The 72,089-nt window shown below is 44.4% G+C and overlaps 2 protein-coding genes across 2 annotated transcripts; both read left to right on the top strand.

Annotated features, from left to right (window-relative positions):
* Positions 1–37,964: 37,964 nt before the first annotated feature.
* LOC123426826 (3-oxoacyl-[acyl-carrier-protein] synthase I, chloroplastic) lies at positions 37,965–41,692 on the top strand. Its single transcript, XM_045110723.1, has 7 exons — positions 37,965–38,526; positions 39,535–39,966; positions 40,184–40,357; positions 40,724–40,837; positions 40,913–41,014; positions 41,100–41,166; positions 41,361–41,692. The coding sequence occupies exons 1-7, from the start codon at positions 38,095–38,097 to the stop codon at positions 41,426–41,428; spliced, it is 1,389 nt and encodes a 462-aa protein (XP_044966658.1). The 5' UTR covers positions 37,965–38,094; the 3' UTR covers positions 41,429–41,692.
* A 259-nt stretch (positions 41,693–41,951) lies between these two features.
* Positions 41,952–43,423, top strand: LOC123426827 (putative F-box/LRR-repeat protein 23). The gene is made up of 2 exons (XM_045110724.1): positions 41,952–42,636; positions 42,740–43,423. The coding sequence occupies exons 1-2, from the start codon at positions 42,059–42,061 to the stop codon at positions 43,284–43,286; spliced, it is 1,125 nt and encodes a 374-aa protein (XP_044966659.1). The 5' UTR covers positions 41,952–42,058; the 3' UTR covers positions 43,287–43,423.
* Positions 43,424–72,089: the final 28,666 nt, after the last annotated feature.

Below are 72,089 nucleotides of genomic sequence, written 5' to 3'. Positions count from 1 at the left end.
ATACCCACAAGATCTCTTCTGATCAGCAGGAGTCCTCTTGACTGTCTCAACTATGAGATCCATCACTCTGATCCTATTGTGGTTGTCTAAGTGGTGGAACATGTTGATAGAATACCCTCTAATCATCTTATCATATCCTAATTTGGGCATCATGGTGTATCTCATAATGGTGTTAGTTGTTGGTATTCCTGCTTGCAGAAAATGGATAGAGCCAAACTTATGTGTCTTTCGGTACTAATGGGGCACTGGATTGTACATGTTAGCCATAGTGTTATGATTCATCTTGGAGTCCGAGTACACATCCAAATCACCCTCTTGGGTCTCAAGGGCGCCAATGATTGTGGCCCACTCCTCTTCAGTAGACTCATACCTGTGACCTTGAGTCATCAACACTATCCTTCAATCTAGATGGAAATGAGTAGTTGAGTAGATTTGCATAATCATTTCATCATTTCAAGCTATCATGTCTCTCCCAACAAAATCTTCAATGTCAGTTAGCCTGAAGTTTTCTCTCACACGAGGGAAGTAGTCCTCATGTTTCTTGGTGTAGTCCCAGTCAGCATATCTCATATCACTAGCTACAAGACTCTTATCCAAAAGCACTGTCTCATAGAAATCTTGTTGCTCCTTAGTGTGAAAACAAGGATCAACAAAAGTTCTCCTCCAGACAACATATGGATCTGTAGACCTCCACTGTGTCAAACCTTGATCCTTTATCTTCTTCATGTCCTCAGCAACATGATGAGTAGCATTGTGCAATGGCAAGTGAGCTCTTAATTTCCTCAGAACAGATGCATCTTCTTCGTATGCAGCAACATCTCTGGATGAAGAGCTCTTGTTCTTCTCTGCCGCAGGTATATCCCTAGTAGTCTTCTTGGGATCTACTGGCTTCTTTGGCTAAGGAACTTAAGTTTTAGTTGTAGGCCTTCTTGGCATAGTGTGGGGACCCCGACTAGCAAGTCGAGTTCGCCGTGCCCAGTGACCCCAAGGATCAATGTTCACTGAACACGGATACTGAATAATAGAGTCTTACATCCAAGTACCGAATTTATTACATCGAACGACCCGAAGGTCGGGTTCAAGAGAAAGGCCTAAAGCCAAATTAAACGGATACATCGAGTAGCGGAAACTCGTAAGGGCTAAGCGGTGCCCATGCCATCAAGCCTACACCGACAGGCATTCTGACTTGGAAGCGTCCTAGATCGCAGGTTCGTCTCCGACGGCGTACTCATCGCCAAACTCCGGTCCTTCCATGTCTGGTCAATAACATAACTAGTGGCAAGCCAATGAGTACTTCGAATGTACTCACAAACAGCCCATGATATGAATATATATGGTAAGGAATAACAGTAACAGTTATCTTTTAGTGGAATGCAATGTGGTGGTATGATCAGGTATGTGCAACAAGTTAAAGAATTACTTTTGAAGAACAGGTTACTGATATTGACATATCTGTCCAGGGTTGAACACATCGGGTTCACCCTGTATGCCAAATCATCAGACTTGTCATATCCTCAAGGTATTAATGACGGCTAAACCATCCGGGTTTACCCTATATGTCAAGTCACCGAACTTGATCATATTATTGTGATTATTATAACAACACCTTTTTAACACCACGCACACACACTTGGTTTATGCGGAAACACTAGACGTAGTTTAAGCAGCCCCACCCAACTGTCCTTGACTGTGGACACGACTATTCGAATAGTTTACACTCTGTAGAGGTAGTATGTTGGACCCACGAGAAACGGGAAACTTCTGTGTCATCCACGACTCGCGATATATCACATATACCCGAGGTAAGTACCCGATCATCAGCTTTCCCCTGACGATACTAGACAAAGAGGTCCACTCGATTGGTACCCAGCCCACATGTTGTACGTATTACGAGCACCGACTCTGGACTGTAACAACCATGCAGGGACCAACGGTGTGCCTAGAACTCATAATAATGGCATAGTCGTCCTACCTGGCACGACCCCATCACGAGAGTGACACCGATCACTCCCGCCACTAGTAATGTGGCTCTTTGCTAGCACCGACCAGAGTAATCAACAAAGCCCCGTCCCATAAAGGGGTATCCTGGTCGTACTGGTAAGGTTGGGACGGTCGACACATCATAAATCTAATCCATTTCCGAAACCATACTCACACCAAAATCACCGGTGCATCACTTCACCAAAAGAGATCACCAACTCATCATCACCCTCAGGCATTAGTGGCACCCGACAGGGTTTTCATAAACTCTTTATTTAACTCATCATTATGCTTGAGATAATATGCCTTAACATTAATTATCCACATGATATTAACATGACCCTCACGGGGTAGGGTCAAGCTTAATGCAATGATTCTACTTTACTAGCCAACATGACAGTAGCATGATCCTCATAGATGGTAGGGTCAGCTCATCATGTTTGTGCTCCGAGGAGCCATGTGAATATCATTAACAACACGCAAGTGCTTCGAAGAAACCTTCGGTACCATCACATCAATGATGAACCGGCACCGTGATCACATGCAACGGAAAATACTTGCTATACTAGCATGCATCATTTTATATACTTAAGTCATGGCAAAAGGGCTGCTTGCCTTGGTCAGGTAGGTATCCGGGGTCTTCGAGGTCTTCCGCTCCGGATCCTCCGTCACTCGGTAACTCTACCGTCGAGAAAGGAATAAATAAATACTAGCTCTCACTAAAACAGATCACAAAGTGCTTTTAAAAATGTTGCAAGGCTTAAATAAATTGAGTTTATTATTTTGAAAAATGTTTCCTATTGTTTTATTAGCTAAGCATATTTATTTAAAAGCAAACAGAAGCAAACAAGTGCTTTTAGTATGATTTTATTATATCAAAATAGTTTCTGTTTTTGATAAATGTCAACTATTACAGAATCAAATACTACTCATTTTTAGAAAATTACTGGTGGAAGAATTATATTTTTCTACTGGCTAAATCTTTTTATAAAAATCATTTAGTTTGCTGGATTAAAACAAAAGAAAAAGGCCACGGGGGTTGGATCCAGTCGGCCCAGCCAGCAGGCCTGGCCACCAAGTGCGCGCGGGCCTGGTTCAAACCTGACCTGCGGGCCCCTGGGGTCAGCGTCAGCGGCTGCACGCGCTGGCGGCCCCAGGACACTGACAGGTGGGCTCCACCTGTCGGGTCCTTCTCCTACCTCCAGCCATAGAGGTGGAGATGGACGCCGGCGAGGCTGCCGTTGTCCTCAGGCCAAGCTAGGAACGGGAACGGGTCCCTCGTGCCTCCGCCTACCTGCTCGTGGTCGGGACGTCACCGGAGGTGGTCTGGGTCACCGGCGATGAGGTGCTCGTGGCGGAAGGGTTTCGGGTTGGTGTTGAACTAGGGGCTAGGGGCACGGATTCGCTCGGGGAAGTTAGGGGAAATGTTCCTGGTGTCAAGGGGAGTGTAATGGGAGGTCGGGCAGCGCAGGAGCCGACGTGTAGCCGGAGATCGACCGGAGCTCCGAGGCGGAGGGGCCTCGGTCGATCTCGAGCACCGGGACTCTGCGAGCTCGATTGGGCGGCTAGGGAGTGTCTACTGGTTGTGCTGAAGCTGCTTGGAGGGTGCTGGAGTGCTGGGGGGACCTATTTATAGGCCAACGACGGTGACCCGACTCGGGCGCGCCGGTGACTCACCGTGGCGCGCGTGCGAGCACAGTGAGGTGCTGGCCGCGAAACCACGGGTTCGGGACGTGGTTTAGGACCTCCTGGTGCAACGGCCGCAGAGGGAAAGTGAGTGGGATCGAGCCACATCAACCGTGCATGCTCGCCCGCGTCGGGCGTGCACAGGCACGCGTCGCCTGAGCTCTTGCGTGAGGGAGAGAGGGTCCCTGGGGTAGCTTTGCACTGAACGGTTGTCGGGGGAGCGCTTGGACATAACTAGGGAGGTTGGGACCGCCCGGAGCATCGGCCCCTTGCTGGTGGCTCTCTGCAGCGCACCCAGAGCGCAGTTTTGGCATGCCACGACATGCTGGCTCGCTCTGGGGCACTTGGGACGTGTCCTCCATGTCCCGAGTGTTGCTGGGAGTGAGCCTAGCCGTTGTGGCTTAGTGGGAGCTCGAGCTGGTCAAGGGAGCAAGGAACACTAGTGTTGCCAGTACTGCCTTGCAGCTCAAATTGGAGTTCTTGTCACTCGTGCTTGGAGTTGGGGAGGGGTTGATTGACTGGGTGCTCAGGGTGTTCTGGTGCTCTAACCCACCAAGTTTGGGGCCTTGACATTGGGTAAAACAGTCGCTAGGAGGGTTTTTACCTTCCTGTCAGTAGGTGTTCGACAGTGACTTGGGGTGCTTCCACTCCACCACTGTAAATGAAACTTAACAGGTTTGGTCTTGGGGTAAAAACATGGGGTTCCACCAAATCTGAGCTCCATTGAACAAGTTTGGCTTTGTAAACTTGAAAATGTCTCAAAATGACCAGTACTGTCCTTTACAAGGGAAGTGTGGCCAAACAGAGTCTCACAAATCTCATCTTTGGTGTGGAGTCCTCATTTGGGGTGTTAAACACCTCTACAAAGTTTCAGCTCCATTGGAGAATCTTTGCAATGTAGAGTTGTTCCAACTCTACTCTAGACAGAGAGGGTTTTGGGCTCTTTAGGTGCACTTCCCCCCTTGGATCAACGTGAGATTTTAGGTGAGCACCTAATATGGTTTGGGAGGGCTCCTGTAATTTTATGGGATTTTATTGAGATAATTTCCTTTGGAAACATCTCAAAAAGCTAAAACAGACAGAAATGGTTTTCAGGGTTTTACTCAAATAATATTAATATAAAGTAGGGTTGAAAATCTTATATATGGGAAATATATGTCCTTCTGAGCTTCCATGAATTTACTCAGATTTTTCTAAGGCAGGAAAGAAATTTTCCTTGTGGGAATATCATTACTGGCCTTAGAAATAGACATAGATATAAAATAGGAAAATTATATTTTAAATCACCAATTTATGTTTTTAATGAATGAACATAATATTTGGATGAGATCACCAACTTTGGTTGGAAGTACCACTTGGCATCATGAGCTAGTAGTGTATCCCAACATGATGAAGGTGATCTTGATATAAAGGAGAAATGGTTTTTGAAGAGAGCAAAATAATAAGTTTTCATAGGTTTGAGTCATCAAACAAACAAGCACACACTCAAACAAGGGTTCACACTGCACTCACAACATTATTTGAAAAAGTTTTAACAAGCTCTGATTTTTGCAACACAGAAAACTTGGGGTGAAAAGCAGGGTGTGACACATAGCATTTTCCATGAGCTTCTTATTCTTGGAAGGAGGTGCATTAGCAGGAACCTCTTCTTCCTCTTCCTTGAGAGCTTCTGTTCAATCTTCATACATGGATGTTGGCCTTCCAACAATATGCACCACTATCTTCCTGGCTCTCTTCTGTCCTCGCTTCTTAGAATAAGTTTTTGTCCTTCCAGTCCCACTGGGTTGCTGAGAGGATTGAGACAACCCTCTCTTTGCTGCAACACACTATGAGATCTTACTGACTATGACTCTCTCCTTTTTCTTCTCGCGAATGCTCTCCTCTAGGATAAAATCAGCATCCTCGTCATCAGAATTAAGGTTATTCCTAGACCTAGTAGCTGCCTTGGTAAAATCATGGGAACTAGGAGTACCTGGGTCAGAAGTAGTCTTCTGAGGACTAGTGACTGAGTCCATCTTAACACTGGGCTCTCTGAAGTCATTCTGACTGTCCTCTGAACCTGATATGCTCACAATCAACCAAGCAAACAAGCTGACCTTGTGAATGGAAGTAGAAGAGCTGGAGTGGATGAGCATCACAAAAATTCAGAAGTTTTTGCAAATTTGAACTCTGAAAATCTTGAGTTTAACCTTCTACAAAAAGGGATATAGGTTCCACCGAGACAAAAAATTTGGGGCCACCGAGACTGACAGTCTCCTTAATACAAACTTGGCACACTTTTCGGTTCCATCGAAAAGTATAACTCGGTTTCATCGAGATTGTTCGCACTAGCCCAAAACCAAAATAGGTAAGATCGATTCTTCTGACTCTATGACACCGAGTTTAGTTTTTGCGGCTGGTTAACCCTAAATTTCCTTCGTTCTCTAATCTACTAGATGGGAATATTGCAATCATGGACATAAGATAGGAAAACAATTTGTGCATGATCATGATTTGGAGAGAGCAAAAAGGATCGAAACCTTACCCTAATTCGATAAAGGTCTCGCAGCGGCAACGTTGGCGGAGATGATTCTCGTCCGTGACGAAGACTCCAGCGGCAAGGGTGCACGGGAGACAATTGCGATGTCCTGGAGACTAGGGCACGACGGCGATGAGGTGCGGAGAGGCAAGGTTTGAGGAATTATTTCAAATGTCGGGTCCGTAGAGTTATATACCCCCTAGATGTCGGTGACACCGAGTTGGATTTTTTCATGCCACCGTATTCTATATCTGCCAGGTGATAGTGAAACATGGTTAAGCCGAAAACTTCCTATTGGTGGTACCGAGATGGAAAAACTAGATCAACCCTAGGCATCGGTGGGACCGAGTTTTTGAGGTTGGTCACATCGAGGTGCACTTGGGAGGTTTTGGAAGTAAGCCCTTGTCGAGTCGGATCTCCGAGTGCTCCTCACACAAAGTGTCCATAAAGTGCTTGCTCAAATTTTCTGATGTAGCATGACATGAATATAATTTGAGATGAGAAAGCATATATAGCTAGAGAAAGGTACTTAAGCATTCTTGTATATCAAATTGGCCAAAGAATATAGAAAGCCAGATAACGACAATTGGATTTCCTCGAATGAGCAAAAATATGTATACCAACATGCTCACACAATAAGATGTCAAATAAAACATGGTGGAACATGCACAATCACTCTAGAATCTACCAAGTACTTTGGAGATGATGAAGTCATCTATATATGAGTATATTGACATAGGAGCCAAGCAAGAATACTTGATCATAGGTCATACTCATCGTTTAAGCGCAAGTGGGGTCACCACTCTTACATAAAGCTTTCAATGTGTTCACATCTTAAGAGATGCTTATACTCAAGTCTTAGAGTAAAGCCCCCCCTTGATGTGACATCCCCCCTAAGAGGCATAAACTAACCTTGGATTTAGTCGTAGAAGACTTCATGTAGGTGTAGTAGTGGTGGATGTTTGTTGTTCATGAAGATCATCTTGAGTTGGGAGCAATCCTAGATGTTTCTTACTCTTCTCACCTACATGGGTTAGTCCCAAACACAAGGAACAAACACAAGGATATGTATGGACATGGAGTGAGGTGCATGTGATACGATGCCCAATGATACATTAATTGCCCTGTCCCTTGCTTAACTTTTAGGGAATGTGTGACTCCTTGAACTAATGCATATGGTTCGAGTTGATTGCATATAGTTCTTGACAAAACGAATAAGAGTGAATTACATTTGTTGAGTCACCCCTCAAGAACTTATCTAGTTCTTCTTCTTGGGGACCCACATCAACTTGACAGGGATCCTTGGAGTTCTGGTAGCACTAGATAAAGTAGAGCTAGTAGTGTCCTTGGGAATCCACTTGACCTTGGCTTGGGGTTCTTCCTCAAACGAGTCAATCCCCTCTTGAAGCTTGCCCTTGCCCTTCTGGACTTGTGGTGGAAGGTCCTCTTGAAAGATTGTTTCCTTGGGGAGAGTAGGATCATACTTCTCCTTTTGGGTAACAAACTATGGGAGAGGGTATTGACCTTCTTCCCATTCAACTCTGTTGGCATTGAAGTTGTCAGATTTCGGGCTCCGCAAAACCCTAAATATTCGAACTCAGGGGCGTGTACGAAGATCTCTCTCGGGCTTGCCTCACCTAACTCGCTACTCGCTATGGATGACAAAGAACTCACTCGATGGTGAGGGAGACACAGGACACGGCAGTTTACCCAGGTTCGGGCCGTTGAGAAGCGTAATACCCTACTCCTGCTTTGGTGGATTGCCTCTTGTGGTGGTTGGTGTATGAACTAGTACAATGTTCAAGGGCTTGTGGAGGCTGAATGGCCTTCGAGTGGTGTGGGTGTGTGAATGAATGAATCGCCCTCGCTACAAAGTAACCTATCCTCTATATAAAGCGACAGCCTGGGTCCTATTCCCTTATCGCAAGGGCGGGAAGGGATCCCACAATGGCCAATTTTGAAGGGGAACAGGGGAACGTGCTCCCCTGTCCAAAGGTGGTCCTCGCCTGCAAAGCGGATGCCAACGCTGCAGGGACATGTCCAGGGGTGACGTCCATCTTGCTGGCTGGCGGCGATGGCCTTGTTGCACCAGAATGGAAACCTTTGGAAGATGCCTTGGGAACCCACGTACGTGATACGTCTCAAACGTATCTATAATTTTTGATGGTTTCACGCTGTTATCTTGCTTTCTTTGTATGTTTTATGTACCTTTTTATATCTTTTTGGGACTAACTTATTAATTCAGGGCCAAGTGCCAGTTCCTGTTTTTTCCGTGTTTTTGACTCTTTTCAGATCTGATTTTGGAACGGAGTCCAAATGGAAGAAAAACCCCGAAATGATTTTTTCCTGAACGGAAGAAGTCCAGGGGCTTTTGGGCCAAGCCAGGTGGGCTCCAGGAAGCCCACAAGCCCCCACTCCGCCACCAGGGGGAGGCGGCGGTGGGCAGGCTTGTGGCCTCCCTAGCCGCCCTCTGACCTAGGTCTTTGGCCTATAAATTCCCAAATATTCCGAAAAAAATCAGGGGAGCCTCGAAAATACTTTTCCACCGCTGCAAGCTTCTGTTTCCGTGAGATCTCATCTGGAGACCCTTCCCGGCGCCCTGCCGGAGGGGACTTTGGAGTTAGAGGGCTTCTTCATCATAATCATCGCCCCTCCAATGACTCATGAGTAGTTCACTTCAAACCTACGGGTCCGTAGTTAGTAGCTAGATGGCTTCTTCTCTCTCTTGGATCTTCAATACAAAGTTCTCCATGATCTTCATGGAGATCTATCCGATGTAATCTTCTTTGGCGGTGTGTTTGTTGAGATCCGATGAATTGTGGACTTGTGATCAGATTATTTATGATATATATTTGAGAATTTTCTTATTTCTTATATGCATGATTTGATATCCATGTAAGTCTCTCCGAGTCTTGGGTTTTGTTTGGCCAACTGGATCTATGATTCTCGCAATGGGAGAAGTGCTTGGTTTTGGGTTCTGCCACGTGGTGACCTTTCCCAGCGACAGTAAGGGAAGCAAGGCACACATCAAGCAGTTGCCATCAAGGGTAAAAAGATGGGGGTTTTATCATTGGTTTGAGATTATCCCTCAACATCGTGTCATCTTGCTTAAGGCGTTACTCTGTTCTTATGGACTTAATACACTAGATGCATGCTCGATAGCGGTCGACGTGTGGAGTAATAGTAGTAGATGCAGAAAGTATCGGTCTACTTGTTTCGGACGTGATGCCTATAGAAATAATCATTGCATAGATATCGTCACGACTCTGCACAGTTCTATCAATTGCTCGTCAGTAATTTGTTCACCCACCGTCTACTTGCTTTCATGAGAGAAGCCACTAGTAAACACTACGACTCCCGGGTCTATTCACATCCATCGTTTAGAACTCCACTTTTACTTGCTTTGTTACTTTGTTGCTTTCAGTTCTCACTTGGCAAACAATCTATAAGGGATTGACAACCCCTTCATAGCGTTGGGTGCAAGCTTTTGTGTTTGTGCAGGATCTTGAGATACTCCTCCGCCGAATTGATGCCTTGGTTCTCAAACTGAGGGAAATACTTACCTCCACTGTGCTATATGATCCTCTCCACTTCGAGGAAACACCAACACAGAAGGATTCCTTGTGTCGTCAACGTGCCCATCTCTGGCGCCACTGGAAGGTCTTTTGTGCAGTAGCATAACGGACATCAGAAGCATTCCTGCGCCATTGCTGGGGATCCTTTTTGAAACATGAGAAGTATTTCTGGCGCCGTTGTCGGGGAGGAGATGTTGGAATTATGCCCTAGAGGTAATAATAAATATAGTTATTATTATAATTCCTGTATCAAGATAATCGTTTATTATCCATGCTATAATTGTATTGAATGAAGACTCATTTACATGTGTGGATGCATAGACAAAACACCGTCCCTAGCAAGCCTCTAGTTGGCTAGCCAGTTGATCAAAGATAGTCAGTGTCTTCTGATTATGAACAAGGTGTTGTTGCTTGATAACTGGATCACGTCATTAGGAGAATCACGTGATGGACTAGACCCAAACTAATAGACGTAGCATGTTGATCGTGTCATTTTGTTGCTACTGTTTTCTGCGTGTCAAGTATTTGTTCCTATGACCATGAGATCATATAACTCACTAACACCGGAGGAATGCTTTGTGTGTATCAAACGTCGCAACGTAACTGGGTGACTATAAAGATGCTCTACAGGTATCTCCGAAGGTGTTGGTTGAGTTAGTATGGATCGAGACTGGGATTTGTCACTCCGTGTGACGGAGAGGTATCTCGGGGCCCACTCGGTAATACAACATCACACACAAGCCTTGCAAGCAATGTAACTTAGTGTAAGTTGCGGGATCTTGTATTACGAAATGAGTAAAGAGACTTGCCGGTAAACGAGATTGAAATAGGTATACGGATACTGACGATCGAATCTCGGGCAAGTAACATACCGAAGGACAAAGGGAATGACATACGGGATTATATGAATCCTTGGCACTGAGGTTCAAACGATAAGATCTTCGTAGAATATGTAGGATCCAATATGGGCATCCAGGTCCCGCTATTGGATATTGACCGAGGAGTCTCTCGGGTCGTGTCTACATAGTTCTCGAACCCGCAGGGTCTGCACACTTAAGGTTCGACGTTGTTTTATGCGTATTTGAGTTATATGGTTGATTACCGAATGTTGTTCGGAGTCCCGGATGAGATCACGGACGTCACGAGGGTTTCCGGAATGGTCCGGAAACGAAGATTGATATATAGGATGACCTCATTTGATTACCGGAAGGTTTTCGGAGTTACCGGGAATGACGAATGGGTTCCGGGAGTTCACCGGGGGGGCAGCTCACCCCGGGGAAGCCCATAGGCCTTGAGGGTGGCACACCAGCCCTTAGTGGGCTGGTGGGTCAGCCCAAAAGGGCCCTATGCGCCTAGGAAAGAAAATCAAAGAGAAAAAAAAGGGAGGTGGGAAGGGAAGGAAGCACTCCCACCCACCAAACCAAGTCCAACTCGGTTTGGGGGGGGAGCATTCCCCCTTGGACTCGGCCGACCCCCTTGGGGCTCCTTGAGCCCCAAGGCAAGGTCCCCTCCCTCCCACCTATATATACGGAGGTTTTAGGGCTGATTTGAGACGACGTTTCCACGGCAGCCCGACCACATACCTCCACGGTTTTTCCTCTAGATCGCGTTTCTGCGGAGCTCGGGCGGAGCCCTGCTGAGACAAGGTCATCACCAACCTCCGGAGCGCCGTCACGCTGCCGGAGAACTCTTCTACCTATCCGTCTCTCTTGCTGGATCAAGAAAGCCGAGATCATCGTTGAGCTGTACGTGTGTTGAACGCGGAGGTGCCGTCCGTTCGGTACTAGATCGTGGGACTGATCGCGGGATTGTTCGCGGGGCGGATCGAGGGACGTGAGGACGTTCCACTACATCAACCGCGTTCACTAACACTTCTGATGTACGGTCTACATGGGTACGTAGATCACTCATCCCCTCTCGTAGATGGACATCACCATGATAGGTCTTCGTGCGCGTAGGAAAATTTTTGTTTCCCATGCGACGTTCCCCAACAGTGGCATCATGAGCTAGGTTCATGCGTAGATGTCTTCTCGAGTAGATCACAAAAGTTTTTGTGGGCGGTGATGTGCGTTTTGCTGCCCTCCTTAGTCTTTTCTTGATTCCGCCGTATTGTTGGATTGAAGCGGCTTGGACCGACATTACTCGTACGCTTACGAGAGACTGGTTTCATCGCTACGAGTAACCCCGTTGCTCAAAGATGACTGGCAAGTGTCGGTTTCTCCAACTTTAGTTGAATCGGATTTGACCGAGGGGGTCCTTGGATGAGGTTAACTAGCAACTCATATATCTCCGGTGTGGTGTTTGCGTAAGTAAGATGCGATCCTACTAGATACCCATGGTCACCACGTAAAACATGCAACAACAAAATTAGAGGACGTCTAACTTGTTTTTGCAGGGTATGCTTGTGATGTGATATGGCCAACGATGTGATGTGATATATTGGATGTATGAGATGATCATGTTGTAATAGAAAATATCGACTTGCACGTCGATGGTACGGCAACCGGCAGGAGCCATAGGGTTGTCTTTATACTAACAATTGTGCTTGCAGATGCGTTTACTATTTTGCTAGGATGTAGCTTTAGTAGTAATAGCATGAGTAGCACGACAACCCTGATGGCAACATGTTGATGGAGATCATGGTGTGGCGCCGGTGACAAGAAGATCGTGCCGGGGCTTTGGTGATGGAGATCAAGAAGCACATGATGATGGACATATCATGTCACTTATGAATTGCATGTGATGTTAATCCTTTATGCACCTTATTTTGCTTAGAACAACGGTAGCATTATGAGGTGATCTCTCACTAAAATTTCAAGACGAAATTGTGTTCTCCCCGACTGTGCACCGTTGCTACAGTTCGTCGTTTCGAGACACCACGTGATGATCGGGTGTGATAGACTCAACATTCACATACAACGGGTGCAAAACAGTTGCGCACGCGGAACACTCGGGTTAAGCTTGACGAGCCTAGCATGTGCAGACATGGCCTCGGAACACATGAGACCGAAAGGTCGATCATGAATCATATAGATGATATGATTAGAATAGGGATGCTTACCACTGAAACTATACTCAACTCACGTGATGATCGGACTTGAGCTAGTGTAAGTGGATTATGAACCACTCAAATGACTAGAGAGATGTACTTTTTGATTGGGAGTTTAGCAAATAATTTGATTAAGTTAAACTCTAATTATCTTGAACATAGTCTAAGTCCACTTTGAATATATTTGTGTTGTAGATCATGGCTCACGCGACAGTCACCCTGAATTTTAATACGTTCCTAGAGAAAGCTAAGATGAAAGATGATGGAAGCAACTTTGTAGACTGGGCTCGTAATCTTAAGCTAATCTTGAAAGCTGGGAAGAAGGATTATGTCCTTAATGCTGCGCTAGGAGATGAACCACCCGCTACGGCTGATCAGGATGTTAAGAACGCTTGGTTAGCACGTAAGGAGGACTACTCAATAGTTCAATGTGCAGTCTTGTATGGCTTAGAACCGGGACTTCAACGTCGCTTTGAGCGTCATGGAGCATTTGAGATGTTCCAGGAGTTGAAGTTTATCTTTCAGAAGAACGCCCGGATCGAGAGGTATGAGACCTCCGATAAATTCTATGCTTGCAAGATGGAGGAGAACTCGTCTGTCAGTGAACATGTGCTCAAAATGTCTGGGTACTCAAACCGTCTAGCTGAGCTGGGGATTGAACTCCCGCAAGAAGCTATCACTGACAGAATCCTTCAATCGCTGCCGCCAAGCTATAAAGGCTTTGTGTTGAACTACAACATGCAAGGGATGAACAAGTCACCCGGCGAGTTGTTTGCGATGCTGAGAGTCGCAGAGTCTGAACTCCGTAAAGAACATCAAGTGTTGATGGTGAATAAGACCACTAGTTTCAAGAGAAACGGCAAAGGCAAGAAGGGTAATTCAAAGAAGAGCGGCAAGCCTGTTGCCAATCCAACGAAGAAACCCAAAGCTGGACCTAAGCCTGAAACAGAGTGCTACTATTGCAAGGGTATGGGTCACTGGAAGCGCAACTGCCCCAAGTATCTGGGTGATAAGAAGGCGGCCAAAGAAAAATCAGGTATATTTGATATACATGTTATTGATGTGTACTTAACCGGCTCTCGTAGTAGTGCCTGGGTATTCGATACCAGTTCTGTTGCTCATATTTGCAACTCGAAACAGGAACAGCGGAATAGACGAAGGCTGGCAAAAGATGAAGTGACGATGCGCGTAGGAAATGGTTCCAAGGTTGATGCAATCGCCGTCGGCACAGTTTCACTTCAGTTACCATCAGGATTAGTGATGAACTTAAATCATTGTTATTTAGTGCCTGCGTTGAGCATGAACATTATATCTGGATCTTGTTTATTGCGAGATGGTTACTCTTTTAAGTCAGAGAATAATGGTTGTTCTATTTCTATGAGTAACATCTTTTATGGTCATGCACCTAATGTGAGAGGATTGTTCATATTGAATCTTGATAGCGATACACATATACATAACATTGAGACCAAAAGAGTTAGAGTTAACAATGATAGCGCCATATTTTTGTGGCACTGCCGCTTAGGTCATATTGGTATAAAGCGCATGAAGAAACTCCATGCTGATGGACTTTTGGAGTCACTTGACTTTGATTCACTTGACACGTGCGAACCATGCCTCATGGGCAAGATGACTAAGACTCCATTCTCCGGAACTATGGAGCGTGCAAGTGACTTGTTGGAAATCATACATACTGATGTGTGTGGTCCGATGAGCATAGAGGCGCGCGGCGGATATCGTTATTTTCTCACCTTCACTGACGATTTAAGTAGATATGGTTATGTCTACTTGATGAAGCACAAGTCTGAAACATTTGAAAAGTTCAAGCAATTTCAGAGTGAAGTGGAAAATCATCGTAACAAGAAGATCAAGTTCCTACGGTCTGATCGTGGGGGTGAATATCTGAGTTTCGAGTTTGGTGCTCACTTAAGACAATGTGGAATTGTTTCACAGTTGACACCGCCTGGAACACCACACGTAATGGTGTGTCCGAACGTCGTAATCGTACTTTATTAGAGATGGTGCGATCTATGATGTCTCTTACCGATTTGCCGTTATCGTTTTGGGGTTATGCATTAGAAACAGCTGCATTCACTTTAAATAGGGCACCATCAAAATCCGTTGAGATGACACCATACGAACTGTGGTATGGCAAAAGGCCAAAGTTGTCGTTTCTTAAAGTTTGGGGATGTGATGCTTACGTCAAAAAGCTTCAGCCTGAAAAGCTGGAACCCAAAGCGGAAAAGTGCGTCTTCATAGGTTACCGAAAAGAGACAGTTGGGTACACCTTCTATCTCAAATCCGAGGGCAAAGTGTTTGTTGCTAAAAACGGAGCTTTTCTCGAGAAGGAGTTTCTCCTGAGAGAATTGAGTGGGAGGAAGATAGAACTTGACGAGGTTGTCGAACCTCTCATCCCTCTGGATGGTGGCGCAGGACAAGGGGAACCCTCTGTCGTTGCGACGCCGGTTGAGGAGGAAGTTAATGATAATGATCATGAAACTCCGGTTCAAGTTTCTGTCGAACCACGCAGGTCGACGAGACCACGTACTGCTCCAGAGTGGTACGGTAATCCCGTCTTGTCAATCATGTTGTTAGACAACAATGAACCTGCAAATTATGAAGAAGCAATGGTGGGCCCAGATTCCAACAAATGGCTAGAAGCCATGAAGTCCGAGATAGGATCCATGTATGAGAACAAAGTGTGGACTTTGGAAGTACTACCTGAGGGCCGCAAGGCTATTCAGAACAAATGGATCTTTAAGAGGAAGACGGACGCTGACGGCAATGTGACCGTTTATAAAGCTCGACTTGTGGCAAAGGGTTTTTCACAAGTTCAAGGAGTTGACTACGATGAGACATTCTCACCCGTAGCAATGCTTAAGTCCGTCAGAATCATGTTAGCAATAGCTGCATTTTTCGATTATGAAATCTGGCAGATGGATGTCAAAACGGCGTTCCTTAACGGTTTCCTTAAGGAAGACATGTATATGATACAACCCGAAGGTTTTGTCGATCCTAAGAATGCTAACAAGGTGTGCAAGCTCCAACGATCCATTTATGGACTGGTGCAAGCATCTCGGAGTTGGAACAAGCGCTTTGATGAGGTGATCAAAGCATTTGGGTTTATACAAGTGGTTGGAGAATCTTGTATTTACAAGAAAGTGAGTGGGAGCTCTGTGGTGTTTCTAATATTATATGTGGATGACATATTGCTGATTGGAAACAACGTGGAGTTTTTGGAGAGCATAAAGGATTACTTGAATAAAAGTTTCTCTATGAAGGACCTAGGAGAAGTTGCTTACATTCTAGGCATTAAGATCTATAGGGATAGATCAAAACGCGTGATAGGACTTTCACAAAGCACATACCTTGATAAAGTTTTGAAGAGGTTCAAAATGGAACAGTCCAAGAAAGGGTTCTTGCCAGTTTTTACAAGGTACGAGATTGAGTAAGACTCAGTGCCCAGCAACTGATGAAGATAGAGAGCATATGCGCTCCGTCCCCTATGCTTCAGCCATAGGTTCTATCATGTATGCAATGTTGTGCACTAGACCGGATGTTAGCCTGGGCATAAGTATGGCAGGTAGGTTCCAGAGTAATCCAGGAGTGGATCACTGGACGGCGGTCAAGAATATCCTGAAGTACCTGAAAAGGACTACGGATATGTTTCTCGTGTATGGAGGTGATGAAGAGCTCGCCGTAAAAGGTTACGTCGATGCAAGCTTTGACACAGATCCGGACGACTCTAAGTCGCAAACCGGATACGTATTTATTCTTAATGGGGGTGCGGTAAGCTGGTGCAGTTCCAAGCAGAGCGTCGTAGCAGATTCTACATGTGAAGCGGAGTACATGGCTGCCTCGGAGGCAGCTAAGGAGGGTGTCTGGATGAAGCAATTCATGACGGATCTTGGAGTGGTGCCAAGCGCACTGAATCCAATAACCTTGTTCTGTGACAACACGGGTGCCATTGCCCTAGCAAAGGAACCACGGTTTCACAAGAAGTCCAGACACATCAAACGACGCTTCAACCTCATCCGCGACTACGTCGAAGGAGAGGATGTAAATATATGCAAAGTGCACACGGATCTGAATGTAGCAGACCCGCTGACTAAACCTCTTCCATGGCCAAAGCATGATCAACACCAGAACTGTATGGGTGTTAGATTTATTACAATGTAATTCGCATGATGATGTGAGGGCTAGATTATTGACTCTAGTGCAAGTGGGAGACTGTTGGAATTATGCCCTAGAGGCAATAATAAATATAGTTATTATTATAATTCCTGTATCAAGATAATCGTTTATTATCCATGCTATAATTGTATTGAATGAAGACTCATTTACATGTGTGGATGCATAGACAAAACACCGTCCCTAGCAAGCCTCTAGTTGGCTAGCCAGTTGATCAAAGATAGTCAGTGTCTTCTGATTATGAACAAGGTGTTGTTGCTTGATAACTGGATCACGTCATTAGGAGAATCACGTGATGGACTAGACCCAAACTAATAGACGTAGCATGTTGATCGTGTCATTTTGTTGCTACTGTTTTCTGCGTGTCAAGTATTTGTTCCTATGACCATGAGATCATATAACTCACTAACACCGGAGGAATGCTTTGTGTGTATCAAACGTCGCAACGTAACTGGGTGACTATAAAGATGCTCTACAGGTATCTCCGAAGGTGTTGGTTGAGTTAGTATGGATCGAGACTGGGATTTGTCACTCCGTGTGACGGAGAGGTATCTCGGGGCCCACTCGGTAATACAACATCACACACAAGCCTTGCAAGCAATGTAACTTAGTGTAAGTTGCGGGATCTTGTATTACGGAACGAGTAAAGAGACTTGCCGGTAAACGAGATTGAAATACGTATACGGATACTGACGATCGAATCTCGGGCAAGTAACATACCGAAGGACAAAGGGAATGACATACGGGATTATATGAATCCTTGGCACTGAGGTTCAAACGATAAGATCTTCGTAGAATATGTAGGATCCAATATGGGCATCCAGGTCCCGCTATTGGATATTGACCGAGGAGTCTCTCGGGTCATGTCTACATAGTTCTCGAACCCGCAGGGTCTGCACACTTAAGGTTCGACGTTGTTTTATGCGTATTTGAGTTATATGGTTGATTACCGAATGTTGTTCGGAGTCCCGGATGAGATCACGGACGTCACGAGGGTTTCCGGAATGGTCCGGAAACGAAGATTGATATATAGGATGACCTCATTTGATTACCGGAAGGTTTTCGGAGTTACCGGGAATGTACCGGGAATGACGAATGGGTTCTGGGAGTTCACCGGGGGGCAGCTCACCCCGGGGAAGCCCATAGGCCTTGAGGGTGGCACACCAGCCCTTAGTGGGCTGGTGGGGCAGCCCAAAAGGGGCCTATGCGCCTAGGAAAGAAAATCAAAGAGAAAAGAAAAAAAAGGGAGGTGGGAAGGGAAGGAAGGACTCCCACCCACCAAACCAAGTCCAACTCGGTTTGGGGGGGGAGCCTTCCCCCTTGGACTCGGCTGACCCCCTTGGGGCTCCTTGAGCCCCAAGGCAAGGTCCCCTCCCTCCCACCTATATATACGGAGGTTTTAGGGCTGATTTGAGATGACTTTTCCACGGCAGCCCGACCACATACCTCCACGGTTTTTCCTCTAGATCGCGTTTCTGCGGAGCTCGGGCGGAGCCCTGCTGAGACAAGGTCATCACCAACCTCCGGAGCGCCGTCACGCTGCCAGAGAACTCTTTTACCTCTCCGTCTCTCTTGCTGGATCAAGAAGGTCGAGATCATCGTCGAGCTGTACGTGTGCTGAACGCGGAGGTGCCGTCCGTTCGGTACTAGATCGTGGGACTGATCGCGGGATTGTTCGCGGGGCGGATCGAGGGACGTGAGGACGTTCCACTACATCAACCGCGTTCACTAACGCTTCTGCTGTACGGTCTACAAGGGTACGTAGATCACTCATCCCCTCTCGTAGATGGACATCACCATGATAGGTCTTCGTGCGCGTAGGAAAATTTTTGTTTCCCATGCGACGTTCCCCAACAGGAGAAATCAAGATCTATCCAAGTAGGCCTCACAAACTCTTCTCTTGCATTTACTTTTGTTGTGAGTTGCCTCTCTTTTTCCTCTCCCCCACTTCACATTTGCCATTTTCATTCGCCTTTCGCTTTTGCTGTCTTCTTTTGCCCGTTTCACTCTCTCTTCCTGCTCGTTTGTGTGTGTGATAGTCCATCAATGGCTAGACCCACCACTCCAAACGACACCCGTGAAAATGAAATTCTCAATTTCAGGCAGAATGAGGAAGAAAATTTGAAGGACGCTTGGTACAGGATTTGGAATGCCCAAAGTAGATCTACTCGTAAGCAATCCACTACCGTCCTCCTTCGCAGTTTCTATGTTGGAATTTCTCCTTGGAATAGGTATATCCTTGATACCATTGTAGGCGGCAACTTTTTGGGGAGCCATACTGTTGACTCCTATAGAGCTATCATTAATTTGGTAGGCTCACCCCCGCTCATGGTTAATGGAACTATCTTGACCTTGGAACACGTGACGTAAAGGCTTGACGCTATTGAAAACAAAATTGCCACAGTTGAGCTTATTGAGGTTTTGGATAGAAAGATCCACAATCAAATCTCTCAGTATGGATCCAAAGTGGGAAACTTTTTGAAAAATTTAAAGGAGAAGGAACTTATAGTTAATGATTCTTCTAGAATTGGCAAATTAGAATATGTCATAACCAACTTGGGTTCCGCTTTTGCCGCTATGCAAAATACTCCAAATCTTACTCTCAAAAAGACCTTCAAGCCTGTTTTTGTTCCTAGAGATAGTGGTGAGTCATCTAATAAAGATGAAAATCTTAAGATGATAAATGATCACTCTACCTATGGTTTGAGCACCAAGGATGACTATACGTGATTCCATCACTTTCGCCTAGCTAAGGGCGTTAAACAAAAGCGCTTGTTGGGAGGCAACCCAATGAATCTATCCTTTTTCTTTCTGTTTTGTGTTTTCCACACTTTCATAATTCTATTATGATTGTGTTTTTTGTGTTTCTTTTTGCGTTTGTGCCAAGCAAAACCGTTATGATTAGTCTTGAGGATGATCGTTTGGTCATGCTGGGAAAGACAGAAACTTTCTGCTCACGAAAAGAATTTTCATTTTTTCTGTAAGTGCTTTTGGGTTGATTCTTTTTGCTGCTGATTGCTACGTAAATTCTTCAGACTGTCGTAATTTTTCAGAATTTTTGAAGTACCATAGGTATACGAAACATACAGATTTCTACAGACTGGTATGTTGTTAACAGATTCTGTTTTTGTTGTGTTGGTTGCTTATTTTGATGAAACTATGGATAGTATCGGGGGGTATTAGCCATGGAAGATTGAAAGTACAGTAACCCCAAATCAGCACAAGTAGAATTTAAGGTTGCTACAGTACCTAAGGAAGTGGTGGTTTGCTTTCTTGTACTAATGTTATCACGAGTTTCTGTTTAAGTTTCGTGTTGTGAAGTTTTCAAGTCTTGGGTGATGTTCTTATGGACAAAGAGATAAAGAGTGGCAAGGGCTCAAGCTTGGGGATGCCCAAGGCACCCCAAGATATTCAAGGATGCCGTAAAATCCTAAGCTTGGGAATGCCCCGGGAAGGCATCCCCTCTCTCGTCTTCAATCCATCGGTAATGTTACTTGGGTCTATACTTTTATTCACCACATGTTATGTGTTTTTGCTTGGAGCGTCTTGTATCGTAGGAGTATTTTATTTTTGTTGTGTCACAATCATCCTTGCTGCACACCTAGAGAGAGACATGCACACACCGTGATTTTGTCGAGCTTCACTTATATCTTTTGGTAGACAATTCAGCTCACATGTGCTTCACTTATATCTTTTGAGCTAGATACTTTTGCTCTGTGTGCTTCACTTATATCTTTTAGAGCACAGTGGTGCGTGGCTTGGTAGTTGATCTATGCTTTGAAAGTAGTCTCAAAAGGGTTAGTTATCCAAAGGATATGAAAACTTCCACCTTCATGTGCATTGAATAGTTAGGAGAAGTTTGATTCATCTCAATTAGTTTTGAGTTGTGGTTTTGGTAATATTGAACTCATGCTAGTAAGGTGTTGTGGATCTAGAAATACTTGTGTTGAAGTTAGTGATTCCCATAGCATGCACGTATGGTGAACCTCTATATGATGAAGTCTAAGCATGATTAGTCTTTTGATTGTCATCCTTTGCGTGGCGGTCGGGATCGCGCGATGGTTTATACCTACCAACCTTTCCCCTAGGAGTATGCGTTGCATGCTTTGTTTCGATTACTAATAAAACTTTTGCAACAAGTATATGAGTTCTTCATGACTAATGTTGAGTCCATGGTTTAGATGCACTTTCACCTTCAACCATCACTATCTTCTTAGTGCCGCGCAACTTTCGCCGGTGCACAAAACCCACCATTAGCCTCCCTCAAAACAGCCACCATACCTACCTATTATGGCTTTTTCAAAGTCATTCCGAGATATATTGACATGCAACTACCACCATGACATGTGCCACCACGTCTACATTGCCTTTGCACGATCGTAAGATAGCTAGCATGATGTTTCCATTGATGTCTATGCCATGCTAGATCATTGCCACGGTACACTACCGAAGGCATTCCATATAGAGTCATAGTTGCTCTAAGTTTTGAGTTGAAAGTGTGATGATCATCATTATTGGAGCATTGTACCATGTGACGAAATAAAAGAGTCCAAAGAATCCCATAAAAAAAGAGGCCAAAGAGCCCACCAAAAAAAAGAAGAGAGAAAAAGAGAGAAGGGACAATGCTACCACTTTTTCCGCACTTGTGCATATTAAGCACCATGATCTTCATGATTGAGAGTCTCTCATTTTGTCACCACCATATAGCTAGTGGGAAATTTTCATTATATAACTTGGCTTGTATATTCCAATGATAGGCTTCCTCAAAATTGCCTTAGGTCTTCGTGAGCAAGCAAGTTGGATGCACACCCACTAGTTTTCTTTAAGAGCTTTCACATACTTGTAGCTCTAGTGCATCATTTGTATGGCAATCCCTACTCATTCACATTGATATCTATTGATGAGCATCTCCACAGCTCATTGATATGCCTAGTTAATGTGACTATCTTCTCCCTTTTTGTCTTGCAACCACCACCACATTCCACACCATCTATAGTGCTATAACCATGGCTCACGCTCATGTATTGCGTGAGAGTTGAAAATGTTTGAGAAAGTAAAGGTGTGAAACAATTACTTGGCCAATACCGGGGTTGTGCATGATTTAAATTTATTGTGCAATGATGATAGAGCATAGCCAGACTATATGCTTTTGTAGGGATAACTTTCTTTTGGCCTTGTTATTTTGAAAGTTCATGATTACTTTGCTAGTTTGCTTGAATTATTATTGTTTCCACGTCAATAGCAAACTATTGTTTTGAATTTAATGGATCTGAACATTCACGTCACATAAGAGGAATTACAAAGGACACCTATGCTAGGTAGCATGAAAGCATCAAAAATTCATTCTTATTACTTCCCTACTCGAGGACGAGCAGGAGTTAAGCTTGGGGATGCTTGATACGTCTCAAACGTATCTATAATTTTTGATGGTTTCACGCTGTTATCTTGCTTTCTTTGTATGTTTTATGTACCTTTTTATATCTTTTTGGGACTAACTTATTAATTCAGTGCCAAGTGCCAGTTCCTATTTTTTCCGTGTTTTTGACTCTTTTCAGATCTGATTTTGGAACGGAGTCCAAACGGAAGAAAAACCCCGAAATGATTTTTTTCCCGAACGGAAGAAGTCCAGGGGCTTTTGGGCCAAGCCAGGTGGGCTCCAGGGAGCCCACAAGCCCCCACTCCGCCACCAGGGAGGAGGCGGCGGTGGGCAGGCTTGTGGCCTCCCTGGCCGCCACCTGACCTAGGTCTTTGGCCAATAAATTCCCAAATATTCCGCAAAAAATCAGGGGAGCCTCGAAAATACTTTTCCGCCGCCGCAAGCTTCCGTTTTCGCGAGATCTCATCTGGAGACCCTTCCCTACGCCCTGCCGGAGGGGACTTTGGAGTTGGAGGGCTTCTTCATCATCATCATCGCCCCTGCAATGACTTGTGAGTAGTTCACTTGAGACCTATGGGTCCGTAGTTAGTAGCTAGATGGCTTCTTCTCTCTCTTGGATCTTCAATACAAAGTTCTCCATGATCTTCATGGAGATCTATCTGATGTAATCTTCTTTGGCGGTGTGTTTGTCGAGATCCGATGAATTGTGGACTTGTGATCAGATTATCTATGATATATATTTGATTCTTTGTTGATTTCTTATATGCATGATTTGATATCCTTGTAAGTCTCTCCGAGTCTTGGGTTTTGTTTGGCCAACTAGATCTATGATTCTTGCAATGGGAGAAGTGCTTGGTTTTGGGTTCTGCCATGTGGTGACCTTTCCTAGTGACAGTAGGGGCAGCAAGGCACACATCAAGCAGTTGCCATCAAGGGTAAAAATATGGGGTTTTTATCATTGGTTTGAGATTATCCCTCTACATCATGTCATCTTGCTTAAGGCGTTACTCTGTTCTTATGGACTTAATACACTAGATGCATGCTGGATAGCGGTCGACGTGTGGAGTAATAGTAGTAGATGCACAAAGTATCGGTCTACTTGTTTCGGGCGTGATGACTATAGAAATAATCATTGCATAGATATCGTCACGACTCTACACAGTTCTATCAATTGCTCGTCAGTAATTTGTTCACCCACCGTCTACTTGCTTTCATGAGAGAAGCCACTAGTAAACACTACGGCCCCCGGGTCTATTCACATCCATCGTTTACAACTCCGCTTTTACTTTGCTTTGTTACTTTGTTGCTTTCAGTTCTCACTTGGCAAACAATCTATAAGGGATTGACAACCCCTTCATAGCGTTGGGTGCAAGCTTTTGTGTTTGTGCGGGATCTTGAGATACTCCTCCGCCGGATTGATACCTTGGTTCTCAAACTGAGGGAAATACTTACCTCCGCTGTGCTACATCATCCTCTCCGCTTCGAGGAAACACCAACGCAGAAGGATTCCTGGTGTCGTCAACGTGCCCATCTCTGGCGCCACTGGAAGGTCTTTTGTGCAGCAGCATAACGTACATCAGACGCATTCCTGCGCCATTGCTGGGGATCCTTTTTGACACATCAGTACGTCCTTCCCTCCTTTGCACGAAAGGGGAAACTGCACCGTCGTGCAATCTGCTGCTCGCCTGTCCTTTCCCCGCGTCATCCTTGACTCCTAAGGCCGGGTATCGCCTCGGAACCTCCGCCGCTCCGGAGGGGTCCTGAGGAGGCCCCCTGCGGGTCTTGGTGCTGCTCCTCCTCGCGAGGCTCGGGCCCTCACGAGGGCCTTGCCTTGAGAGGCGCCGCTCTCGATCGTGTTTGCATGATGAAGTGGGCCAGCCTTGGGCCACAGGCAGGCAGGTGTGGGTACCCCCATTCCCAGAACGCTGACAGAAGTACCCAACACCTTGCTTCTTACAGTGTCCACCTTGCTTGCGTACAATTTCCTCAAATTGCTTACTTCCGACAAGACTCTTGAAGACACCTCTCTCTAAAAATTCCTTTCAATAGATCGTTTTTTCTAAAGTGTAACTTGGATAAGAGAATGATTAGTGGAATCAAGAGAGCTACTAGCAACAACATCATTTGGTTTAACTTCAGAATTGTTGCTACTAGATGAATAAACTTTCTTGCCTTTGTTACTAGTGTGCATAGGTTTAACTTGTGGAACAAAAGTAGACAAGAGTAATTGTTTGGCTAGATAATAAGAGATTTTCTTTCGAATATCATCATTGATCGCTTTTAGAAACTCATGTTCTTGCTCTAAATTTAGCTTCTCGAAGTGTGGCTTCTCATGAGTTCTTGTAAGACCTCGATGGTCTTGTGGAGTAGTTTCATGAGCTAACTTAAGAGTGTTTAATTCTTTAGTTAGTTGTTCAATATATTTCCTATCATCATTATTCAAGTTATCTTTACTAGAATGATTGACATGAAGTTTAGTTTTATCATTGTCACTAGTTTTATCAAAGAGCAATTCATCTTCTCCTAACAAGTCATCCACTATCAAAGTGAAAGTACTCGGGGTGTGATACCTTGCCGCCTGTTGCCATGAAGCAGCTTCCAATCCATTCATTTGGTGAATCAAATATGTCATAGGAGTTGGAGGATACGAGTGCAAGACCGACAACACCTCCATCTTGACTATAGTCGGAGTTGGAGTGGTAGCTTCTCTCAGATTGGTTGTCGGAGTTGGAGCCACATACCCATTCACCAACATGAGCTTGATATATTATTCTTGAGTGGCTCTTGGTGTACTTGTCATTCTTCTCTGATTCCTTGCTTCTCCAGGAGTGTCTTCGTTCATAATGATCTTCTCTACTCCTTCTCTCGCTGTGAGGTGACTCTTCTCTTGATCTACGTCTTAGGTGACTCTTCTCTTTGTTTGTGGGGAGCTGAGCACTCATTGGAATAGTGCCTGGCTTTCTACAATTGTAGCAGTTTCTCTCACGACTAGACGAACGCTTCTCTTCATATCTTGAGCTAGAGCTTCTCTTTTCCTCTACTCTTCTAGAAGTTGTTGAATTTTCTGACTATGGGGCTTATCTCTTCATTGGTAACAAGATTGTAATTTGAAGTGGCGATAGTATCACTTGAAGCTTTGTAAGCACCGCTTGACTTGTTGTGTAGCTCATCTTTGCCCTTGAGTGATATTTCATGAGCGACAATCCTTCCAGTGACTTCCGTTGGCTTGAGATCCTTATAGTTTGGCATAATTTGGATCAATGTGCACACAGTGTCGTACCTTCCATCTAAGGCTCTAAGTATCTTCTTGATGATGAATTTGTCGGTCATCTCTTCCCTTCCTAAGCCAGCAATTTCATTTGTGATGAGAGCTAGCCTAGAGTACATATCAACGACCTATTCACCATCCTTCATCTTGAACTTGTGAAGCTGACTTTGTAGCACATCCAACTTAGATTCCCCGACGGATTCGGTACCTTCGTGCATTCTCAAGGCGGCTGATTTAGTTGAATTCTTTGGGGCACACACAGTTGAATAGAATGCCGAATGCTTGAGCGTTGTATTGCAACATCTTCAATTTTTCTGCTATCATATTGCGATCCAGTTCCTTTCCATCACCAAATAAATCAACTTCCGCACCAACAGGAACAACATCGCAAATGATAGGTTTGTGACTAAGAATATGCATTTTCATCTTATGCTTCCAACTAGCAAGTGTTGGGGAACGTTGCATGGGAAACAAAACTTTTCCTATGCGCACCCAAGATCTATCTATGGAGATCAACATCTACGAGAGGGGTGCATCTACATACCCTTGTAGATTGCTAAGCAGAAACATATATAACACAGTTGATGTAGTTGTACTCTTCACGATCCAATCGTGATCCGATCTAGCACTGAACAGACGACACCTCCGCATCCAGCACAAGTGCGGCTCGATGATGTCTCCTCCTTCTTGATCAAGCAAGAGAGGAAGGAGAAGTAGATGTGATCTCAACCAGCACGACGACATGGTGGAGCAATCCTAGCAGGGCTTCGCCAAGCGCCTCCGGAACTGCGAACGAGGAAGATCGGGAGAGAGTGGAGGCCGTAGGGCATGGGAATTGTTGTGTCTAATCATCCCCCTCTCCTCTACTATATATAGGAGGCAAGGGGTAGGTTCAGGTCACACCCCTTGTCCCCTCCTCCAAGGAGGGTCGGCGGCTAGGGTGGAGTCCTCCCTCCACAAGTAAGGGAGGAGCCCCCCTCCTCCAAGGCACCTCTGGGGTGCCTTGTCCCTTTGGGACTCTTGCACCCAAGCCAATTTCACCTCTAGGGGCTGGTGCCCATGGCCTAGGGTGTCTAGGGAGCCACCCCTACAGCCCATATGGGCCCATGGGGCAGGTGGACCCCCGGTGGACCCCCGGAACCCTTTCGAGACCCCATTACACTACTGGTAATGCCTGAAACATTTTCGGTGGGCAAAATAGGACTTTCCATATAAAATTCTTTACCTCTAGACCATTATGGAACTCCTCGTGACATCCGGTGTCTCATCCGGGACTCCCAACAACATTCAGCCACCAACGTACATATCCCAATACTACTCTAGCGTCAATCAAGCGTTAAGCACGCGGACCCTACGGGTTCGAGAATCATGTGGACATGATCGAGAAACATCTCCGGTCAATAACTAATAGCGGGACCTGGATGCCCATTTGCACATATTCCATGAAGATCATTATCGGTTGAAGCACGATGTCAAGGATTGAGTCAATTGCGTATGCAGTTTCCTTTGTCTAGCGGTATGTTACTCGCCCGAGATTCAATCATCGATAGCTCCATACCTAGTTCAACCTCGTTACTGGCAAGTCTCTTTGCTCGTTCCATAATACAATATCCCGTGACTAACTCCTTAGTCACATTACTTGCAAGCTTCTTGTGATGTTGTATTACCGAGTTGGTCCAAAGATACCTCTTCGTCATATAGAGTGATAAATCCCAGTCTCGATCCATGCCAACCCAACAAACACCCTCGGAGATACATGTAGAGCATCTTTATAATCATCCAGTTACATTGTGATGTTTGATACACACAAGGCATTCCTCCAGTGTCAAGGAGTTGCATGATCTCACGGTGAGAAGAACACATACATTGACATGCAGAAAGCAATAGCAATAAACTTAGTCATATGATCAAATGCTATGCTTGCGGTTTGGGTCTTGTCCATCACATCATTCTCCTAATTATGTGGTCCCGTTATCAAATGACAACTCATGTCTATGGCTAGGAAACCTTAAGCATCTTTGATCAACGAGCTAGTCTAGTAGAGGCTTACTAGGGACACTTTGTTGTCTATGTGTCCACACATGTATTTAAGTTTCCAATCAATACAATTATAGCACAAATAATAAACAATTATCATGAACAAGGAAATATGATAATAACCAATTTATTATTGCCTCTAAGGAATATTTCCAACACAAAGTTTGTACCATCAAAATATGGACATCTACGACGGTAATTTCCCTCATTAGACGCCATACTCTCCTAGGTTGTGAAGCCAATACAATGGAGACCAAAGCTCTGATACCACTTGTAGGATCCGAAGTATGTCTAAAGGAGGGGGTGATTAGACTACTTGACCGAATAAAAACTTAGCCTTTTCCCTATTTTAGTTGTGGGGCAGTTTTTGCAATTTGTGACTAGTCAAGTACACCCTAGACATGCATGGCGGAAAGTAAAGACATGCAAATGTAAGTAGAGAGTAGGGAAAGGAAGGTCAAATGCAAAGGTTGACACGGGAATTTATGTCGTGGTTCCAATAGGTGGTGCTATCGTACGTCGACGTTAGTGGAGACTTCAACCCGTGGAGCATAACGACTGCGAGCGTCCATGGAGGGATCCACCCACAAGGGATCCATGAAGAAGCGACCTTGTCTATTCCACCGTGGCTTACGTCCACATAGGACTATCCCCACTCGGGGTAGATCTTCACGAATTAGGCATCCTTGCCCTTGCAAACTTCTTGGTTCAACTCCAGAGCACAAAGTAGGAGGCTCCCAAGTGACACCTAACCAATCTAGGAGGCACCACGCTCCAAAAGGTAATAGATGCGGTAGAATGATGAACTCCTTTCTCTTGTGCTTCAAAAGATAATCTCCTCAACACTCAAAAACTCTCTCATAGATTTGGCATGGGCAGAAGAGATTGATTGGGTAAAAAGCAACTTGGGGAGGCTAGAGATCAAGTTTCTAATGGATGGATTGGAATCTATTGATCTGAACACATGAATAGGTGGCTCTCTCTCAGAAAAGTGGATATGGCAAGTGTGTGTTCTAAGTGCTTCCTCTCCGAATGAGAGATGGTGGAGGGGTATATATAGGCATCTCCCAAAATCCAAGCATTACAACATTATTTCCCAACTCGGTGACACCGACATAAATCTCGGTGGTACCGAGTTGCACTAAATGTGGAAACTTTTGAATTCTTGGTGAGACCGATATATGAATGTCGGTGGTACCGATATGGTGACCTAGGGCAGTTTCCAAATCTCGATGAGACCAATTTCAAAACTCAGAATTTTCGATTCTGGAAATCGACAAACCAAAAATTTGGTCACTCACTTTCGGTGGCACCGATGTGAAAGTTGGTGGTACCGAGTTGGTGGTACCGAGATATTAGGGTTTGGCAAAGGTTCTATCTTCGGAAAATCAGTAGGGCCGAAATGGAATTCTTGGTGGTACCAATTTTTTATGTTTAGGCTTTGGACACATATTTTTGTGAGAGAATTGTTGACTATTTTTGGTGGCTATCTCTAAGCACTTGAGCAACCAATTCATCATAAATACCTCACCCCGTTTTAATAGAATTGGCTTTTCTATGGACTCAAAAATGATTTCTCACAAATACAAAATGTAGAGTTCTCTTGCTTGAATCTTGGACAATCATATTCCTTTCCTTGCATCAAGGAGTTTCTCCTCACAATCCTTTGGCCAATGCATCTTTGAAGTTTTCTGAAATATACTTGGATAGAATCATTAGTTCAATGATACATATGTTGTTATTAATTACCAAAACCACCTTGGGTATTGTGCTTTCAAAAGCTTCTAGTAAGAAACTCCGATTTGTGAGGGGCTTGTGCCAATACTTATCCCAAATTGGTCAATTGTTTTACCATGACAGATATGTGCCATGTTCATGACACCATGCCAAGTTTCATGAATCTTCCGATGAGTTTTTGATTTGCATGATCTAAAACCCGAGTTTCTCAATGTTTGTGTGCCCAAGCCAAGACCTTGAGATTATTGAAATTCATTCCCATATCTTGCATGTGACCTAAATATGCATGTACACTTGTATGATTTTTCAACCCCATCATCAAATGCACCTAACCATGTGATTGTAGTTCAAATTTTAATTATGCTTGTTAAACAATGCATATAAAAGTCAATTAATGTATAAATGGGCAAAACAAACCATGTATAATTTAATATTTTTGCAAGACACTCATTTTGGTACATGTTGTCTCTAGAAATAGTGCAAGACGAGAAGAGGCAACTATGTCGATTCGTCCACGTAAGATTATGCGTTCCATATTGAAACCACAAAGATTCTTGTGAGAAGGTAAGGTTTGTAAGGGGCTTGTGCCAAAACTTGTCCCAAACTGGGCATTTTTTACTAAGGCACATATGAGACATGACAAGACAACATGCCAAGTTTCACGAATTTCTGACAAGTTTTTGATTTATACATGAATTTACCAAGTTTCTCAATGTTTGTGGACGAGCCAATACCCCGAGATGTTTGAAATTCATTCCCATATCTTGCATGGGGCACAAAGAATGCACTCATGGACACTTATATGATTTTACAGCCCATTTGGATGCACCAGACCTTGTGTTTTTAGTTCAAATTTTAATTATCCACATTAAATGCCTAGAAAACTTAATTAATGTATAAACATTAAAAAAGAACCATGAGTAACTCCATATTTTAGCAAGAAACTATGTTGCCTCTAAAAAAAGTTCAAGGCGATAAGATGACCGAATGTCGTTTTGCCCACACAAGGTGGCATGTCCCTATTGGAACCACAAAGCTTGCCATGAGAAACTCCGGTTTGTAAGGGACTTGTGCCTAAACTTGTCCCAAATTGGACATTTTTTACCATAGCACATATGAGCCATGTCATGACAACATGCCAAGTTTTTTGAATTTCTGACGTGTTTTCAATTTATAGAAATTTAAAAACCAAGTTTCTCAATGTATGTGGCCGAGCCAATATGATGATATGTTTGAAATTCATTCCTATTTCTTGCCCGTGACCTAAAGATGAAGCCATGGACACTAATATGATTTTTCAACCCATTTTGATGCACCGGACATTGGAACGATAGTTCTAGAAAACTCAACTAATGCATAAAAATGCCAAATACACCATGAATAATTCCATATTTTAGCACGATACTGTTATTGGTCATTGTTCGGTGTAGATAAATCTTATTGCAATCGAAACAACGTCCTTTGTCGAACTAACCTTATCTTTTGTTTTAAAAACATTTTGAAAATCAAGTCTTTCACAAACAGTTCATGATCACGAATCGTGTGTGATGCAGTACAAAATATCTTGGGCGAATCCTCATACATGCATGGCTTAGGCCGGAAGCTTCATCGGCTACAATCCATCGCAGACCAGTTTACCGCACAGACTCCTCAGACCATTTTACTGTAATGAGGGAAATTCAGACAAAAAGTATCGCCATATCCCCATTGTATCTTCCAAACGGAAATGAAACGCAAGTACCGTGTGCAATGTAGTATCCGATATCTTACGCTGGAAGCTTGGGGACCAAAATTTCCACGTTCAGTATCATTACACCCGGGATAAACAATATGATTTGTTTGTGTTGTTTGATATCACATACAATTATGGTAAAGGGACTGTGTCCGATGTGACTATGCACGCTAGTTTTTTGCCGCACCGAATGAAATTTTGGGCTATTGCGCAAATATCTACCTCCCCCGCCCCTCGTACCAACCAAAAGCCACATTTTCCCATGCTTCCCCCTTACTTTCCTAAGTTCAAACCTTCACTAGTTTCTTGCAGCACCGGCTCCTCACCGACGATGCTCCTTCCTGCTGCTCGGCCTCCTCCATCTAGCCAGGCAACCCACACCTTCCCCATCCCCTCCCTCTCCGCCCCGTCCTCATCCATTCCACGTGACCCGACTGCCATCATGACACCTTCCACCACAATCACCGGCCCACCCCCACATAATTGTCGTTGAAATACATGGTGCATGCATTATAGCTAGGATCTCAAGGAGCATCTGGTAGTGGAGAGGCAAATCGCGGCCGCACGCATGGATGAGGCCGCGATGGCTACCATGCGTGTCGACCCCTAGATCTTGGAGCAACACGTCGTCGTCAAGGCCACCATTGACACCTCGCGCACAAACACCACCACGCGGTTGGCTTATTTAAACAACAAATTGTTGTTTTTATCGAGGGCTTCGCTAGTGCCTTCAACGACGACTACGAGTTGTTTTCTGAGCGTGCCCATACTTTCGCCAACTCCAGAGCTAGCAGGTTGGTGCCCGGATAGGCTGAGGCCATTCACCACTATGAGGAGGGCACCCATGATGTGGAGGCCCCGCCCTCGTCCAAGCCCATCATTAACGATATCTCCCATGATGAGGAATAGCTTGTTTTTAGCTTAATTACTAATGACCTGTGTGTTCACCTAGCTATGCATGTTAATCATGTTTGCTTTATGTGTTGCATGTGCTTCTCCTGCCTTTCCTCGAGAAATTCTAGTGAAATTTACAATGTAATGTTATTATGCAATCTAAACTTCTAGTACGTTTTATTGTGCAATGTGATGCCCAGTTAACTGTTTGGTTCATTTGTTTTGGTGATCATGTGCAATGTGGTGTTCGATTATTGTTCCTACAATTTTGTATCGTTATGCATGTGAAACATGCAACTGTTATATCTCCTAGTTCTTAGCACGTTTGGCTTTTCCATGTGGGTTGAATTAGTATGTTGGATCTACAATGCGTTTATTTTTCATTAACATATTTTACTGATAGCACGCCAAATCTCACTTATAACACGATCAATATCTATCATAAATACGTTATAGGGGGAACAATGGGAGACACTGAAGTTTACCATTGAGGTTTGCACTTTCATGATCCTTTGACTAATAGACATTATTGAGAAATTGCATGAACCATTCTAATATTTAGGTTTCTAATAATTTGGTTGTGCACATGTAGGTCTTGCTGTAAGAGGTTTAGACCCATTGTTATACCCATTTTTCATATGGGGAAATGATGTGTTCATGAATATGAATCAAATCAAGAAACTCAGAAAGATTGTTAAGATAAAGAAACTAGCGATGCAAAACAACAAGTTGTTTGTTTGCACAATGAAGAAGCCATCAATCAACTATAGGATGGTACTATCTCTTTTACCTTGTCTTTGTTCCCTTTGCGACATTTTCAATTTTTCAAAACAAAAATTATGCATATCTTTGTTTTTAGTCATTTGCAAAGCAGTTCATCGATGAGTACGTCTCAAACCACTTGTATGGTCAAGAGTCGAGGAAGGTATTCATACAACATCCACGGTATAATCTTGAAGTCTTCCTCAAGAGGATGAAAGATGGGTGGGCAACCATCCAGAGGCACTGACATAAAGTTGCAAGGATCTTCGTCATCAGTGAAGACTCATTATTTTCCTTTCGCTTCAATAGTTTTCTAGACAAGATTCATGTGTCTATTTACCGTATATGATGCTACTTTTCAAAGGTTTTAGATGTTGCATATGAAACTTGGTCTTGTCGTGTAATTGGGTAGCTAGGTAGTATATGCCTATATGATGTTGTGCTCTGATGTATGTCAATTATGAAATCGTGGTCTTCGTAATACGAAATGAAATATATTGTGTGCTTGATATGAAGTGTCAATTTAATGAAATATATTGTGTACTCGATATAAATAATAGAGCAATTAGCATGATTATTGGGGTTTCCTATTGCACACGGTTTCTCACAGAACACCGTGAGCGATGACCTCAACAAACCCTCACGGTTTCTGGAAAGTTGACGTGTTGGAACGGTGAAAAATCACACATGACTTCCGGACAACAACTGTGTGTGTTAGAACACACATTCACAAATGTTTTCACATAAAACATGTGTGTGATGGGCAGCCGTATGCCAAATAGTTGCTTCTAGGCACCGTGTGTGATGGCCACCCCTAACACAGACGATGTTATGCAGAAAATTGTGTGTGATGTATAATATGAATGGAAACATACGTTTGGAATTCAGTGTGAGGGGTGCTAAGCACATCTCACACAACTTTCCCCAATATATATGTTTGTGATGGCCCTTCCAATCGCACACGATATATTTTTAGCCATCGCGTGTGGCCGGCGGAGGCATCGCCGACGGGTTTTCCATGTCGTGTGGGATAGCCCCCCTATCGCCCAGACATGCAAGGCGACGGTCTGAGACTAAGTCATGGAAAGGGGTTAAAAACGTATGTACAACACGCAGGCCCGATCCTGGGATTTTAGGGGCCTGGGGCAAAATTTGAAGACAAGTCCCTTTAAAATTAGAAAATGATAGTATCTTTATTACAAAATTAATAAAGAGAAAAGGACACATGCCTTCTCTAAAATTGTGTTGCCGAAGTGGCTGGTGGGCACGGTGCAACCTCTTCTCGGAGACTTGCTTCCGAGTGATCTCATTTGAGATGCGGTGATAAGGATTATTCGGAGATCAAGTGTTGGTTGCAGCAAGCTAGACAAGGGGCGATCACATAGAAAATAAGCCAAATTGATTTTACCATAGTGAAAGCTAATTTTTTTCTTGCGAGTTTGGGGTGAACAAATTGAAGTTTTAGTGTGGTGTAGCCGATAGGATGGGGAGAAATCTTTGTGACATAAAATGCCTAATTAGGCAAATGAATACTACCATCTTCCTATGCCAACATATTTAATCCAAAATATATTATAAAATGGTGGTCATCAATTTAGGACTTGTGATCAAATTTAAAAATACATGAATTATTATATTAATACAAAGTAGTGAAGCCAAGAGCTGCTTTGTTATCGCCGAGCCAAACTTTTTGTAGGACACACGTAGGCCTGGGCATTCGGTCTAACCGGACAGATCGGTTCAGTTTTGCAGGTCACAAACATTTTTGGTTCCTTAAAAAGTGCAGACCGATCGGATCCTGCACATTTTGGTAGCCGATTATTTTCAGAACCGAAAAATCGGTTATGTCTTCGGTTTTGACCGAACAAACCCGACGTACACCCCCAAGAATACATTATCTTTCTTAGCCTGCTTTGTCGCATGTTTCGGTACAAGCAAACGATGTGAGTAGCCACCTGCTACTACCATTTTATAGTCTTCCCAACGCGCCCATTCTCAATGGTTGTCCGAGGTGGTACTAATCTATAAACTGTTATAGTGCGGCTGACATATTATATATGGGCCGATTACTACACAATACTTGGGCCATCCCAAACAAGTACATTTGTACGTCGATGGGAGAGAGAGACTTAGAGGTTGCTGCGTTCCTGCGTCTCTCTAGATGGGCCAGCTGGCCCACCTGTTCTAGTGCGTTGACAAGAATTAGAGGGGAAGCGAGGCTTGTACTGTAGTTTTGGGTTATTCGGTTTTTTCGGTTTAACATGTGCTAAAACTGAAATTACCAAATAAATTTCGGGTTTACAGATTTGATAACCGAAATAGGAACCAAAATTTTCGATTTTGGTCCATTCGGTCTCGGTCCCGGTTCTTTCGGTTCGGTATATCTGTTCTCAGTTTATATGCCCACCCCTAGACACACGTGCCACTCTGATCCCGGTTGGCTATTTAAGAAACTTCAGATTACAAAGGGTAAGCACATAAATACCTCAATTTATCACTAATTTCATCTTTAAAAAATAAACAGTTATTCTGGAAAAATAGAGAAGAATTCTTGTCCAACCTCACTAATATGGCCCACTACCACTTAAGCATCAACCAACGTAAAGAAGAAGAAAAAAGGCCCAAGGCCCACTCACCCAGATCGCTAAAAAATCGTTTCACACTTCCAGCCTTCTTCTTCAAGAACGCACGGTCAGTTTCAAGTCTCTTCTAATGGTTCCTCGGATGGCAGTTGGGATCAGGAGAGTTCACCCTCGCGAACACCTGGTCCAAGGGCCCCCCTCGGATTTGGGGGGCCGGGGCCGCCGCCCTGTTCGCCCCCCCCCCCCGGGCCGGGCCTAACAGCACGCGCGTGCACTAGTGATTATCTCTTACCCGAGCCTTTTATTATGCACTTTACTTTGTGATAGCCATATTGTTTCATGTTATATATCTTGTTATCACTTAGTTGTTTACCTTGCTTAGCATAAGTTGTTGATGCACATACGTGAGCCTAGTTGTTTTAGGTTTTGTGCTTGACAAATTAAACGATAGTTTTATTCTGCATTTGTTCAAGCTTAAATCGTAATTATTTTAAAGCCCATATTCACCCCACTCTAGACAATATCCATGTCCTTTCAGGTGTTATACGTGATACGGGGTTGCTGCATGTATGCACGTATATGTACCGACTCTGACCACAAACATAAATATGCAAAGTGGCTTTAGCAATCCGATTAACACTCTGTTTATCCAACGTAGAAGGTGGAGCTCGTCTATGAAACCAAAGACTTAAAATTATACATCTATCCCGAGGATGATGCCCGAGGTCCTTGGCTTGTAGACTTCTCCAGGGGCTACTGAAGGTGTCTTGAGCTTGGGGGTACATACCATGTCGGCACACCATTCATGGGTTGGGCCAAGCACACGCGCATGATAGGAAAATAGGTGACATATGCCCAGCCCCGACATGATCAAGGCAAAGACCTTTGAAGACTTTAACACTTCAAGGCCTATTTGAATGATTGAAATGCTTATCCCTAGATGGTAACCAGCCATATGCAAACCCGAGATGCCGCCCACGTTTGTACAAGCCGTAGGGTTTAGGTGGTAGTGGTAGTTTTTTTGGAGGCTCGGAGCTTAGAACTCCATCTTACGATCTCAAGATAGTTCATGTTGTATTGTCTACTCCATCACAATTAATATACCACAAACATGATGTAGGGTTTTACCTGCTCAAGAGGTCCCGAACCTGAGTAAAACAATGTGTTCCCATTTTCTCATGTTATTATGCTGCTTAGATCACCAGCTTGGGATTGCCTACAGAAGATCAACCGGTTAGCACCGACACCATAGACGACAAGGCCTCACCCAAGAACAGAGTGGTAGCCGTCGACGAGCTGTCGGAGGCAGGTTCAAAGATTCATGACTCAGGATGCGGATGGGGATTCTCATTTGGGAATGCTAGTGGTTCGTCGTTTAGAGGGATGGTCGGGGGTGGCGCCATCACAACAGGGCCAACAATGAAGGGTGGGTGAGGAGGCAAGGATAGGGCGGGAGCGTCGTGTGTGGCGGTGGCTGGCGGTTTGATCGAGGATCATAGGCGGTTTGGCAAGTAGATGAACACGGAGGACGGGGGGTTGAAGAAGGTCATTTGGTCGTTCATTTTGCATGAGACGGTTAACAAATCAACTGATCCATTTTTTCACTCAACTTATCCTAGCTAGGCCCTTATTTTGCTTCATTTGTATGGGTTCGGTGATCGTCCTTAAGGATCCCTTAGTGACATCACGACATCTTACATTATGCATGGACGTGAGGAGATTACAATGGCCCACATGACATTTTGAAGAGCATTGTGCCTCCACATCGCTTCAAACAAGGATTAGTATCCGCAAGGGTGTGAACTTCGAGATACATCATCGTCTCGGCATGCCTCGATTATTTCTTACTCGAGGTCTTTACTTTATGCACTTATTTTGTGATAGACAAAGTGTTTCATGCTATATATCATCCTATTGCTTAGTCATTTATTTTGCTTAGCATAAGTTATGGTTCAAGCCTAAACTATAATTATTTTAGAACGCCTATTCACCTCCTACTCTAGGCGACATCACGTCCTTTCACCGAAAATGACAAGGCCTCAACAGGAACGAGTTGTAGCCGTCGACGATCTGAAGGAGGCTGGTTCGAAAACGATTCAGGATGCTAGAGGGAGAGGCTCGTTGGAAAATTCTAGTGGTTCGTCGGTTTAGAGGGACGACCAAGGGTGGCGTCAGCACGACGGTAGCCGACAATGATGGATGGGCGGGGAGGGGAGGGGAGGCTGGGGTGGGAGCACCGCAGGCAGGCGACAGAGGTTGGCGGTTTTGGGAAGAAGATGAACACGAAGGGCGGGAGGTTGAAGATGTCATCTCGGCGTTCATTTTGCATCGGACGGTTAACGAATCAGTTGATCTAATATTTTTTCAGTCAACTGATCCATGCCAGGCCCTTATTTTCCTCCATTTGAAATCTAGCATGTTTCTCTTCCAAAAAGATGTACTCCTATTTTTTATACCGCTCAAAAAAAACCCTCCTATTTTTCATAAACACGCAGTAGTAACTGAAAGCGACAGTTCTGATTTCTGCCCCTCCCAATCCAATCCACAATAAACCTCTCCCTCCAAAAATCCATCCATCCATCTTTCCGCTGTGTCCGGCACCGCCACCCTCGCCGCGCGGCGCCTCTGCCACCTCCTCCTCCTCCGCCGCACCGCCTGTTTAACCGCCTCACTCGCGCCCCCGCGGGCCCGTCCGCAAGCTCCGCCATGCACGCCCACGCCGCCCACGCCCTCGGCCTCCGCGTCCCTCCCCCCGCGTTCCCCCGCCGCCGCGCTCGCCCGCGCCGGCACCCCGCCGCGGCCGTCCTTGCCACCTCGGCGGCGCCTCAGAGGGAGACGGACCCCAGGAAGCGGGTGGTGATCACGGGGATGGGGCTGGCGTCGGTGTTCGGGAGCGACGTGGACACATTCTACGACCGGCTCCTGGCCGGGGAGAGCGGCGTCGGGCCGATCGACCGGTTCGACGCCAGCAGTTTCCCCACGAGGTTCGCCGGGCAGATACGGGGGTTCTCGTCGGAGGGGTACATCGACGGCAAGAACGACCGGAGGCTCGACGACTGCATCCGGTACTGCATCCTCAGCGGCAAGAAGGCGCTCGAGAGTGCCGGGCTGGGCGCAGGCTCCGACGCGCACGTCAAGGTGAGTGAGATGGAGAGCGGGGCGTGCCCTTGCCTCCGAGTGAACTGAGTTCTCTGTTTTGTGCGGACATTGCAGAAATAGTAGACTCTTGAGTATTTGGCATCAATTTTTTCCTCCCTGAGAGCCCTGCAACATACGAGTGTAGATTTTACTTCAGGACAAGCTCTGATTTATGAACAATGTAGGTTGTGATTGTGTTACATGTGTGTGACTGTCTGACTATAAATCAGTAGGAACTGTGTATTTCTGTATGATTTTTCTTCTGTCTGAATCAGTTAGGACGTATCCATGGACTGAAAAACCAGTGAGCAGTTTTCAAAATACTTGAGTATTGTTCCTCAAAAAAATTGTATACTGAAATCAAAATGCTCAAACAATGACAATATCATAAGTTTTCAACAGGAAAACAGGTCTAACTAGATTTAGTTTGAGAAAAGATATGGATTCTTTTTGGACAGTTTTACACCATATGGGTTTGTGAGAAATAGCTATATATATTTGCAGCTTGATATTTGCTGAAGAAAACACACGTTTTATCTTACTGTTTCTGAGATGGCCTCATGTGTACTTTTTATGAATGAAAAAGAGACAGATAAATTTGTGTTTCTTGATGTAAAATATGGTTCGCAGTTTTGTATCATGTAAACCTGCTTTGCTTTGTGTATAAGCTCATAAATCACTACACTGCATTCCAAAATACCTGTGAACTTGTGTGAGTTCAACTTCAATAATCTCCGTCTGAGGCATGTTTGTAAATATCACTTGTATGTAATCATAATCAACTGTTGGTTGCAACAACAGTTCATACATAAAAATAGATGTGAATCGTGAATTTATTTGATGGTCCCTTAAGCAGTTGGTTGCTTCTTCTGCCCGATAGGCTGTCAATAGGTGTCTACCATCATTTCCATACTGCCATAAATTCTATTTGTTCTCTAGGTTTCTATTGGTTCATTTTTTTCTCGTCTTTTCAAATGTCTCTTTTGCTAATGACTTAATTATTAACAGCTTGATGTGGGGCGGGCTGGTGTTCTTGTGGGGACTGGCATGGGTGGCCTTTCAGTATTCTCCGATGGTGTTCAGAACCTTATTGAGAAGGGATACAGAAAAATTTCACCTTTCTTTATCCCATATGCTATAACTAATATGGGTTCAGCCTTGCTTGCCATAGATGTTGGTTTCATGGGCCCCAACTACTCAATTTCAACTGCGTGTGCAACCTCCAACTACTGCTTTTATGCTGCCGCAAACCATATTCGTCGTGGTGAAGCTGATATCATCGTCGCTGGTGGAACTGAAGCTGCCATCATTCCAATTGGCCTTGGAGGTTTTGTAGCGTGTAGAGCACTATCACAAAGGAATGATGACCCAATAACTGCATGTAGGCCATGGGATAAAGAGCGAGATGGCTTTGTTATGGGTGAAGGTGCCGGTGTACTGGTATGGTCGATTAACAAAAAATATATCATGTTTTTAAATACTTTTATGTACTTTAGAATCATGTTAGCCATCTACATTCCTTCTTTGGTGTTTGTTGTTTGCTTCAGGTTGTTATATTTATTCTCAGTTTGACACCATGAACTTCAGTCATCAGTTAGATCCTATTGCTATTAGCGACATGTAATGCTTAGACGGTGAAACTCTTGTTCAATAATAGGTTATGGAGAGCCTGGAGCACGCAATGAAGCGCGATGCACCGATAATAGCTGAATACTTGGGAGGTGCGGTCAACTGTGATGCTTACCATATGACTGATCCTAGAGCAGATGGACTGGGTGTATCATCTTGTATCACAATGAGTCTCAGAGATGCAGGTGTTGCACCAGAGGAGGTATATCTTGTATCAACTTCCCAACCATTTTTTGTACATCTGCAGTTATTTTTCCTTCCTAGCATGTCATCTAATATCCGAACTTCCGAAGTTAAAATATTGGCGTGACCGATATTTATGTTCAAATTTTCATCTGGGGGGCCTGTCGGCAAGATTCTTTTCTGTTAAGTGAAATACACCCCCCCCCCCCCCCCAAAAAAAAAGAACGGTACTGTCACATTATTAGAATATTTATTAATTTGTTTATAAGCTTAGTGTTCCCCTGCTTAGCTGCAGTTTTGGTTCATACTTTTTTCTCAATTCTTGTTTGATTCGTAATGCAGAGTATCAGTCAGCAGATTTTGATTCCATTTGATGTATTTTTAGGTGAACTACATCAATGCACACGCAACTTCGACACTTGCTGGTGACTTGGCTGAAGTAAGAGCCATCAAACAAGTCTTCAAGAATCCATCTGAGATTAAGATCAATTCTACAAAGGTTCGCTCGCTTGCTTCCATGTCATTTCCTAGTTGTTCTCCTATCTGATTATCTATTGTCACTTCCTTGCGGCAGTCCATGATAGGCCATTGCCTGGGTGCGGCGGGTGGGCTAGAAGCTATTGCCACTATCAAGTCCATAACTACAGGATGGGTGCATCCTACCATTAACCAATTTGTAAGCTAGTCATTACCATGTCTGAATCTCGTTGTCACACATACCGTCAGAGTTTCTCATGTTTTGAGTTATTTCTCTTCTGCAGAACCCGGAGCCTGAAGTTGATTTTGATACAGTAGCTAACGAAAAGAAGCAGCATGAAGTGAATGTTGGTGAGTTCCTCCATCCCTGAACAGCGCCTCCCCCAGCCCCATCCCCCTTCTCTCTTAAAAGTGGTGCATAATGAACGGTAGCCAAATGCTCAGCAGAATAGCTCACATAGAATCTACCATCCATTCACAAGTGCATACAATTATCACCCCCAGCATCTCTATCTTTACGCGTGTTTGGTATCTTGTAAATGCAGGTATTTCTAACTCATTCGGATTTGGAGGGCACAATTCCGTGGTAGTATTCGCGCCATTCAAGCCGTGATACGTCTTTGCTTCAGGGATGTATGATCCGCGACATTCTCTTGATTAGATGTTCTTAGGCTGCTTGAATTTAAAAGATTTTATTTCTCCTGGTGGAGCAAGTTTTGATGATTGGTAGAGTGGTGCTGCCTTGACCTGGACACTGTTGTTCATATGATAATTCTTTCGGGTGCATCCCGCGTGTACCAAGTTGTAGAAAATCTGGAATGATGTAAAGGATCCTTCAGTATTACGTATGAATTTGGTACTCCATAGTTCCTTTGGATGTTCTTCACCCTTCCCTTCGCTGCACAAAGTGTTGCTGTAGACAGTTTTCCGACTAAATGTCTAGTAGTAATTTTTTTTTTTGGCGAATAGTAGTAAATACAGTATCTTTGAAGCAGTAATATTGTTGATGTTATCATGGAATCAGTTTTGTTTTTACTGGTTAAGGAAAGTGATAATAATAAGATTAAGCCACAACAACCCTGATGAGGTTGCCGTTGCGTGCACACCTCGGCCACAACGACGTAGCTTAGCTAGCTACCTACCACCACACTTCTCCACTACATACACCAAAGTCAAGGATGAATAAACCAACGTGTCAATTTCTTGAGCCAAGGCCGCTGCAATTTCACATGATTTTAGGCACATGAAACAGATCAGGGCCACCTTTCGTGATGTGATTTGCGGAAGAAACGTGTTGCTAACGCCGAGACTCGGCCCTCCTTTTAGTTCCAGGCGGCGACGTACCGAACCAAAGGCCACTCGCCCCGTCCCCGTCCCCGTCCGCCTCGACACGACACGACACGACGCGATGGCCGCGCCCGCGCCCTCGCCCTCGCCCTCGCCCTCCCGCCACCACCGCCCCGATGAGCCTCCCTCGGAGGAGGAGGCGGCGAGGGACTGGGCGGGGCTGCCGTGGGACGCGCTGCTGGCCGTGCTCCACCGGCTGGACCACGTCGACGTCCTCATGGGGGCCGGCCAGGTGTGCAGCCCCTGGCGCTGCGCTGCGCGGGACGAGCCGGAGCTGTGGCGCCGCGTCGAGGTGCGCTCCCACGCCGACCGCCGCCCCTTCCACACCGCGGAGCCTTCCCGCGCCAGGCGCCACTCCTGCGCCGTCCTCTGCGGGCTGGCGCGCGCCGCCGTCAGGCGCGCCGCGGGGCAGTGCGAGGCCTTCTGCGGCGAGGGCGCCGCCGACGACAGTGTCCTCTCCCTCCTCGCCGACGAGTGAGTTCTCTTTTAATTCTTGCTTGCTCACCCCAACACGCTAGCTAGCTCCCCAGTCTGCTTCGATTTCGTACCAAATCCTTCTGCGATCTGTTCGTCACAGGGCGCCCTCGCTGAAGAGCCTCCGGATCATCTCCGGCGACAGGATCGTCGACGGGAGGCTCAGGCTCACCGTCACGAGCTTCACCCTGCTGGAGGAGCTGGAGCTGTCGCTCTGCACCGACGTTTACCCGGGGACGTGCGAGGCCGTCGGCAGCGCCTGCCCTCGCCTCAGGCGCTTCCGGCTGAGCAAGGACGGGTTCTGCAAGTGGTACACCAAGAACATCGACCAGGAAGCCATGGCCATCGCCACCATGCGCGGGCTGCGCTCGCTTCAGCTCTTCGCCAACCCTCTCAGCAACGACGGGCTGGCGGCCATCCTTGCCGGGTGCACGCGCCTCGAGTCGCTCGACATCCGCCACTGCTTCAACGTTGGGATGGGCGCTGCTGCGATCCGAGCACGGTGTCCTGGGATCCACACGCTGAGGCTCCCCCGTGACTCGACGATTGACTACGATCTCAAGTTTTCTCCCCAGGATATGACCCCGTGGAATACCCAGGACGAGAATTACTGCGATTGGCACGACCTGATCTATTGCAGTTCATGGTAGTGTAGTGTACTAGTGTGCAACTACACCTCAAAATGTATAGAACATAAAGGGATGGTTGATAAGATAATTGTATTTAAATCTTGCATGTAATTTAGAGATGATAAAAAAAGTTTATAATGGATCATCTTTTAGCTTTATTTTTTATAACTAGCAAAAGGGACCATGCGTTGCAACGGGAGAAAGAAATACCACATGACATACGCTCTTAATTTATAAAAAAATGTTTATAATTTGAGAATTTATAGTTACGATACAAATAAAGATGGTCTTATCCTACAAAAATGCAGTTCAAAATTTCACAGGTCTTCTATTTTAACATGGCTTGCATGTAGATTTAATACGTATAAAGAATCAGTCAAGTGACCTTCAGTTTGCACCCTAGATAGTATTTTTATTAAACGTTTAACAGATAAAATAATATCATATTTAAATTCTACATATTTTTTTAATCAAATTCCATGTATAGTATGTTAAATTTGGAGTTACGGTTTAAAAGATATGAGTACTTAAAAATATATTTAATATATACTACGAGTTTAATGTCATAAACAGTAAGGTTTTTTTGTAAAATCACCTCGGTGAGTTTTCCGACGGAAGCGATAGCCTCTTTATTATTAGGTAAAGATTAGTTATTCTTAAAAACATGACGAGACAAATTGTGTTAAGAGATCATCTCTTGTCGTAAAACCTTTTTTTCAAGTTCTCTCTCCTCCATCTCATTATTTATCCTATGTGGCACTTCTAAGATAGCATGATTGTACATGTCAATAAGATACCAGTGCAGTTAGTACAGACCAAATTGATGGATTGGGAACATCTCCGACGGAGACCCTCATGTAAGCTAGGAAATACTGTGCAACTCAATTGCCTGCCTCGGCCAGCCTCCTCGTATATTCAGCCCCCGAACAGAATGCTATCTTCTCCCGAACAAAATGGATATCCAACTTGATATGTTTAGTCCGGCAGTGCTGAACTGGGTTGACCGATAAGTAGACGACACTGACGTTGTCACAATAGACAATAGTAGCACTCGATATCGGTCGTTGAAGTTCCTGTAAGAGCTGCCAAAACCCAACATGCATGATTCGAAAACGGATGCGGCCACCCCCTACTCTGCCTCGACACTAGAGCGTGATATTGTGGTCTACCATCGAACAAACCAAGAAATAAGCTTGTCCCCAAGATACATGCAGAACCCGGACGGAGAGCGTCATGTATCCGAGCAACCAGCCGAGTCGACATCCGAGTAGGCAATGAGAGAGTGAGAGGAAGTGTGATGCAAGGAAAATAAATTCCCAAATATTCCCCCAATATCAGAACGACACCAACAAATACTTTTCCGCCGCCGGGAGCCTCTGTTCCCGTGAGATCCAATCTCGGAGCCTTATCCGGTAATCTGCCGGAGGGGGAATCAATCACGAGAGCATCTACATCAACTCCATTGCCTCTTCGATGATGCGTGAATAGTTCACCACAGACCTACGGGCCCATAGTAGTAGCTAGATGACTTCTTGTTTATCTTTGTTCTTCAATACCATGTTCTTCATGATATTCATAGAGATCTATCTGATGTAGTACTCTTTTGCGGTGTATTTGTCGAGATCCGATGAATCGTGGGTTTATGTTCAGATTATCTATGAATATTATTTGAAACTTCTCTGAATTTTTATATGCATGATTTCATATCTTAGCAAGTCTCTTCCAGTTATTGGTTTAGTTTGGCCAACTAGATTGGTAATTCTTGCAATGGGAGAAGTGCTTAGTTTTGGGTTCAATCTTGCGGTGTCCTCACCCAATGACAAAGTAGGGGTAGCGAGGCACGTATTGCATTGTTGCCATCGAGGATAAAAAGATGGAGTTTTCATCATATTGCTTGAGTTTATCCCTCTACATCATGTCATCTTACCTAATGCGTTACTATGTTTTTCATGAACTTAATACTCTAGATGGAGGCAGGAGTCGGTCGATGTGTGGAGTAATAGTAGTAGATGCAGAACCGTTTCGGTCTACTTGACACGGACGTGATGCCTATATGCATAATCATTGCCTTGGATATCTTCATAATTATTCGCTTTTCTATCATTTGCTCGACATTAGTTTGTTCACCCACCGTATTATTTTCCTTCATGAGAGAAGTCTCTAGTGAAACCTATGGGCCCCGGGTCTATTTTCCATATTATACTTTCAGATCTATAAACCAAAAATACCAAAAATATATTGCTGCCATATATTTACTTTTGTTTTACTTTTAGTTCTAGCAATCTTTTATACCTATCTATATCAGATCTCATCCTTCCAAATAACCGTGAAGGGATTGACAACCCCTTTTTAGCGTTGGGTGCAAGTGTTTGCTTGTTTCTGTAGGTGCTAAATTGGGGCCTTGCTTGTTCCTCCTACTAGATTGATACCTTGGTTCTCAACAAACCGAGGAAAATACAAATCTACTTTGCTGCATCACCCTTTCCTCTTCAAGGGAAAACCAACGCAAGCTCAAGAAGTAGCATGGCCCAGCGGATGAACTTAAACCGTTCGAAGGGCCCTATATTCGGAGGTATCTATGCATCTCGTTTAGCTAAGCACTTTGAGATACCTATTAGGCTTGACGAGGAAGAGGAAATGCTACTTCCTATAAGATATTTATATTATGATAGTATGGTAGCACATGATTTTATTAAGAAAGATAATGATAAGAGGTTGCTTTACAACTTAGTATTTAGTCAGGGGTACTTGTGAGATTATTGCTTTGCCTGCTTCTTCTTTGTTCGATATCCATTCAGACAGGTACACTATTATGCCCGAGGACATTTACATATATTGGGGCCCATCGTAACACCCAGCCCCTAAGCCTGCACCAGCCCTTGATCCGTATGAGGCTCCAGTTTTTCAGTGGGAGCCATAGGAGCTCGCAAACCAGTGGAACCCTTAGTATCCTCCATAGTATCCAGGAGAGGGTTATTTCCATCCATGGCCCTAGACCAACTTAGTCCAAAATCCTAAGCTTTGGGGAGTACGTATTTCTCACCGACATTACATTCATGTTCACACACTCATTCTAGTTGTCGGTGTTCATACTTTTTCATTGTACCATCCATGGTAGTTTATTTCTTCTTTCTGCTTTCTTCTTGTGTGTTTCATTAACCTTGAGAAAATCCAAAAAAATAGTTCTAGATTTACCTTTTAGTTTGTTTAGTTGTAGTGTTAAAAGAAAACCCAAAAAATTTCTCGTTCTTCTTTTGCTTGTTGGGAGCTTTCCCGTGTAAATAGTTTTTCTTTCTTCTTTGGGTCGTAAGGAGAAGACCACAATGACATGTTGTGTGGCTCTCAAATGCATTACTGTTTATCTATCAGAGAGCCCATATTACCTTGCCTTCTCCTTTGAGTTATTGCTTGCAGATTCCAGCTTAGTCCAATGCACGCGCACTCTTATTATTATTCACACCGTTCGGTCGTGCAAGTGAAAGGCAATGATGACAATATATGATGAAGTGACTAAGATGGAGAAAAGATGGTATGAACTCAACCTATTTTGTTTTTGTGAATATGTTTAGCTCATCGTTCCGGATTCACCTCGTTATGGATTGAACATGTTTGCAATAACAATTAGAGATTATAGTTACTCATGCTATGCTTAATTTGCTAGGACTGAATAATGGTTTGTATTGAGTGCCAACATGCATATTAAAATGGTTGTGATGTAGTATGATAGAATGGTATCGTCCTCCGAATGATTCGAGTGCGTTCACTTGGCACATGTTCACGCATGTAGTTGAAACAAAACCAACATAGCCTCCACGATGTTTATGTTCAGGGTGATTTATATCCTACTCATGCTTGCATTCAATGTTGGTTAATTTCAAAGCATGTTTATGACTGTTGTCGCTCTCTAGTTGGTCGCTTCCCAGTCTCTTGCTAGCCTCCACTTGTACTAAGCAGGAATACTACTTGTGCATCCATTTTCATAAACCCAAAGTTGTTCCATATGTGTCCATCATACCTACCTATATGCGGTATTTACCTGTCGTCCCAAGTAAATTTGCATGTGCCATACTCTAACCCTTTAAATAAATATTTTGTTTTGTATGCCCGAATCGCTCATGTACACTAGGGGCTATCAGTATTTTTCATGCTAGGTGGGTTACTCTCACTATATGTGTTGATTCACTATCATTCACGAGAAAGTGGTTGGTATTCGGGATGCCTAGTTCCATGCTCAAAAATCAAATCAAAGTATAATGAAACAAAACTCCCCCGGGATTGTTGTTGGTATGGACGATACCCATGGATCCGACCCGCCATGGAGTGTGATCAATTGGTGGAGGGGGAGTAAAAACTTTACCATTCTGTTTGGGAACAACCTATAATGTATCTAGCATGAAATATATCGAGATCTCTTAGTTGTTATGTTGACAATGAAAGCATACAACCCAAAAATTATGATTCATCCCTGTTTTAAAAGCTCGAGCTCTCGCACCTCTATAAATTAATGCTTCCCTCCGTGAAGGGCCTATCTATTTTACTTTGCTGTTGATTCATCCTCTTCTTATAAAAAAGCACGAGTTAGAGAGCACCTCCGTCATTTGTATTCTTTGTTATTAATTGATATTGAGTATGAGTATGACTGGATCTCTTTTACCATGAATTACAATGCCTAGTGAGTCCTTGTTCTTCAGAGGTGCTCTACATTTATGTTTTGCGGTTTCAAAAAGGGCTAGCGAGATACAAGTATATCATATTGTATTATGATTGCTTTGATAAAATTGTTATCATCCGAGACTTATTATTATTGCTCACTAGTTGATTATGCCATTGATATAAGTAAATATGAGACCTAAATATTATTGTGAATGTGGTTAGTCTATAATCTTTGCTGAAAATCTGAACATCAGTTAGACATATTTACAACAACAAGATCAAACAGAGTTTGTAAAAGTTTTTCTTTATCACTTTCAGTTTATCAACTGAATTGCTTGAGGACAAGCAAAGGTTTAAGCTTGGGGAGTTGATACGTCTCCAACGTATCTACTTTTCCAAACTCCTTTTCCCTTGTTTTGGACTCTAATTTGCATGATTTGAATGGAACTAACCCAGACTGACGCTGTTTTTAGCAGAATTGTCTTGGTGTTATTTTTGTGCAGAAATAAAAGTTCTCGGGTTGACCTGAAAGTTTACGGAGAATATTTTGGGAATTGATAAAAAATATTGGCGAAAGAATCAACCAGAGAGGGGCCACCACCTGGCCAAAAGCCAGAGGGGCGGCCCCTAGGGCGCGCCCCCTGTGGCTCCGCCGACCTCGTTTGCACTTCTATATATTCCTATTTGGGAAGAAAAACAATAAAGCAATAGAGTTCATCGTATTTTACGATACGGAGCCGCCGCCACCTCATGTTCTTCCTTAGGAGGGTAGATCTGGAGTCTGATTTGGGCTCCGGAGAGGGGAAATCGTCGTTGTCGTCATCACCAACCATCTTTCATCACCAATTTCATGATGCTCTCAGCCGTTCGTGAGTAATTCCATCATAGGCTTGCTGGACGGAGATGGTTTATATGACATTTACCATGTAATTGAGTTAGTTTTGTTAGGGTTTGATCCCTAGTATCCACTATGTTCTGAGATTGATGTTGCTATGACTTTGCTATGCTTAATGCTTGTCACTAGGGCCCGAGTGCCATGATTTCAGATCTGAACCTATTATGTTTTCATGAATATATATGTGCTCTTGATCATATCTTGCAATTTGTAGACACCTATTACAAGTTATGATCCGCATCCCCAGGGTGACAATAACTGGGATTCTTTCCGGTGATTACCGTAGTTTGAGGAGTTCATGTATTCACTAAGTGCTAATGCTTTGGTCCGATTCTCTATTAAAAGGAGGCCTTAATATCCCTTAGTTTCCATTAGGACCCCGCTTCCACGGGAGGGTAGGACAAAAGATGTCATGCAAGTTCTTTTCCATAAGCACGTATGACTATATATGGAATACATGACTACATTACATTGATGAATTGGAGCTAGTTCTGTATCACCCTTTGTTATAGCTATTGCATGATGAATGCCATCCTACATAATTATCCATCATTGATCCATTGCCTACGAGCTTTCCACTTATTGATCTTTGCTAAGTTACTTTTTCGTTGCTAATGTTACAATCACTACAAAACTGCCACAATCACGTTTGCCATCGTTACCGTTACTTCCATACTACTTTTCTACTAAATACTTTGCTGCAGATATTAAGTCTTTTAGGTGTGGTTGAATTGACAACTCAGCTGCTAATACTCGAGAATATTCTTTGGCCCCATTGTGTCGAATCAATAAATTTGGGTTCAATATTCTACCCTAAAAAACTGTTGCGATCCCATATACCTGTGGGTTATCAAGGGTGATGACTTAACGAGAAAGTAAATAGATTGGCCCTTCGCTCAGGGAAATATTTATTTACAAATGTGCGAGAGTTCATGTTTTTAAAACGGGAATGCAAGTGTAATTTTTGAATGGTGTTCTTTACTGTCAACATTAGGACAAATGTTCTCAATATCTTCCATGATAAACTCATTATAGGTGGTTCCCAAGCAGAATTATAAAGTTTTAGTCCTATCCACCATCCATACACAACCATGGCTAGACGAATTCATGGGTGCCCTCCAACATATCATCTTGCCCAAGGAGTTTTGTTTTGATTTAGTTTTGGTTAAGAAGGGCTAGGAACCCTTGTTACCAACCTCCCTCGTGCAATGACAGCGAATAGAGGCCCATCTTGAGAGTAACTTACTTAACATGGAAGAAACTGATTGCCCCATCGCTCCATGAGCAGTACGAGTGCACACAATAGATGTTTATTTGAAAGTTTTAGAGGTGGCACATGCAATTTTACTTGGAACGTCAGGGTAATACACATATAGGTAGGTATGATGGACTCATGTGGAATAACTTGGTTTCAGGATATTGGATGCACAAGCAACATTCCCGCTTAGTACAAGTGAAGGCTAGCAATAGGTTGTGAAGCGGCCAGCTAAAGAGAAACAACGGTCATGAACATGCATTGAAAATAATCAACATTGAGCACTAGCATGAGTAGGATATGAGCAATCTGAATTTAAACATTATGAAGGCTGCATTGGTTTTGAATCAACTACATGTTTGCACATGGCCCAAGTCAAACCGCTCGAATTACTGAGAGGAAAATACCATACTATCATATCACATAATAACCATTTTAATGCATGTTGACACAGAACATAAATCATTATTAACTCATAGCTATTTAAGCATGGCATGAAAAGCTATGATCTCTAATTGTCATCACAAACATGCTAACTCATGATATACTGAATCAAGATCGAACGAGCCAACATATTTACAAAAACGAAAATCAAGAAGAGTGCATACCATTTTCCTTTGCCACGATCACTTCATCGAATATCGTCATTATTGCCTTTCACTTGCATGACTGAATGATGTGATAATAATAAAAGTGAATGGGTGTCGTGGACTAAGCTGGAATCTGCAGGGCGGTTTTAAAGAAAGGAGAAGACATGGTAATATTGGCTCTTCATTAGATTGACAATAAAGCATATGCAAGCCACTCAACGTTTTCATCGTGGTATTCTCCATTTATAACTCAACAAATAGGAAAGAAGTTCAGAGAAACAAACTGAAATATTTTTGGAGTTTTTGTTCTTCCTAAGCAAGAAGGGTAAACTACGAGAAAACAAGAATGAGAAAAATTATTTTCACGAGAAAGCTCCCAACAAGCAAGAGGAAATCTTTTTGAGTTTTCTTTTAAGACTACAACTAATTGAAAAGGAAAGAAAAACCAAAAAGAAGCGAGAAATATTTTGGGATTTTCTAAAGTTTTTTCAAACACACAAGAAGAGAGTGGGAAAATAAAGGTAATCATGGATATACAATGAAAGAGGATAAACACCGACAATTTGTGTGAAGTATGTGAACATGAATGTATTGTCGGTGAGAAATACGTACTCCACCAAATTAGGCTATTCCCTAGCTTGGTAATTACCACTGGTAGTAGCCGCCAGGTCCAGGAAAGTATTTCTCATGCGGCACGTGAGCATCCCAATCCCGGGCCTCGGCCTCCATGATACGTCCATTTTGCATCATGATTTGTCGTGCCTTTTTTACTTTGTTCTTGTCCATTATTACAAAATGTTACGCAATTCTTATGCCTTTTCTCTCTGAATATGCAACGAACATCACAATGAGGGAAATATCTGAAAACTGGGATTCTGGACCGGAAAAACAAAGAATAGGCAGAGAAATCACCATACTCCAAATGACCTGAAATTTCAAGGAGAATATTTTTGGAATATTTAATAATTTCTGGAACAAAAATACATCATAGGAGGGCTGCCAGATGGGCACAAGCCAACAGAGCGCGACCCAGCCCCTGGCCGCGCCCTGAAGGCTTGTGGGGGCCCTACTAGCCCTCCGACGTCCATCTTCTCCTATATGGTGTGTTTTACGCTAGAAAAAAAATCAGGAGATTACTTTCGGGATGAAGCGCCACCGTCTTGAGGCGGAAACCTAGGCAGAGGCACGTTTTCTCTCCGGCAGTGTGATTCTGCTAGGGAAATTTCCCGCCGGGAGGGAGAGATCGAAGCCATCGTCATCACCAACGCTTCCTCCTTCATGGGAGAACCTATCTTCATCAACATCAACGCTAGCACCATCTCATCTCCAACTCTAGTTCACCTCTTGTATTCGATCTTTGTCTCAAAACCTTAGATTGGTACCTCTGTGTTGCTAGTAGTGTTGATTACATCTTGTAGTTGATGCTTGTTGGATTAATTGGTGAAAGATATTATGTTCAGATCCTTTGTCACTATCGTTATACCTCTGATCTTGAACATGTTGATGATGTGTGAGTAGTTACTATTGTTGCCGAGGACATGGGATAAGTCTTGCCACAAGTAATCATGTGAAATTGGCATTCGTTCGATATTTTGATGATATGTATGTTGTTGCTTCTCTTAGTGGTGTCGTGTGAACGTTGACTATACGACACTTCACCATGTTAAGGGCCTAAGGAAGGGCATTGTGGAGTAACAAGTAGATGATGGGTTGCGAGAGTGAAACAAGCTTAAACCCCAGTTTACGCATTACTTCATAAGGGGCTGATTTGGATCCACACGTTTCATGCTATGGTTCGATTTATCTTAATTCTTCTTTCGTAGTTGCGGCTGCTTGCACGAGGGGGTAATCATAAGTGGTTGTTTGTTCAAGTAAGAACAACACCTTATCACCGGTCCACCCACATATCAAATTATCAAAGTAGCGAACGCGAATCAATTCAACATGATGGACATGACTAGGTAAAAATCCCCATGTGTTCTCGGGAGCACTTTCTTCATATAAGAACACTTTTCGCCCTGTCCTTTGTTGTAGAAAGGATTGAGATACCTTGCTGCACCTTAGTTTCTATTGTTACTTGTCACTTGTTACAAAATATCTTGCTGCAAAACTATCTACTATTGTCACTAATAGCACTTTCACAAAATACCTTGCTAAAAACTTTCTATCATTTCCTTCTGCTCCTTGTTGGATTCGACATTCTTACTTATCGAAAGGACTGCGATTGATCCCCTATACTTTTGGGTCATCACTCCATAGCAGCTAACCCATTACGGTATGCAATTATGTTGTCACATCCCTAACTCTTAAGCAAGTTAGTCTTGTGCTCATGTCTTCTTTGCATTTGCATCTAAGAAGTTTCAACAAAAACACCAAAGTGGCAAAGGAAAAACCCAAAACCCTAGCCACTATTTCAATTAAAGAAAATCTCAAACTAGTTCAAATCAATGAACCCAAAATGGCCTCAAAAATTTTTCAAACTTTCTGATAAATCATGAAAGTAAATGAGCATTGGAGAAAACTATTTTCTTGACACCTTAAGCATTTTTAAATTAATGCAAAAGCCACTGGTTTCAAACTTAAAATTTGAAATCAGAATCTATAAATTTCCAAAAATGTTGAAAACTTTGGAAATGGTTGGGAATGTTATAACAATATTTCAGGAGGTCTAAAATAGTTTTTACTTTTTGTTTTGGAGCTGAAATAATTAGCAAAACAATAGTTAGCAAAACAGAAAAAAACGGAAAAAATGGGAAACCCTTACTTGTCGCCTAGCCTGGCCCGGCCCATCTCCCTCACTCGTCCCCTCCCTCGCGCCAGTAGGCAGCAGGAGGTGGCCGCCGCCTCCTCCGGCGCGGCCACGCAACTGTGCGCCTGCCTGGCCGCCGCCTCGCGCTGGCAAGGCCGGGGATAAGCCCCCTGAGGCCTCCCCTATCCATTCCCGAGCACCGTTCTTCCTCACCTCTCAGATCTTGCCCTCCCTCCTGCTGCCGCCATTGGAGCCGAGCTCGAGCTCGAGCCGCAGCACCTCTAGCCATGGGATCCCGCCTCCGAGTAGTCTGTTAGCTCCGCCTCGTCGCCCTGGTCATCTCTGCAGAAGTCGAAGCTTCCCCAAGCTCTGCATCGCCCCCAATGCCGTCGTCTTCCACCTCCGGACGCCGGACCTCTTCCGTCGATTCGCTCCCTCCGGCGCATCCCCGAGCCCCTCTTCAGCACCATCGGAACCGCCGTGAGCTCGTCGTCGTTTCCCCTCTCGCCCCACGCTCTCCCGTGCATCATAGCCTAGTTTCCCACCAAGGCCGAGAGATCCTCGCCGCTGGCCATGTCGTCGCCGTCGCTGTGGTGTCCGATCCACACGCTCGAGCTAGGATTCGAGCTCCTGGAGCCTCCAGGAGCGTGTCGAGCCCTCCAGCTGCCCTCCCCGTGCCCTAGAGCCGTCTCTCATAGAAGGCCGAGCTTCGTCCGCCGCTCCGGCTCGTCACCGGCGCCTCTTCCGGCGACCCTAGCCTCCCCTGATGCCCCTGCCAGATCGGCCACTTCGCCAGCGTGCCGTAGCTGCAAACCGCGTGTGTTTTGGTGCTGTGCAGCGCCGTTTAGGTCGCCTCCAGCGAGCCCTCCACTGCGGGCCTGGTCGCCGGCGACCACCCTCCGGTGGGGGTCGACGTGGCAAAGCTAACCCAGCAGCTCAGGACTTAATCACTCGCTGACAAGTGGGCCCAAGGCCAAGTCAAACCTCAATTAGGGCTGGTCAGCGCGGGATTAGTCCCAGAGAGGCTGACCAGTGGGCCCCCCCTGTCAGGTTTGACCTGAACAGGTCGGCTGACCTGCTGACGTCAGTCTGATGCAATAATTAGAATTTCTAGTATAAAACTAATTCCAGGAAATTGCTAAAACTTGTAAAAATCATAGAAATTAATCTGTAACTCCAATGAAAATAATTTATATATGAAAAAGTATGAGAAAAATTCAAGGATTCTGAATATTCTATTTTCAACTATGTTTGAAAAAGTTACAGAACCCTAAATTGTGGAATAAGGAATAATTCAATTCTTATAATTACTTTAAAAATGGAATTTGGAAAATTATTCAAATTTCATTATTTATACAATGATCACCACTGTCCTAATTACAAATCAGTACCATAACATGACATTTCATGCATGTTAACATCAAGTTGATCTGAGCATCAGGTCGAATCAATTAAAACGGTATCCGAACACCCCATTTGGAATTGATTTCCGAATGTGATTCAAATCAACTCTAAACCTAATACATATTGATTATAACAACTTATCACCTTGCATTCTCATGCCATGCTCATGCATCATTTTGAGTGCATATGATTGTTATTGAATGTTGCCATTCATTTCGGTAGGCTCCGAACCCCCGGATTCCACCGAATATCCGTCTGACGGATATCGTTCCTCCTTTGAGCAACAAGGCAAGCAACCCCTTTGATCATCCCGATAACTCCCATGTTCTTGCTCCTGCACCTATTTTTTGCATTTAAGATCAAATGCTTCAACTGCTTTTGCCACGATAGTTGAACCCACTTCCTTTGCATGACTTAACCTTGTCACAGTAAATAGCCGAACCTTGCAACCTAGCATACCTGGTAGTTGCTTGAGCTATGACGTGCCTTATCCTACTATGCATGCTATGCTTAGAGTTGTGTATGGTCTGTCATCTGGGAGATGAACAGAAATGTGGAATGTGTTCGGTGAGCAAAGGTTGTGTGTTGAACTTGATTTGGTAAAGGTAACGGTGAAAGGCTGTGTAGGAGTACATGGCGGGTTGTTTCATTGGAACCGTCCTTAGGAACTGAGTTCCGTGTATGTATTCCAAGACTAGATACTACCATATGCTGGGCCCTGAAATATGACCCCACTCGGCCTATTAATCGCGTAGTACTCGGTCCAGGAGTTGCAAGTAGTTTCTGGTGTTTATAGTAATGCTGGAGGCCGTGCATGGTGCTGACCTGAGAGGTGGACCGTGATGCGGTAGGCAGTGGCACGGTGTACCAAGTGGCACCCGGATGGTGGGCTTGGGAACCCTGCGCACATCGTTTGAGGCCGTGTCGGAAACCTCGGCCGGACTTCCGTACGGGTTACTCTCAGATAGGCGATAAACCTGGACTAGGTACTAGTGTGGTTAACGGTCGTGGCCGACTCCCTCGTTGGGCTTCCGCTTGAAGGTTGCCGAGGTGCATGACGTGCACATGGCGATAAGTGGCGAGAGCGTGTTTGATGAAGTACACCCCTGCAGGGTTATGATCTATTCGAATAGCCGAGTCCGCGGATATGGACTACTTGGAGACATATGTTGTTCATAGGTAACTTCAACGGCTACTCATAAAATTGCCAAGATAAGCGTGAGTGTCGTGGACGGCATTTCCGTAGGACGACGGAATGATTCCACGATAGTGTATTGTTGTGGTGTTAGTGGACTCGTGTGCGAGAAATCAAGTTGTCAAAATTATTTAAAAATGTAAGTGTCTAGCCACGAGTCATATGCTGGCTTCCCGCATGAAACCCCACAATACCTTTTGATACCTTGCATGAGTAGTTAGTCATCCTAAAGTCTTGCTGAGTACCTTCGTACTCATGTTTGCTTAATAAATGTTGCAGAGGTTGCCAATGACCCAAATGGAGGGTTCTTCGTAGACATTGACGACGACGAGTAGCTGGTGTCCCAGCTACGATCTGACCCTACGTCGGCTCTGTAGTATAGTCAGGCCATGTGCCTTCTAGTTGCCCTGTCTGTACCCAGACAGTTTATAACTCTTCCGCTGGCTTGTATTTGTATGACTGCTATTATGGGTCGTGAGACCCTTAATGTGTAATATTATGTGTGTGGCTCTTCCGAGCCTCTTAAAGAAAGGTTGTATGTTTATGGTTATGTTGTGATGCCATCGATGTATATATACATATCGGTATGCCATGTGTACGTGTGTCGTACTTGATATGTATGGGGTTCGATTACCTAGTCGTGAACTTTAGTAGCGATCCTTACAAGGAAATGCCCCTTTGTGATCCAACGAGCCTTGGTAGTTCGCTACTGCTCCGGACACATTGGTTGACTGGCATGTGTCCTTCTTAGCTGCTGTGTCTGTCCCCTTTGGGGAAATGTCACGCGATGTAATGGAGTCCTTGTAGCCTGCTACGACTCGTCTACATTCGCTAATGACCGACACCTGCCTTGTTGGGTCATGTATGCCTGTCCTTGTGCGGTACTGCCACTTTGGTTAATGACTAGACATGTCGATCCGGGTTCTTTGACATTGGATTGCTAGCGACACTATCGCATACGTGAGCCAAAAGACGCAAACGGTCCCGGCTAAGGTAAGGCTGCAGCCTTGGAGTTAACCGTGCGTGAGACCACAAAGGGATGCGATGTGTTACAGGCTGGATTCCTATGGCTTAGGATCGGGGTCCCGACAGCGTTGGTATCAGAGCCTGACTGACTGTAGGATTACTAAGCCAAACTGGTCGAAGTTGAGTCTAGAATTGCTTTAGTTATGTATAAGGGAATTGTTTGTGGAAGGGAACGTAAGACTCTTGTTCTCTTCTCAAGTCATTCTATTCTGGTCATCCTCGTCTTTTCTGCGGGAATTAAGGACTAGGTTACTCATCTTCTCCTAGGCTCGTGTTTCTGATCGGTAGATTATAGGACTACGGGTCGAGAGATATTGGGTTTCTTTTATTCCTAGGAAGCAGGAAGTAAGTTTGATGATCAGAGAGTTGAACTTGATAGTTGAGTGGTTACGCTATTCCATTTTTGGGTTGTCTCAAAATTTGTTTTTGAGCATTTACAGCCGTTATGCTGCCCAATTTTGCATTCGGAGCTCTAATGCTTTTGCATTACTCTCTATTTACAGATGCCTGGCCGTCCTTCTCGTCAGGTGGTACGTCTGACCAGGTGCATTGATGTACCGGGTCATACGGCCATGCTGGTCAGGGTGATGTCGGTGTGCGGTTACCGCTGGTACCCCGAGTACACAGTGGAGGAACAGTACCGAGACTTCAACCAGAGCCAGTACATCTGCACTGTTAGGGTATTTCCAGACTACCCTGGAGCGGAGAAGCCAATCCATTGGTCCTATGGGTTGGGAGTCACTGTTGACATGGCAGTACAAGATGCTGCCTATTCAATGCTGACCATTATGAGAGCGAGGCATGCACTGCTGCAGAATTCAGAGTTCCGCTATGTTCCGGCCTCTCAGCCTGGTGAAGAGGGATACCTTAGCGGAGTCTATTTTGATTCTTCTATGGAGGATCCACTTATGCAGTCCACTGTTGAGATGCTAGAGAACAAAGACAGGGATGCTCATGCTCTCCGCATGGAGCTTTATGCTACCCGTGCCCGTCTGTGGACAGCTTTGACGCAGCTGGCACCGGTAGTCCAGACAGGGTATGGAGAGATGGAGATGCTGAACCCTGTTAGGAACCATCTTCCGGCCCACGTCGACTGGCCAGCCATAGGAGGAGTCACACCTCTTCGGGGACCCCTCTTACCACCAGTCAGGGGACCAAGGCCACATCCGTGTCCTTATGGATCCCAGGGATCTGAGGCTAGAGTGTTCCCTGATCCACAGGTTGAGCTTCCAGGTCATGGAGGTAATCTCTATGAGATGTTCTATGCGGATGCCTGAGCTGTGAGCGGAAGGATAGTATGGTAGTAGCCGTACATTCACAGTCCTGCATGACTTGTGAAGTATGGTTGTAATGTGAAATGAATTCCGGAGGCCTAGATAAATAATGTATAGGAAGCTTGTAAGCCTCTGATGAGTAGTTTCACAATTCCAGTAGTTTGCTCTTTGGTTAAGGGTGTACTGAACTATGTAAGGGTGTGTATGAACCATGGTGTATATATAGCAGTTGCTTGTTACCATGCTGTTCGGATATTCATTTCCGCATTCCGTGTGTTCAGTACATTCTTAATCCATAGCTAGTATTGATATGATATTGGTCTAAGCTATGAGTTTGTTTGTCAGGATGGTGTTCACCAGGTTGAACCGTGCCCCTGCTCATGAGCAAGGTGAGGGTAGTCAAGCGTCGCAGGAAGACCCGCCTCACCCGCCTTCTCTGGTGGAAGTGATGCTTGAGGCAGAAAGAAACAAGAGGGAGACCAACCGACTGCTAGAGCGTATTGAGCAGAATACGACTGGACAGCCTAGGAATGCTGCAGTGTCCCTCAATGACTTTGTGAAACTGAATCCTCCAAAGTTTCATCATTCCGTCGATCCCCTCGACGCTGATGACTGGCTGTGCAGCATCTCACGCAAGATTCGCTCTGCGAATGTGTCTGAGGCCGACAAGGTGACCTTTGCGGCGTATTTCCTGGAAGGACCCGCCAATCTGTGGTGGGAGAATTTTGAAGCTATGCGTCCCGCTGAACCAGTGGCCACATGGGCAGACTTGAGTGCAGCTTTTCATCTGCACCATATTCCAGAGGGCCTGATGGACAGAAAGAGAGAGGAGTTCTGTGCCTTCACTCAAGGCAAGTTGTCTGTGGATGCCTATAGCCGCGAGTTCGGTAACCTCGCCCGCTATGCAACAGAGGAGGTGTCTACTGACACCAAGAAGCAAGCAAGATTCCGTAAGGGTCTGAGCCCTGAGCTCCGTCGTGACCTGCGCCTCCATCAATGTGCAAGTTTTCAAGCCCTAGTCAACAAGGTGATCAGTGCGGAGACTGGTCATACTGACTTCGAAGCCACAAGGAAGCACTCCCGTGACTTTGGCTCGTCTTCTGGTTCCGCGTTTCCAAAACGCAGGCTGTGGGTTCCAAACAGTTCTCTGCCGCCAAGATACACTCCGAGGCCATCCTACGTGGCGCCTCAGACGAATCAGGCCAACCCTCCAGCAAAAGCTTATGGTGGTCCAGCTAGTAATGCTGCACCACGTGCCAACCAGGTGATATGCTACAAGTGTGGAGAACCAGGGCACTATTCCCGTGAGTGTCCTCAGAATGTGGGTGCCAAGCAACCCGGAAAGACCGTCGGGCAGGCCAAGTCGGGCAAAGCGTTCTATGTGAAGCCAACTCCTGCACGTGGTCGTGTGAACTATGTGTCAGCAGAAGAAGCTGCAGAGGATCCCGACGTCATGCTGGGTACGCTTCTTGTTAATCATCACCCAGCGTCCGTTCTCTTTGACACTGGGTCTTCTCATTCCTTCATTTCGGAAAGTTATGCACAGTTGCATAACATGTCTTTTTGTGATATGCCAACTCCATTGGTTGTCCAAACCCCTGGTAGTAAATGTCAAACCTCTAGGATAACCTATGACAATGAAATTCTAGTAGACACGCTAGTTTTTCTAGCCTCATTGATAGCATTGAAATCTTCGGATATTAATATCATCTTGGGCATGGACTGGATGTCAGCTCACTATGCCAAGATTGATACTCACTCTAGAAATGTCCAGCTTACCCATCCCTCGGGTGAGATAGTAAATGTCTCCACTCGAGTTGCCAAATGCCAACTCTATTCCCTAAATGCCAACCCTCTTCCGGAACATGAAGACATTCCGGTAGTCCGTGACTTCCCGGATGTTTTTCCAGAGGAACTGCCAGGAATTCCACCTGACAGAGATGTAGAGTTTGTGTTAGATCTTGTTCCGGGAACTGTCCCAATAGCCAGAAGACCTTATAAGATGGCACCCCTGGAGCTAGCCGAACTTAAGAAGCAATTAGATGAGGCTTTGAACAAAGGTTTCATTCGTCCTAGCTCTTCTCCTTGGGCTTGTCCCGTCCTCTTCGTCAAGAAGAAAGACGGAACGGATTGGTTGGTTGTAAACTACCGACCAGTTAATCTGGTCACCATTAAGAACAAGTATCCGCTCCCCGGGATCAAAGATCTGTACGATCAGCTCGCTGGATCCTCAGTCTTCTCCAAAATGGATTTGAGGTTGGGATACCATCAAATCAAGATCAAGAACGGGGACATTCCAAAAACGGCTTTTGTTACTCGTTATGGGCAATATGAGTACACCGTTATGTCCTTCGGTTTAACCAATGCCCCAGCCACCTTCTCTCGGCTGATGAACTCAATCTTCATGGAGTATTTGGATAAATTCGTCGTGGTATACCTCGATGATATTCTCATCTACTCGAAGAATGAACAAGAACATGCCGAGCATCTAAGGCTGGTATTGATGAAACTTCGAGAGCATCGCCTTTATGCCAAGTTTTCAAAATGTGAATTCTGGTTACCAGAAGTGACCTATCTGGGTCACGTAATCTCTGGTAAGGGTATTGCTGTCAATCCCGAGAGAGTTCAAGATGTCCTTGATTGGACCCAACCTGAATCGGTTAAGCAAGTTAGGAGTTTTCTTGGTCCAGCGAGCTATTGTCGCCGCTTTGTCGAGAATTTCTCCAAGGTTGCAAAGCCTCTAACTGAACTCCTCAAGAAAGATAAAAAGTTCGAGTGGACACCACAGTGTGAGCATAGTTTTCAGGAACTGAAAAGACGCGTGACTTCCGCACCTGTGTTGCTACCACGAGATTTTTCAAAGGACTTTGTTATCTATTGCGACGCCTCACGACAAGGATTAGGTTGCATTCTCATGCAAGATCGTCATGTGATCGCATACGCATCTCGACAGTTGCGTCCACATGAGGATAATTATCCCACACATGACCTTGAGCTTGCAGCTGTGGTCCATGCACTAAAAACCTGGCGACATTACCTTCTGGGTAATCGTTGCGAAATATTCACTCATCACCAAAGTCTGAAATATATCTTCACCCAGCTGGATTTGAACCTCAGGCAAAGACGGTGGGTTGAGTTGATCTCGGATTACGACTTAGGGATAACTTACACCCCGGGGAAGGCCAATGTTATGGCCGATGCGCTAAGTCGTAAATCTTATTGTAACAATTTGATGCTACAACAAGGTCAACCACATCTTCATGAGGACTTTCGGAAGTTGAATCTTCATATTGTTCCTCAAGGATTCCTTTCTACCCTGGTGGCGAAGCCTACTCTTAAGGATCAAATTATAGCTGGCCAAAAGCGTGACAAGGGTATATCACGAATCAAGGATAATATTTTTAGCGGAAACGCTAAAGAATTTTCCATGAACGATCAAGGTGTTGTGGTCTTCCAGAATCGTTTAGTGGTTCCTAAGAACCCACATCTAAGGCAGTTAATCCTTAAGGAGGCTCATGATTCTCCTCTCACTATTCATCCCGGTAGTACTAAGATGTATCAGGACCTACGCCAGAGGTTCTGGTGGACTAGGATGAAGAGAGAAATTGCTGAGTTCGTTGCTAACTGCGATGTTTGTCGTCGAGTTAAGGCAGAACATCAAAGGCCTGCTGGCACCCTTCAACCTCTAGCTATTCCTGAATGGAAATGGGATAAAGTTAGCATGGATTTCATTACCGGATTTCCCAAGACCAAGAAAGGAAATAATGCTATCTTTGTGGTCATTGACCGTCTTTCCAAAGTGGCTCATTTTCTTCCTGTTCGTGAGAGTATAACAGCTAGCCAGCTAGCAGAATTATATATCTCCCGAATAGTGTCTCTTCATGGTGTTCCCCTGGAGATTAACTCGGACCGTGGAAGTATCTTTACTTCTCGATTATGGGAAAGTTTTCAGAATGCCATGGGGACTCACTTATCTTTTAGCACTGCTTTCCATCCCCAATCAAGTGGTCAAGTAGAAAGAGTGAATCAAATTCTAGAAGATATGCTCCGAGCTTGTGTTATATCATTCGGTATGAATTGGGAGAAGTGTCTTCCATTCGCCGAATTCACTTATAACAATAGTTACCAATCGAGCTTGGGCAAAGCCCCTTTTGAAGTTCTCTATGGACGAAGATGTCGAACACCTCTTAATTGCTCAGAAACCGGAGAGAGGCAACTCTTTGGTCCGGATATGATCCAGGATGCAGAAGAGCAGGTTCGCATTATTCGTGAAAAGTTGAAAACAGCCCAGTCTCGTCAAAAGAGCCAATATGATCGTCATCATGAGGCTGTGACCTTTGAAGTTGACGAGAAGGCTTACCTTCGGGTTACACCTTTGAAGGGTACCCATCGATTCGGTATCAAGGGAAAATTGGCTCCTCGTTACATTGGTCCTTTTCGCATTCTTGCCAAACGAGGAGAAGTTGCCTACCAGTTGGAACTTCCTCCGCATCTTTCCAAGGTTCATGATGTTTTCCACGTCTCGCAACTCAGGCGTTGCTTTTCGGATCCTATCCGTGAAGTGGACCACGAAACGCTTGATCTACAAGATAACCTTTCATACCAAGAATACCCCGTGCGTATTCTTGATCAAGCTGAGCGTACCACTCGACGTCGAAACCTCAAGTTTCTTAAAGTTCAATGGTCAAATCATTCTGAAAAGGAGGCAACTTGGGAAAGAGAGGATCGTCTCCGACTTGAATATCCTGCGTTATTCCCGACGACTTCTAAATCTCGGGACGAGATTCTTTTGAGTGGGGGTGAGTTGTCACATCCCTAACCCTTAAGAAAGTTAGTCTTGTGCTCATGTCTTCTTTGCATTTGCATCTAAGAAGTTTCAACAAAAACAACAAAGTGGCAAAGGAAAAACCCAAAACCCTAGCCACTATTTCAATTAAAGAAAATCTCAAACTAGTTCAAATCAATGAACCCAAAATGGCCTCAAGAAATGTTCAAACTTTCTGATAAATCATGAAAGTAAATGAGCATTGGAGAAAACTATTTTCTTGACACCTTAAGCATTTTTAAATTAATGCAAAAGCCACTGGTTTCAAACTTAAAATTTGAAATCAGAATCTATAAATTTCCAAAAATGTTGAAAACTTTGGAAATGGTTGGGAATGTTATAACAATATTTCAGGAGGTCTAAAATAGTTTTTACTTTTTGTTTTGGAGCTGAAATAATTAGCAAAACAATAGTTAGCAAAACAGAAAAAAACGGAAAAAAATGGGAAACCCTTACCTGTCGCCTAGCCTGGCCCGGCCCATCTCCCTCACTCGTCCCCTCCCTCGCGCCAGTATGCAGCAGGAGGTGGCCGCCGCCTCCTCCGGCGTGGCCATGCACCTGTGCGCCTGCCTGGCCGCCGCCTCGCGCTGGCAAGGCCGGGGATAAGCCCCCTGAGGCCTCCCCTATCCATTCCCCAGCACCGTTCTTCCTCACCTCTCAGATCTTGCCCTCCCTCCTGCTGCCGCCATTGGAGCCGAGCTCGAGCTCGAGCCACAACACCTCTAGCCATGGGATCCCGCCTCCGAGTAGTCTGTTAGCTCCGCCTCGTCGCCCTGGGCATCTCTGCAGAACCCGAAGCTTCCCCAAGCTCTGCATCGCCCCCAACGCCGTCGTCTTCCACCTCCGGACGCCGGACCTCTTCCGTCGATTCGCTCCCTCCGGCGCATCCCCGAGCCCCTCTTCAGCACCATCGGAACCGCCGTGAGCTCGTCGTCGTTTCCCCTCTCGCCCCACGCTCTCCCGTGCATCGTAGCCTAGTTTCCCACCAAGGCCGAGAGCTCCTCGCCGCTGGCCATGTCGTCACCGTCGCTATGGTGTCCGATCCACACGCTCGAGCTAGGATTCGAGCTCCTGGAGCCTCCAGGAGCGTGTCGAGCCCTCCAGCTGCCCTCCCCGTGCCCTAGAGCCGTCTCTCATAGAAGGCCGAGCTTCGTCCGCCGCTCCGGCTCGTCGCCGGCGCCTCTTCCGGCGACCCTAGCCTCCCCTGATGCCCCTGCCAGATCGGCCACTTCGCCAGCGTGCCGTAGCTGCAAACCGCGTGTGTTTTGGTGCTGTGCAGCGCCGTTTAGGTCGCCTCCAGCGAGCCCTCCGCTGCGGGACTGGTCGCCGGCAACCACCCTCCGGTGGGGGTCGACGTGGCAAAGCTAACCCAGCAGCTCAGGACTTAATCACTCGCGGACAAGTGGGCCCAAGGCCAAGTCAAACCTCAATTAGGGCTGGTCAGCGCGGGATTAGTCCTAGAGAGGCTGACCAGTGGGCCCCCCCTGTCAGGTTTGACCTGAACAGGTCGGCTGACCTGCTGACGTCAGTCTGATGCAATAATTAGAATTTCCAGTATAAAACTAATTCCAGGAAATTGCTAAAACTTGTAAAAATCATAGAAATTAATCTGTAACTCCAATGAAAATAATTTATATATGAAAAAGTATGAGAAAAATTCAAGGATTCTGAATATGCTATTTTCAACTATGTTTGAAAAAGTTACAGAACCCTAAATTGTGGAATAAGGAATAATTCAATTCTTATAATTACTTTAAAAATGGAATTTGGAAAATTATTCAAATTTCATTATGAATACAATGATCACCACTGTCCTAATTACAAATCAGTACCATAACATGACATTTCATGCATGTTAACATCAAGTTGATCTGAGCATCAGGTCGAATCAATTAAAACGGTATCCGAACACCCCATTTGGAATTGATTTCCGAATGTGATTCAAATCAACTCTAAACCTAATACATATTGATTATAACAACTTATCACCTTGCATTCTCATGCCATGCTCATGCATCATTTTGAGTGCATATGATTGTTATTGAATGTTGCCATTCATTTCGGTAGGCTCCGAACCCCCGGATTCCATCGAATATCCGTCTGACGGATATCGTTCCTCCTCTGAGCAACAAGGCAAGCAAGCCCTTTGATCATCCCGATAACTCCCATGCTCTTGCTCCTGCACCTATTTATTGCATTTAAGATCAAATGCTTCAACTGCTTTTGCCACGATAGTTGAACCCACTTCCTTTGCATGACTTAACCTTGTCACAGCAAATAGCCGAACCTTGCAACCTAGCATACCTGGTAGTTGCTTGAGCTATGATGTGCCTTATCCTGCTATGCATGCTATGCTTAGAGTTGTGTATGGTCTGTCATCTGGGAGATGAACAGAAATGTGGAATGTGTTCGGTGAGCAAAGGTTGTGTGTTGAAATTGATTTGGTAAAGGTACCGGTGAAAGGCTGTGTAGGAGTACATGGCGGGTTGTTTCATTGGAACCATCTTTAGGAACTGAGTTCCGTGTATGTATTCCAAGACTAGATACTACCACATGCTGGGCCCTGAAATATGACCCCACTCGGCCTATTAATCGCGTAGTACTCGGTCCAGGAGTTGCAAGTAGTTTCTGGTGTTTATAGTAATGCTGGAGGCCGTGCATGGTGCTGACCTGAGAGGTGGACCGTGATGCGGTAGGCAGTGGCACGGTGTACCAAGTGGCACCCGGATGGTGGGCTTGGGAACCCTGCGCACATCGTTTGAGGCCGTGTCGGAAACCTCGGCCGGACTTCCGTACGGGTTACTCTCAGATAGGCGATAAACCTGGACTAGGTACTAGTGTGGTTAACGGTCGTGGCCGACTCCCTCGCTGGGCTTCCGCTTGAAGGTTGCCGAGGTGCATGACGTGCACATGGCGATAAGTGGCGAGAGCGTGTTTGATGAAGTACACCCCTGCAGGGTTATGATCTATTCGAATAGCCGCGTCCGCGGATATGGACTACTTGGAGACATATGTTGTTCATAGATAACTTCAACGGCTACTCATAAAATTGCCAAGATAAGCGTGAGTGTCGTGGACGGCATTTCCGTACGGCGACGGAATGATTCCACGATAGTGTATTGTTGTGGTGTTAGTGGACTCGTGTGCGAGAAATCAAGTTGTCAAAATTATTTAAAAATGTAAGTGTCTAGCCACGAGTCATATGCTGGCTTCCCGCATGAAGCCCCACAATACCTTTTGATACCTTGCATGAGTAGTTAGTCATCCTAAAGTCTTGCTGAGTACCTTCGTACTCATGTTTGCTTAATAAATGTTGCAGAGGTTGCCAATGACCCAAATGGAGGGTTCTTCGTAGACATCGACGACGACGAGTAGCTGGTGTCCCAGCTACGATCTGGCCCTACGTCGGCTCTGTAGTATAGTCAGGCCATGTGCCTTCTAGTTGCCCTGTCTGTACCCAGACAGTTGATAACTCTTCCGCTGGCTTGTATTTGTATGACTGCTATTATGGGTCGTGAGACCCTTAATGTGTAATATTATGTGTGTGGCTCTTCCGAGCCTCTTAAATAAAGGTTGTTTGTTTATGGTTATGTTGTGATGCCATCGATGTATCTATACATATCGGTATGCCATGTGTACGTGTGTCGTACTTGATATGTATGGGGTTCGATTACCTAGTCGTGAACTTTAGTAGCACTCCTTACAAAGAAATGCCCCTATGTGATCCAACGAGCCTTGGTAGTTCGCTACTGCTCCGGACACATTGGTTGACCGGCATGTGTCCTTCTTAGCTGCTGTGTCTGTCCCCTTTGGGGAAATGTCACGCGATGTAATGGAGTCCTTGTAGCCTGCTACGACTCGTCTACATTCGCTGATGACCGACACCTTCCTTGTTGGGTCATGTATGCGTGTCCTTGTGCGGTACTGCCACTTTGGTTTATGACTAGACATGTCGATCCGGGTTCCTTGACATTGGATTGCTAGTGACACTATCGCATACGTGAGCCAAAAGACGCAAACGGTCCCGGCTAAGGTAAGGCTGCAGCCGTGGAGTTAACCGTGCGTGAGACCACAAAGGGATGCGATGTGTTACAGGCTGGATTCCTATGGCTTAGGATCGGGGTCCCGACAGCGTTTATGTCCTCTGGCATGATGGTGTATCCGTTCGTGGGATGGAAATTAAACAAGGACGGTGCATGCAACACAATAATATCACACTTAACCTCACTGAATACTAAGTTGTAATGAATGCCTTGTGGTATATCAGTTCTATGGGTGAAATGTTCTATCATAGATTGGTCGTCATGATAAACCTAGGGAAATTAATAATCAGTAGGGCGTACATCCACTTAAAAACTCTTAGCTAGGCGTGTGGCGTAAATACCACCATGAATCATGCCTCTATTTCGGTTAAGATGCAAACGATGCGCAATAATAGCTCCTAAATTGTAAGTGTTATCACAATAAAGTGCGCGACGCAAAATAGCAAGGGTCGGGGCACTAAGATCACCACCCCGCTCCATAGGAGTTATGCATATTCCTATGAACAGAGAAAAATAATGCACAAAAGGAAAATGCAGACTAGTGTGTCTGTCGTTTGATACACCCCAAGTTTCCCCCGTAGTCAAGGTTAGGAAGAATTTCTCGAATTCCTGAGGCTTAGGATCACACACTTCCCCATTAGAGGGAAGCAAGCATATTTCACAAAATCGGTCTATAGGAAATTCATAAGTTGTTGCTGATAACCCACAAGTATAGGGGATCAATTGTAGCCTTTCTCGATAAGGAAGAGTATCGAACCCAACGAGGAGCTAAAGGCAAAACAAATATTCCCTCAAGTTCTATCGACCGCCGATACAACTCTACGAATGCTTGACGTTTGCTTTACCTAAAACAAGTATGAAACTATTTTGCAAAAATAAAACTACGAGTACTTTGAGCGAATAAAACTACGAATAAATTGCAAGGTAATAAAAGTGGATAGCTTTTGTCAACAAGAAAGTCATTTGTCCCTAGGCAATCGGTAACAAGTACCGGTAGTCATTCTTGCAATTTTATATGAGGGAGAGGCATGAGCTAACATAGTTTCTCTGCTTAGATCATATGCACTTATGATTTGAACTCTAGCAAGCATCCGCAACTACTAAAGATCATGAAGGTCGTGAAACCCAACCATAGCATTAAGTATCAAGTCTTCTTTACTCCCATACGCCATAACCCACTTATCCGCGTTTAGGCTGCTGTCACCCCCGCAACACCGACAATAAGCAAACCATGAACATATTGCAACACCCTACAGCGAGAGCCCCTCACGTTTGCACGACATGAAGGGCACCGTAGGACAACACCATAAATAAAATATACAATCATACCAACCAAGATCACGATTAACCCATAGGAGAAAACAGATCTACTCAAACATCATAGGAGAGCCAAATATCAATGGGAAATAATATATGGAGTTGAGCACCATGTTTAAGTAGAGAGTAAAGCGGGGAGAAGTGGTGTTATAGTGCTGCATAGAGGGGGAGAAAGTTGGTGTTGACGGTAGCAAGGTTGTTGATGTAGATCGCCCTCACGATCCTAGCCCCGGTGGCACTCCGGCGCCACCGGGAGAGAGGGGGAGAGAGCCCCCCTCCTTATTCTCTTTCCTTGGCCTCCCCTAGATGGGAGGAGAGTCCGCCTCCGGTCCATGGCCTCCATGGCGGTGGAGGGGCGGGAGCCCCTCCAAGATTGGATCTCCCTCTCTGTTCTCTTCTATATGCTTCCCAGATCTGGCCCTTCACGGTTTCTTAAATCCCGGAGATCCGTAACTCCGATTGTGCTGAAATTTTTACACGATTTTTCCATAAATTATCTTTCTTGCACCAGAAGAAGGGCTCCAACCGATGTTCGAGGAGGGCACAAGACACCAGGGCGGTTGTGGGCTCTGTGGGCCCCCGTTTGTGTTGATTCCACCTCCCAAAAATCATAGAAATCCCAAAATAATTCTTCATAAATTTTTATCACTTTTGGACTTCGTTTGATATGGATTTTCTGCGATACAAAAAACATGCAAAAAATAGGAACTGCCACTGGGCACTAGATCCATAGGTTAGTCGCATAAATTATATAAAAAGTTGCGAAAAGTATGTGAAAGTTGTATAATATTGGCATGAAACAATCAAAAATTATAGATACGACGGAGACGTATTAGCATCCCCAAGCTTAATTCCTGCTCGTCCTCGAGTAGGTAAATGGTATTTTTTTTGATGTGGAATGCTACCTAGCATAACCTTGATCATATATCTAATCATGGCATGAATATTAAGACATAAGTGATTCAAAGCAATAGTCTATAATTTGACATAAAGACATCAATACCGAGGCATCCCAATAAACAATCATGTCTTTCAAAATATCAATGCTAAAGAAAGCTATCCCTACAAAGTCATATAATCTTGTCATGCTCTGTCTTCTTAACACAAAGTATAAATCATGTACTATCCCGGTGTCAGCCAAGCAATTGGTTCATACTTTTTAACGCACTTCAGCTTTTTGAACCCTCACACAATACATGAGTGCAAGGCATGGATATAACACTACGGGTGGAATAGAGTATGATGATAGGGGTAAATATAGAGAAGACAAAAAAGTAAGAAAGTCTCACATCGACGCGGCTAACCAATGGGCTATGGAGATGCCCATCAATTGATATCAATGTGAGGAGTAGGGATTGCCATGCAACGAATGCACTAAGAGCTATAAGTGTATGAAATCTCCATATGAAAACTAATTGGGTGTGCATCTAATCCTATAATGAAAAATTCCCACTGGTATATGAAAGTGACAACATAGGAGACTCTCCATATGAAAAACATGGTGCTACTTTGAAGCACAAGTGTGGAACTAGCATGCCCCTTCTTTATTTTTCTTTTCTATCTTTCTTTTCTATTTTTTTTTCTATTTTTCTATTTTTTTTATCTCATTGTCCGGAGTCTCATCCCGACTTGTGGGGGAATCATAGGTTCCATCATCCTTTCCTCACTGGGACATGCTCTAATACTGAATAATGATGATCACAACACTTCTATTTACTTATAACTCAAAAGAAATAAAAATTACAACTCGATACCTAGAACAAAATATGACTCTACATGAATGCTTCTCGCAGTGTACCAGGATGTGCAATGATCTAACGTAACATGTATAAAAAATGATGCACGGTGGCTGAGCCACAACTACTATGTTAGCTATATGATCATGCAAAGCAATACGACAATGAATGCTCAAGTCAAACGGAGGCAGTGAAAATTTCATGGCAATATATCTCGGAATGGCTATGGAAAGGCCATAATAGGTAGGTATGGTGGCTGTTTTGGGGAAGATATAATAAGGCTTATGTGTGATAGAGCATATCATATCATGGGGCTTGGATGCATCGGCTAGGTTTGCACCACGTCTCGAGGTGAGAGAGTGCAATGCACGGTACCGTAGAGGCTAGCAAATTGCGGAAAGGTAAGAGTGCGTACAATCCGTGGACTCACATTAGTCGTAAAGAACTCATATACTTATTGCAAAAGTTTATTAGACCTCGAAGCAAAGTACTACTATGCATGCCCCTAGAGGGGAGTTGGTAGGAGTTAACCATCACGCGCCCCGGACCTTCACACAAAGATAGACAATCAAGGATAAATTGTGCTCCAACTTCCCGGCATAACGAGAGACTATACGTGCATGCTTCGATAATCACAAACCTTAACACCAATATTCTTACTAACCACAACCTTTTACTAGTATCTCCCACATATTCCATCTCTATATCGCAAAACTATTGCAAGGAATCAAACATATCATATTGAGTGATCCATAAGTTTTATGTAGGATTTTATGACTAACCATGCAAATGACCAATTCCTGTTGACTCTCTAAATAGATATAAGTGAAGCATGAGAGTTTAATTCTCTACAAAATATCATGCTCTAACAAGTATAAGTGAAGCAATAGAGCATTCTACAAACAACGGTTTTCTATGTGAAGAGAAACAGGCAATCCGATCTTCAAATGATATAAGTGAGGCACATGAAGCAGTCTATAAATCCATACTCAAAAGATATAAGTGAAGTGCAATGATCATTCTATAAATCAACCATGGACTATCTCATACTAGCATGGTTCATAAAAAAAACTAAATGCAAAAGACGCTCCAAGATTTGCATATATCACATGAACGAAGCAAAGACGAAAACATACCGATACTTGTTAAAGAAAGATGGGATGCCTTCCGGGGCACTCCCAAGCTTCGACACTTGAGTATCCTTGAATATTTACTTGGGGTTCCTTGGGAATCCCCAAGTTTGAGCTCTTTCCTCTCCTTCTTCTCCTCATATCGAGACTTCCTCGATCTTTGATCACTTCATCCACACAAAACTCAACAGAATGCTCGGTAAGATCCGTTAGTATAATAAAGCAAATCACTACTCTAAGTACTGTTGAAAACCAATTCATATTTTCATTTTTTATTGTAGCTACTTTAATATAACTTTTCCATGGCTCATACCATCGATAAAAATCGATAGTTTCATCAAAACAAGCAAAACAATGCATCAAAAAACAGAATCTGTCTTAAACAGGACAATCTGTAGCAACCTTTACATATACCATACTTATGCTACTCCAAAAATTATGAACAATTAGTATGAAATAAAAAACTTTGTATATAAAGCCTTTGCAAAAAGTTTGAGAACCTTTTTATGTTCCAGTAAAAAATGAAAATTCACGCGCTACAACCAAAGTTTCTGTTTCTACACGGCACATACCAACAAGCAATCTACCCATCCTAAAGGCAAGTATTGGCACATTATTTTTGTAATACAATGGATTTGTACAAGGGGATAATTATTTTTGTGAGAATCTTCATGAAAAATTCTACATTGTTTCCATGAGCATGAACGCAAGTGTTCAAGGTCGACCCTCACT

Source organism: Hordeum vulgare, chromosome 2H (assembly GCF_904849725.1).
Source record: "Hordeum vulgare subsp. vulgare chromosome 2H, MorexV3_pseudomolecules_assembly, whole genome shotgun sequence".
NCBI lineage: Eukaryota > Viridiplantae > Streptophyta > Magnoliopsida > Poales > Poaceae > Hordeum > Hordeum vulgare.
The sequence above is the reverse complement of the archived record's forward strand: the minus strand, read 5'-3'. Positions and strand labels throughout refer to the sequence as shown.

Excerpts from the sequence above, each read along its gene's own strand:
- LOC123426826 (XM_045110723.1), top strand. The coding sequence starts at position 38,095 with ATGCACGCCCACGCCGCCCACGCCCTCGGCCTCCGCGTCCCTCCCCCC. Across the intron at positions 40,358-40,723 it reads CAGGTGTTGCACCAGAGGAG|GTGAACTACATCAATGCACA; the intron begins GTATATCTTGTA and ends ATGTATTTTTAG. Across the intron at positions 41,167-41,360 it reads GCAGCATGAAGTGAATGTTG|GTATTTCTAACTCATTCGGA; the intron begins GTGAGTTCCTCC and ends TTGTAAATGCAG.
- LOC123426827 (XM_045110724.1), top strand. The coding sequence starts at position 42,059 with ATGAAACAGATCAGGGCCACCTTTCGTGATGTGATTTGCGGAAGAAAC. Across the intron at positions 42,637-42,739 it reads CTCTCCCTCCTCGCCGACGA|GGCGCCCTCGCTGAAGAGCC; the intron begins GTGAGTTCTCTT and ends TGTTCGTCACAG.